The sequence below is a fragment of the Oryctolagus cuniculus genome, chromosome 5, assembly GCF_964237555.1.
Source record: "Oryctolagus cuniculus chromosome 5, mOryCun1.1, whole genome shotgun sequence".
NCBI classification, from domain to species: domain Eukaryota; kingdom Metazoa; phylum Chordata; class Mammalia; order Lagomorpha; family Leporidae; genus Oryctolagus; species Oryctolagus cuniculus.
The window spans coordinates 28,720,753-28,792,841 of NC_091436.1; the positions used below are offsets into that span (position 1 = coordinate 28,720,753).

A 72,089-nucleotide genomic window follows, 5' to 3' on the forward strand; every position below is an offset into this window, starting at 1 on the left:
CACTTTTGACCCAGCTCCTTGCTAATGTACCTGGGAAAGAAGCAGAGGATGGTCCAAGTCTTTGGGCCCCTGCACCCACATGGGAGACCCAGATGAAGCTCCTGGCTCCTGGTTCCTGGCTCCTGGCTCCTGGCTCCTGGCTTTGGCCTGGCCCAGCCCTGGCTGTTGCAGCCATTTGGGGAGTGAACCAGCAGATGGAAGATTTCTCTCTTTCTCTCCCTCTGCCCCCCACATTGTAACTCTGTCTTTCAAATACATGAAATGAACCATTTCAAAACTAAAAAAAAGTGATAAAATGCAATCTTTTAAAGATTTATTTATTTATTTGAAAGAGTTACGCAGAGAGAGAGAGAGAGAGAGAGAGAGAGAGGTTTTCCATCCGCTGGTTCATTCCTCAATTAGCTGCAACGGTCGGAGCTACACAGATCCGAAGCAAGGAGCCAGGAGCTTCTTCTAGGTCTCCCACGTGAGTGCAAGGGCCCAAGGATTTGGGCCATCTGCTATTGCTTTCTTAGGCCATAGCAGAAAGCTGGATCAGAAGCGGAGCAGCTGTGTCTCAAACCGGCGCCCATATGGGATGCCGGCACTTCATGCCAGAATGTTAACCCACTGCGCCACAGCACTGGCCCCCATGTTTCTATACTTTTAATACAATATCTCATTTCTTCCCAAATGCTCAAGAGAAACAACTACACTTACAATTACACTAAAAATTGTGTTCATTTTTTAAAGAATTTTTTTGTTTATTTTATGGGGAGGTATTAATTTGTGGGCTCTCAATTCTGTTTCCTTAATCTATATGCCAGTTTCTATATCAGTTACCATGCTGAGCTTTTTTAAGATTTATTTTATTTATTTATTTGAAAAGCAGAGAGAGAGAGAGAGAGAGAGAGAGAGAGAGAGAGAGAATCTTCCATCCACTGGTTTAGTCCCCAAATGGCTGCAACAGCCAGAGCTGAGCCAGACCAAAACCAGGAATCAGAAGTCTGGGTCTCCCATGTGGGTGCAGAGGCCCAAGCACTAGGGCCATCCTCCACTGCTTTCCCAGGTACATTAGCAAGGAGCTAGATCAGAAGTGAAGCAGCCAGGACTCAGATCAGCTCCCATATGAAATGCCACTGTCCCAGACCGTGGCCTAACCTGCTACAACACTGGCCCCTACCATGTTGTTTTAATTATTATAACTTTGTACTATGTTTTGAAGTCAGCGATTGTGATTTCAGCTTGATTTATTTTAAAGATTTATTTTATTTATTTGAAAGACAGAGTTACAGAGAAAGGGAGACAGATAGAGACAGAGAGAAAGAGAGGTCTTCCATCTGCTGGTTCACTCCCCAAATGGCTGCAATGGCCAGAGCTGAGCTGATCTAAAGCAGGAGCCAGAAGGTTCTTCTATGGCCATGCTCCACTGCTTTTCCAGGGGCATTAACAGGGAACCTGGTCAGAAGTGGAGCAGCCAAGACAATTCCGTGCCCATATGGGATGCTGGCACTGCAGGCTGGGGCTTTAACCTGCTGCACCGCAGCACAGGCCTCTCAGCTTGATTTTTTTCATTTTGTTTTGTTTTGTTTTGTTCTTGCTCAGGATTGCTTTGGCTATTCTTCATCTTTTTATCATTCCATATAAATTTCAAATTTTTTTTCTAATTCTATAAAGAATGCCATTGGTATTTTGATAGGAATTGTATCAAATCTTTAGATTGGCTTAGATAGATTTCTTAATTATTTTATTTCTTCTAGTCCATGAGCTTTCCATTTTTTTGTGTCCTTAATGATTTCTTTCATCAGTGTTTTATAATTTTCATTGTTGATATCTTTACTTCTTTTCTATGCATCAAAAGATGCATCATGAAACTACAATCTGTGGAGTAAGTACTCAATATATAAATTACCAAAAACGAATCTGAAAGTAACTCTGAAAACAGAGTAGACAATACATAGAGAAAGTCACCAAGGAGAAGTACAGCAGAACCAGCACATGCTGAACAGGTGACCCATCACCTCAATTGTGGGGAGCAACTGGGACTATACTGTTGCTGGAATTAAGACTTATTCTATACATCTGCTCTCCCACAATGTGGCGCTGGGAGAGGAGCGGACAGCTTCTACCCAGCTGCCTCTCACCAACTTGACAAGCTGCAGGAGCTGCTCCTGATTGGAGGAGAGCAGCGTGCTCGGCGTGTGGGTAGCAGAGTTGGGATTGGTGGAGAGGACTATATAGGAGGAGAGAGACGGCATGGTGGTGTGGGTTGGTTGGAGAGTGCATTGGAGAGTTCGCGGGGAAGTTCTTTGCTTCGTTCTTTCTCATTTCTCTCTACTCATTCTTGCTTTGGGAGTTCGCTGTTTACTTATTCTTACTTTACTATAGAAAGGACTTGTAAAAAAGGGGAACAACAAGCGTCCGGTCCGGTGCGGCTCCTCCACGTGCGGAGGAGCAGCAAATGGTGCCGTGACTCGGATATGAAGCCTAGGCAGGGTTTAGTGTCGTTCCTCCATGAAGAGGGGGAGCGACACTCAATAACCTGCAAATAGATATGGTTTCATATGAAATCCTATTTACAACATTGTAAGCCAAGAAATGATAAGTGTTCCCAGGAATTCAGAGTGTGTGAGAGCTTGCTATAGTAGCCATCTTGTGCTGCCATGACAAAATGCCATAGACTTAGTGGCTTCAACACCAGATGTTTATACCTGTTATGCTGGAACCTGGGAATTTTAAGAGCAAGGTGCCAGCTGCTTTGGTCCCTGGTGAGGGACCTTATCCTGGCTTACGGAAGTCCTCACATGGCAGAGAGAGCTCTAGCATTTTTTCTTGTTCTTATGTGAACACCAAGCCCATGGTGAGCTTCAACATGTGAATTTGGAGGGTGGATGGGGGCACAAATAAGTCCATAGCACACGTATATGTTTAACCACTTTGGGAACAATTTGACAAAATCTAGTACAGTAAGTAAAAAAAAAAAAAAAAAAAAAAAAAAAGGATTCATCACCCTAGCAGTCTAACCATAGAGACAAACTTCCTGTATATGTACAAGGAGACATAAAAGCATTATTTGAAACTGGGAAATGTAATGGAAATCATATAAATCTCCATTAACAATAAAAAGGAAAAGAAACCATGCTTAAACAATGCAATGCTCTCTATAAGTGAAACCTGAGAGTGAATACAGGTCTTTTGCTGTAAGGTACTTACTTTTAAATGTTTTGTTCCATTTCTAAATAATGCAATACGGAAGTAACTATATAATTTATTGCTTATTTTAGCTGATTTTAACTAGTCAATGTTTTCTGTAAAACATATTCAGCAGAGCTCTTTTTCATTCTTGTTAAAGTACTGAGCTGTTGCAAATCCGTTTCACAGTGATGCCCCTATTCAAGTGTGAATGGGCAACATTGTGTGAACAGGCTCTTTGAATAGATCCTGTAGGCGCCTACGGAACCTTGATGAGTCTATGAATAACACTGAAAGTGATTCTTAGTTAGCCTATCATATGATGATACAAAGAATTTGTGTGGCTTTCTCTGGCTGAAGAGAAGTCCAGTTAGGTTTGGTGACCTTGAGCAGGAAAGGATTAAATGCTTGTCTCCCAACTCCCATCTGGGCACAGAGACAGCTGCTCATGAGTGCACGGGTATGCGGACACACACACACACACACACACACACACATAAGCATTCTTCATGGCTATTGAAACCAAGAATAAATAGTAATAGTACATGCACTATTACGTATAAAATACTAAGAAAATAAAAAATGATCAGTTCAAATAAGTGAAGAGAAAAGGTTGTTTTGTCGCATCCAGCTTTGCTGCACTTCCACCTGGTGTGTCAACTTTAGCTCATCGAGTTGGCAGAATGCATTTTAAAGCAGATAGAAGTCTTATTTTACACGCAAGAGTAAAGTAATTTTATATCTGCTCTACCAGTGGATTAAGTATTGCAGGCCATTGTTAAACCACTAAAATAATCATGAAGAATGGATAGAACAGATCCTTGCAACAAACCCATGTTAATTACACTTGCAGCTGGGAGATCAATTTGCATAGGAAGTCTTTGAAGCCTGTCAGGTATGAATTGAACCACTGAACTGCTACATTTGAAAATCCAGCCTTAAGTTTAGTTATTTTCCCCTAAGATGTTGCTTCAGACTACCAGCTTTCTTCTATGAAAGTACTAATGTCTGATTAATTTGTTCCTGAATGTAACACACATTTGTGACTTTCAAATAAATTATTAACAAAATATTATCAAAAATAAATGAATATTGTTAATTATATATACATATTTTTGAACAAAGCAACATTTTGAGAACAGTGAATTGTAGGTTTAGTTCTCAAATGCTGAAAATCTAAAAGTGCTCTGCAGTGTTAATGGATTACAGTTAGCTAATGATATTGAGGCAGTGTTATAGAGGACTTTACCTGTAATTCATTTAATTTTCACAGTTGTCATGTGAAGTAGATATAACAACTTTTTTCATTTTACCTAATGAACACGAAGTTGAGATGAAGAGAATCCTAATAAGTTGACCAAAATCACTGATTAAGGATATGGCAATTTTTGGATTTCAATTCTGATAATCTGATTTACAGCATAATCTCTGATCCTCTCTGCTTTGCCTCTCATAGAAAGTCTATTTTACAATCTTTTCCCTAAGGTGTAAGATTATTTTCATTTATTCACAATAACTCAAAAAGGGAAAGAATCATATGAATTCATGCCTGTTCAGGTTGAATTCATTCTGAGAGGAGGAGCATAGTGGGGGTAAGAGACGCAGAGTCACCACACAGACCCCAGGAGTTGGGTGAAAGCAGGCCAGAGGCGAGCAGCCCACAGACTCATTTATTTCAGTTGTTACAGCAGATTAAATAGCCAAGGCAGCCAATCTGGTCAAGGGGCGGTCTATGCCCTAACCAATCACAGCCTTTTGCCAGGCAGGCTCCATTGCCAGGTCGGTTTCGAAGCCATTTCTGAGTAACTGAGGCTCACTTGCCAGTGGCCATCTTGGCATGGCCTTCTCATTCCACCACACATGCGCGGGGCAGACAGACTGCGGGCGGGGCCCCAGGCGCTTTAGCTGCTGTCACGGGGCCAGGGAGCCATGTGTGTCGACACCGACCCCTCCTGAGAGCCTTAAATGGATGTTTTACACCATCGAGTGGTCGTCAGCCCCCTTTCTACTCGCTCTCCTCTCGTTTCCGTTTGTAATGACACTGGTGGCACGTGAGGTTGTTGTGGCTGGGACTGTGCCTGCCGTCAGACACAGACTAACGAGATGTATTAAATAAACATGCTACACCTGCCTATTCACCCCAAAAAAAATTCATTGGAATAATTCATCTATTTCTGGAGTTTGAAAATTAAAGGGCTAAAGGAGCTATGATAGGGAATAAACAATATAGATAATATCTGATGAACGAAAAAAATTGAGTGGAATTCTATTAAGGGTGATAATGCTTTTTAGAGAGTATAGCAAAAATAAGATTGGGCTAGACTCACCAATGGAAAAATTATTTATAATTGAGAACCATAACAAATGGCAGATATATATATATATATATATATATGAACTTAAACCATGAAATCTACATTATCTTGCCAACATTTTGACAATAGGTAAATCTTCTTTGAGTATGGATCTGCTGGTTGATATTCAATTCACCATTCTTGTATTAAAAACCTGTCAGTTTTATCCAAACACAAAACCCTCTAGAATTTTTCAAAACTTTTCCCATTGTTTACAGTGGTGGCAATACCACTGAATTCAATTTGTCCTTATCAAATTAGTCAATTTTTTTCATTAAAACAAATAAGTTCACATTTATAAATTTGAAATTAGAAATACAAATTAAATTTCAATGAAACTTTCTGATAACTACAAAAATATTGGTACATTTGTAGGAAACAACAAAACATAATAACGCCCAGCATATGTATACATATGGAGAGAAAGCATTAAAGAGAAGTTTATCAGCCATGATCACCCAGCACACTATGGGCATCAGTCAGCTACATGTCATCAAGGAAATAGAGATCCCTGGAAAAATCTGGAAGCTTTGTGAAACACAGTCAGTTAAGAGAATTTCTTAAGAGAATATATGAAATCCTTCAGGAAATAATAGCGATTTAATTAGTTTGTGTTTTAAATTATGCATTGGTGTAATGCTCAAACACTCGTTATGTCCCTCGTTCAGTATTACGAGATCATCCAATTTGTTATCTGTCACGTATTTCTATGTTCAGGTCAAAAGTGTTAAGAAAGATTTAGTAATGCAATTGGTAGGGTTAGAGTTTGTCACATACTTAGCACAATCCTGGAGATGATAAGAAAAGATAACTTCAACCCAGAGGGGCAAGCCATGACTTATCATTTGGCTAAACTTTCATAACTAGGAAGAATTGTTAACTTAGAAAAATAAAACAATGACTAAGTAAACTCTCCTTTGTGACCTCACGGCATTAATTTCAATAATTTTAAAAATACTCCATTATTTCATAACTACAAATGCAATGATGTTGCATATTTGGTGGTAGGAAGTGTGTGGAGGATCCAACTTACTGTTGGTAACCACAGCAGTTACCTGGTTGAAGTATACACAAGGAGGATGTATGAATAGAAACCAGAGAGTAGCCTACCAGCCAGCAGTACCCTATACCTATTTGTAAGCATATTTAGAAAGATTTCTCTACATACAGAAGATTTGAGCGCCAGGAGTTTGGGCTCATATTCTTGCAGTTCCAACTACCTCAAATTCCAAGAATCCTGGAAAAAGATTTAATCAACCAGTCTTAGGTTGAATTTCTGTCATTAAATCAATAATTGAATATATCTATCTATACTAGAATATTTATGAATATTTACAACATATGTGCAAATGTATATAGGATACCCTGCTAAGTGGGTAAATGCTCCATGGGAAAAATTAAAACTGCACCCATCATTGGAATTCATATATAGAGACATATGTAACATGTGAGGAGAGTCCAGAAATTTAAACTAATGGGACCCCCAAGACATGTCACCCTAAGTAAGAAAAGCATTTCACTGCCGTAGATATATATCACTGGTAGAATTTACAGTTAAAGGAATCAGTACAAAACTCTACTTAAAGCAACATAATTCTAGCCTCAGTTTCCTACACAGTCTAGGTTAACAAGTTCTTCTGTAGTAAAATGGAATGAATTCTAAAACTGAAAAAAAAAATAGCAAAACTCAGGCATGCCAGATATACCCATTACCAGGTCCTTTCATTTCTTTGAAGATACAGATTCCTGATTTAGTGTTACAAATCCATCTTCTGACATAGAACTTAGGGGTTGATTCTGAAATTAGTCAAGTGAACAGAGTGAGAATGATCAACCTATTGTAGAGCACCTCAGATACAGTGACAGTTGGCATTCAAAAATGAGAACTTCCACTAAACACATACGTAAGCCTGGAGAAGATGTGGTACTCAACAGGCACAGAATAGACTAATGCACCCAGTGATTTTCCAACACAATTAATTAAGTTTAGACTGCTCAAAAATCAAAATATATATAGACTCCACGAAAGAAGATAGGAAAGAGATAAGAAAATGAACAAAGATTAAATATGAGATGTCTAAATGAGTAGTGGAAATTCATAATGGAAACAGACAGAATAAGAAAGGCTAAAAATAAAAATATAATGATCAGAATAGTTTATAAGTTAGATTAAATAGATTCCTTCTCATTAACCCTACTGTCAGAGATCACTTTCTCTTGAATTGGCCTTTGGAATTTATAAAAATCCATGTCATAATAAGATGGGAAAAAAACTATGTAACAAACACAAGGAAATGGGGATATACTATCCATAATAATTTTTGTCCAAACTGCAATAAAATAGCAAAATAACCACAAGAACAACAATAGCGATAACAAAAATTCAGTATGGTAGATTCTTTAATTTTTTAAATCCTTGGCCAGCGCCGCAGCTCACTAGGCTAATTCTCCGCCTGCGGTGCTGGCACCCCGGGTTCTAGTCCCGGTTGGGGCACCGGATTCTGTCCCGGTTGCTCTTCTTCCAGTCCAGCTCTTTGCTGTGGCCCGGGAGTGCAGTGGAGGATGGCCTAGATCCTTGGGCCCTGCGCCTGCATGGGAGACCAGGAGGAAGCACCTGGCTCCTGGCTTCGGATAGGCGCAGTGCGCCGGCCGCAACACACCGGCCATGGTGGCCACTTGGGGGGTGAACCAATGGAAAAAGGAAGACCTTTATCTCTGTCTCTCTCTCTCTCTCACTGTCTAACTCTGCCTGTCAAAAAAAAATTAAATCCTAGGGTGAAAAGAAAAATTGAACTAAATGTTTATAATTACAAAGAGAATTATATGTCACATTTCTCATAACTCAAAGTACTTTTGTTAATAAACAAGTAAAAGTAAAATAATTTAATTACCTAATATAAATTCAATTCAATAAATTCAAGAATACCAAATGTAGGAACATCAAGAATACAAAATTAAGAGCATATGAGGGGGCAGTGCTGTGGCACAGTGGGTTAAAGCCCTGGCTTTCAGTGCTGGACTCCCATATGGGCACTGGGTTAAGTGCTGGCTGCTCTACTCTGATCCTGCTCTCTGCTATGAACTGGGAGAGTAGCAGATGATGGCTTAAATGCTTGAGCCACTGTACGCACGTGGGAAACCTGGAGGAGTCTCCTGGTTTCTGGCTTCAGATTGGCCCACTACCACCATTGTGGCCATTAAGGGAGTGATCCAGTGATCCAGTGGATAGAAGACCTGTAAGTCTTTGTAACTCTGCCTCTCACAAAAATAAAATAAATCTTTAAAAAATAAATGAGAAATTTTGGTTTTAAAATAGCAAATAAAGCTATGAATGAATACTTTGAAACAGCAATAAGAGACAAACCTAGAGAGCTGAATTTATTCTGAAAAATAGACAGAAATCTACATACCAACCATTAGAAGTAAGAAAGTGGCTACAACCAAGACATATAATAGTGCAACTAATTCAAATATTTTCCCACATAAAAGTGTGATGGATTAAAAATTACTAATGCAATAGATAATCATAATACAAATATAAAATGAGCAATTTGAATCTCAAAAGACTCATATACTGATAGGCAGATGATCATACAAAAGAATTGAACAAAAGTGTAAATAATATTTTTTAAATACCATATGTTCGCCCTGATCGGTGACAACTGACTGAACACCAAAAAGGAAACCTGTTGAAGTGAAATCGACACTATGAGAAACGGTGACTTGATCAGCATAGCCCTGACTGTTAATGAACAGCTTAATACATTATCCCTCTTAGTAGTTTTTTTTTGTCTGTTCTACTTAATATGACTGGTTTAATTCTGTAATTTATACACAGTTATTCTTAAGTGTTGAAATTTAACTGAAATGTGATCCCTGTGTGGGGAGCAACTCGGACTAGACTAAGTTACTGGAATTAAGACTTATTCTATGCATCTGCTCTCCCACAATATGGCACTGGGAGAGGAGAAAACAACTTCTACACAGCTGCCTCCAGTTCAACCAATAAACTGTAGGACCTGCTCCTGATTGGAGGAGAGCAGCGTACTCAGCGTGTCGGTAGCAGAGTTGGGATTGGTGGAAGAGGACTATAAAGGAGGAGAGAGACAACATGCACCAGGAACATCTGAAGGAACACCTGTGCAGCCCCCGAGAGAGCCGGCCGGCGGTGTGCCGCTCCCCCATGGAAGTGGGGAAAATGGCAGGGGGAACCGTCCTTCCACGGAGGTGGAAGGGTCGGTAGCCAACCCGGGAAGAACCAGCAGCAAACCTGGGGAGGGCCGAGCAGACAAAAGAACAGCGCAGGGTCCTGTGTCGTTCCTCCGCGAAGAGGGGGAGCAACATAATGGTGCCGTGACTCGGATATGAAGCCTAGGCAGGGTTTAGTGTCGTTCCTCCACAAAGAGGGGGAGCGACACCTGTTAAACATGAGAGTGGGGATAAGAGAGTGAAGAGATGTACAATTTGGGACATGCTCAAGCTGACTTGCCCCAAATGGTAGAGTTAGAAACATACCAGGGGACTCCAATTTAATCCCATCAAGGTGGCACGTACCAATGCCATCTCACTAGTCCAAGTGATCAATTTCAGTTCACAATTGATCATAATGAAAGGACTAAGAGTCAAAGGGAGCACATAAACAAGTCTAGTACCTGCTAATACTAACCGATAGAATAAATAAAGGGGAGAGTGATCCAACATGGGAAGCGAGATACTCAGCAGACTCATAGAATGGCGGACGTCCTAAACAGCACTCTGGCCTCAGAATCAGCCCTAAAGGCATTCGGATCTGGCTGAAAAGCCCATGAGACTATTTCAGGCATGGAAAGCCAAGACACTCTGGCAAAAAAAAAAAAAAAAAAAAAAAAAACCCCTAAATGAAAGATCTCTGTGAGTGAGATCCCTGTGGAAAGAACAGCTCTTCAAAGAAGGAGGTACCTTTCTCTGAAGGGAGGAGAGAACCTCCACTTTGACTATGACCTTGTCTAAACAAGAGTCAGAGAACTCAAGGGGCTTCCATAGCCTTGGAAACTCATGACTGGTGCATAGGGAGATTACTGATGCCATAAACAGGAGTGTCAATTTGTAAAGTCAACAATAGGAGTCACTGTGCACTTACTCCTCATGTAGGATCTCTGTCCTTAATGTGCTGTACATTGAGGCTTAATGCTATAACAAGTACTCAAACAGTATATTTCACTTTGTGTTTCTACGGGGGTGCAAACTGTTGAAATCTTTACTTAATGTATACTAAACTGATCTTCTGTAAAAAAAAAAAAAAAAAAAAAAAAAAAAAAGAAGAAGAAATTATCAATTCCCAACTTGACTCTCACTGGGATTAAACATGACAATAGGTCTGATCTGATTTTATCATCATTTAAAAAATCATCTATTATTTTTCACTTTATGTTTGTGTGGGAGTAAACTGTTGAAATCTTTACTTAATGTGTGCTAAACTGATCTTCTGTATATAAAGAGAATAGAAAATGAATCTTGATGTGAATGGAAGGGGAGAGGGAGTGGGAAAGGGGAGGGATGCGGGTGGGAGAGATGATATGGGGGGGAAGCCATTGTAATACATAAGCCGTACTTTGGAAATTTATATTCATTAAATAAAAGTTAAAAAAAAATCTAAAAAAATGGAAGGATACAATTCGTGGTTCCACGTGTTGGGAGCTTTGAAGCTCACCACTCCTTCCCAACAAATAAGCTGAACAAACTGAAAAAGTCAGCAATTCTCTGGGGTCCCTAAGAGTGAGGACATAGAGCAAACCACTGCCCCCTGGAGTGGAGAGACAGGCAAACAGGAGGGGTCAAGGCTCACCACTCCCGCAGCTGTGAGCAGAAACAGAAGGAAGCTGGGCCTTGGTGGGCAAACGTGAACGGTAGCCAAGGAGTTGCTGGAGCTCAGTGTGGACAGCTCTGCTAGTTGAACACCTCCAGTGGCACAGTGGTAGGACCACAGCCGTGCTTTGTGAGTTTCACCCCCAGGAACAGGAGCAGACTCCCACAGCAAATAGCAGAGAAAAACCCGTTGTGCTTCTGGTGGTGGTGATGGTCGGGGGAGAGGGCAGAAAGGAACAGTTCTGAAATTTAGCAGAGTGCTTTGTTCTTCCCAACAAAGGTGCTAGGGTGCTGTCAGAGCCTGGCTGACCTGGGAGAGGGGACGGAGACTGCTCAGGTCAGCTCTAGCTTTCTATGTGCGATGAGGAAAATACCCAAGGCCAAGCCACACTGAGCCATTTCTCTCCCAACTAAGAAGAAAGCAGAAAAACAAACAAACAACAACAGCAACAACTGAAAAACACTTGTGAGATTCACAGTCTAGAAGTCAGGCTCCCTAGCAAGCTGAGACCTAATCATAGACTGTAGATGACTTCTCCCCTGCAGCACTCACAGCCGTCACTATGCCTATTTATAGCACATCCTTTCACCCAGTGCAACATGTCCAGCTGTCAAGAACAAAACTACAAAAAATTCCAAAAGGCAAAAAGCACAATTTGAAGAAATAGAGCAGGCATCTGAACCATACATGGCTGAAACACTGGGATTATAAAACAGAGAATTCAAAACAACTATGATTAGTATGCTAAGGGCTGTAAGCAGAAAGTGGGCAGCGTGCAAGCACAGATGGGCCATGTAAATGAAGAGATGGAAATTCTAAGAAGGAACTCTGGAGATCAAAAACACTGTCACAGAAATGCAGAATGTCCTGATGGGCTTATTACTAGACTGGACACAGCTGAAGACAGACTCTCTGAGCCGGAATATATCTCAATAGAAACCTGAGAGGCTGAAAAGCGAAGCAAGCAATGCAGAAAAACACAGAGAACAGAAATTGCAAGCTTGTGGGACAACTACAAAAGGCCTTAATGTGTATGATGGGAATATGGGAAAGAGAATGAACAGAGAAAGAAACACAAGCAATACTTGAAACTATTGGCTGAGAATTTCCCCCAATTAATATCAGACTTCAATTCACACTACATGAAGCTCAGGAAAAAACTAAGAAACATAAATTTAAAAAAAAAAAATCCGCACACACAACGGCACATATTTTTTTCAAACTAGATAAAATAAAACATAAAAATCCTGATGGAAGTCACAAAAAAAAAAAAAAACCCTTTTACGCAAGAACAAAGAATGATAAGACGACTTCTCAGAAACCACATTAGAAGAGAGTGGAATCAAAATTTAGTAGAAAGATAAAAAGTTCCTAGCATTCTGTACTTCGTGAAATTATCCTTAAAAAGTGAAGGAGGAGAAAATTCTTTCCCCCAAAAAATGAGGAAATTTGTTGCCAACAGGTCTGTCTTATAAAGCATTTTTTTTAAAAAAGTTATTTAGAGAAAAGGAAAAGAACAGCATAGGTCAGGAACTCAAAACTGCATAAAGAAAGGAAGAGCCCCAAAGCAGGCAAGAGTGAAATTAAAATAAAAACTGATTTGTCTTATTCTTAGTTGGCCTAGCAAATAAAGTTTTGTTCAAAATAATAGTAACAATATATTTAATTGTGAATATTAATTAATAAATATATGCTTAGGTACTCATATAAGTGAAATTACAGAAAGGATAGGAGGGATCAGAGAGAAGTATTAGTATCATCTTTATTGTAAGATATTCAAAGATTTGTGAAGTATTATTTGAAAGTAGACTTGGAGTCGTTGTATACTGTAAATTCTAGGCTAACCCCAAAACTTTTTTTAAAAGTATGCTGATATGCTAAGAAAGAAAAGAGAATGAAATCAAACCAAATACTCAGTTAAAATGACAAAGTCAGAAAAAAAGAGGAAGACAAAATTGGAGGAAGAAAGAATAAAGCAACAAATTGAAAGCAGTAACATATATGGTAGGTGTTAATCCAACTCTATCCCTAATCACTTTGAATACCAATGGTGTAATTTAACTAGTTAAAAGACAGAGATAGTTACAGAAGCTCAAAAAAGCAAAACTCAGATATTTGAGAGAAGTTCAAAAACTTAGTGGAAAAATGGCATTAAAGCACAAGATCAAGGGGCAAGCATTTGGCACAAGGAGCAAGCATTTGTCACACTGGTTAAGATACTACTTGGTACACCTAAACACCATAAGAGTCCTGGCTCTGCTTCTGATTCCAGCTCCCTGTGATTGTACACTCTGGGGGGGTGCAAGGGTCCATACCACTCACGTGGGAGAACCAGGTTGAGTTCCTGGATCCTGGCTTCAGCCTGGCCAAGTCTGGCTGTTGCCTTTTTTTTTTTTTTTTTTTTTTTTTTTACAGGCAGAGTGGACAATGAGAGAGAGAGAGAGACAAAGAGAAAGGTCTTCCTTTGCCGTTGGTTCACCCTCCAATGGCCGCCGCAGCCGCGCGCTGCGACCAGCGCACCACACTGATCCGAAGGCAGGAGCCAGGTGCTTCTCCTGGTCTTCCATGGGGTGCAGGGCCCAAGCACGTGGGCCATCCTCCACTGCACTCCCTGGCCACAGCAGAGAGCTGGCCTGGAAGAGGGGCAACCGGGACAGAATCTGGCACCCCGACCAGACTAGAACCCGGTGTGTCGGTGCCGCTAGGCGGAGGATTAGCCTAGTGAGCCGCGGCGCCGGCCGGCTGTTGCATTTGGATACTGAACCAGCAGTTGGAAAATTTCTCTCTGTCTCTGTCTCCCTGTCTCTCTCACTCTCTACCTTTTAAATAAATCAGTTTTTAAAATGTAAAGGATGGGTTTGCTTCCATACCAAGAATTTTGTAACCCATGCATATAAGGTAATCTCAAAGAGTTCATGGAAATATGTATTATGAAAAACTATGCATGGATTTCAAACCTTTTTGCACCAAAATAAAAATACCTTTTCTCTTTGATTGGAATTTTGAAAGAATGTATAAAACATTTTATTGAGTTCACTGCAATATTTAAAGATACATGGCAGAAACAGATCACACCAAACAACTAGCCTTTCTATTATCTTTTGTTTGGGTTGGGAGCCTACTACCTCCTGACTTCCAGTTCCTTGTAGAGGATCCTTGTGATTGCATCCATCCAAAAACATTTTCATGCCCATTATCCAAGCTCTTCCATTCCCTTCCCCAACCCTCCTCAGCCTCTACTAATCACTGTTTTAAATTCAGATTGACAGCCAGCGCCCTGGCTCAATAGACTAATGCTCAGCCTGAGGCGCTGGCACACCAGGTTCTAGTCCCGGTCCGGGCACTGGATTCTGTCCCGGTTACCCCTCTTCCAGGCCAGCTCTCTGCTGTGGCCAGGGAGTGTCGTGGAGGATGGCCCAAGTGCTTGGGCCCTGCACCCCATGGGAGACCAGGAGGAAGTACCTGGCTCCTGGCTTTGGATCAGCACAGTGCGCCGGCTGCAGCTGTCATTGCAGAGTGAACCAACGGAAAAGGAAGACCTTTCTCTCTGTCTCTCTCTCACTGTCCACTCTGCCTGTCAAAAAACAAAAAAAAAATTTTTAAAAATTCAGATTGTTTCTTTATTTAAAATTCTGCATTTGTCTTTCTGTGTCATATTTTGCTTAACATAATGCCCTCCGATTACATACATTTTACTGCAAATGTAAGAGTTTCATTCTTTTAAAGGATGAATAATATTCTATTTTGTATATACACATTTTCTTTATCCATTCATTCACCTAAGTAGATTTCATATCTTGGCTATTATGAATAGTGTTGCAATAAACTTGGGAGTGCAGGCACTTATTTCATATATAATTCCAGTTCTTTCAATATATACCCTGAAAAGGAATAGCTGAGTCATATGGTGGTATTCTTAGATTTTAGAGAAACTGCTAGACTGTTCTCTATAATCACTATGAATTTGCATTCCAACCAATAATATATAAAGGTTCACTTTTCTCCAGATCCTTTCCAACATGTATTATTTTTTTGTCTTTTTTATAATAGCCATCCTACATGGAGTGAAATGATACTCAAATGCAATTTTGATTATTTTTATCTTCCTGATGACTAATGACATTGAGCATTCTTTCACATATTTGTTGGTCATTTGTATTTCTTCTGAGAAATGTCTATTCAGATCTTTTGCCTGTTTCTTAACTGGGTCATTTGGGTCTGCTTTGTTTTGCTTTGCTTTGCTTTTGCTGAGGTCTTTTGTTATTATTTGCTTGTTTGTTTGTTTATATCTTTTGTATATTAATCCTTTGTCAGATGAATAAGATACAAATATTTTATCTGATTCCATCAGCTTTTTCTTCTCTGTTGAAACTTCCTTTTGTTCTGTAAAAACTTCTTAGTTTGATATAATCTTATTTATCTATCTTTGCATTTGTTGCCTGTGTTTTGGGCATCTCATGCAAAAAACTATTAGCTATACCAATGTCTTCATGTGTTTCCCTATGTTTTCTTCCAGGAGTTTCATAGTTTACATCGCAATCACATCTAGATCTTTTATCTATTTTTGAGCTGATTTTTGCATGAGGTGGTGGAAGGAAGCTTGTTGCCATCTTCTGCACACCAGAACAAGTTTTCCCTGCACCAGTGTTGAAGACACGGTCCTTTTTTCCAGGTAGTTTCTGTCACCTTTGTCAAGGGTCTGTTGGTTGTCAATTGTCAATGAGAGGACTCATTTGGGAGGTTTTTGTACTGGTCTACTAGTCCATGTGTCTGTGTCTGAAAAGGAGTAATAAATATTAGACCAAAAGTCAATGAAATTGAAAATAGGCAATCAATAGAGATAACCACAAAATACAAACTGGTTCATTGAAAAAAATCAATAAAATTGATAAACTTCTGGCCAGACTAAGAAAAAGAGGAACAAGACATAGATTCTTAACATCAGAAATAAAAGAAAATACATCACTATAGATTTCCTGGACAATAAAAAGATAATAAGGAAATACCATGACCAACTCTATGCCCAAAAATCAATAATCCGGATGAAATCGGCCAATTCCTTGAAAGACACAAACTGCCAACACTCCCACAAAAAGAAACGAAGTAGATATTTGAGTAGGTCTATATCTGGTTTTTAAAGTTAAATCAGTAATTAAAAACCCTCCAAGTCAGAAAGATTAGCCCAAATGGGTTCACTAGTACTATTGTACCAAGCATTTAATGAGAAAATTGTTTCAGTTATATACAATGTCTTTCAGAGAGAAAGCAGAGAGACTACTTCCTAACTTATTCTCAGATGCCCGCATTACCCTAATACCAAAACAAACCAAGCCATTACAATAAAGCCACAGACCAATATCTCTCATGAACATAAATGCAAAAAATCCTCGAAAAAACAAAAACATTAACAAATGAAATCAAAGAATGCATAAAAAATGTAGACACCACAACCAAATGAGATTTATCCCAGGTTTGCTAGACTCTTTCAACATTCAAAAATTAATTAATGTAATCTGCTTTATTAATAGACAAAAAAAATGTGTAATCATATAAATAGACACAGGAAAAGCATTTGGCAAAATCCAACACCTATTTTTGACCAAAAAAAAATTAAAAAAAAAAATTTCGGTAAACTAAAACTAGAAGTGACCTTCCTCAGGCTGATAAAGAGTATCTACCAAAAAAGTCTACAATTATCATATCATTATACGTAGTGGTGGGAAAAGCAAAGATTTCTCAGAGGTAAGGTACAACACAAGGAGGTATTTTCTCAAAGGTCCTTTTCAGCATTTTACTAAAGTTCTAGCTTTTGAAGTAAGACAGAAAAGGAAATTAAAGGTATACAGATTGGAAATGGATAAATGAAACTGTCTTTGTTCTTAAGAAAAAACTTGATACAGCCTATTGAAGTTACTTTTAACTGAATTGCATAAAAGAAACCTACTGAAAAGAGAGAAGAACCATAAGGAAATGTATTACAGAGTGTGTGACTAGCCTCTCCCAAACGTACGTTCCTTTAATTTATACAAACATAAATGCAGTCTGTCTGAATGAAAAAGTTGGTAGGTAGATTGCTGAAAAAGATTTTTTAAATTAATGAATAGGGTCTCTGCTCTCATTTTCTTCACATTTTTAAGAGAGTGGTTTGTTACATTTATTTTTATTTATTTGAAAGGCAGAGACACACAGAGAGAAAGGGAGTCAAAAACAGATGTCCCATCTACTGCTTTACTCCCCAGAGCTCACAGCAGCTGAGGGTAGGCCAGGCCAAATCCAGGAGCCCAGAACTCAGTCTGGGTCTCTCACAAAGGTGGCAGGGATCCAACAATTTGAGTTCACCTGCTGCCTCCCAGGGTGCACATTAGCAGGAAGCTGGAACCAGGAGCAGAACAGGACTCAAACTTAGGCATTCTGATATGGGAAACACACATCCCCATGTGTTGTCTTAACTGCTAGGCCAAACACCTGCCTGTGTTTCATATTTTAGAATGTTCCATGAAGCTTCACTAATTTTGAAATTACAAAGATCAGTGAATAAGTTAAGAATTCCACCAAAGGGAGACAAGTAAAATTCTAGAATGTACAGTGTGGAATTTAGAAATAAAAACTATATGATTGCTAGGAAATTCCATTTACTGTTCATAGAATTTGTTTAAATTTTAGTTTGTATTGCACATGTGTGTGCCACCACCAGAATATATAGATAGATTTATCATCTGTGTGAAAACTGACAGGATAAAGAATCTATAGGAAAATGTGTTTGATCTTGCAGTGAGGAAGTCTTCCTTAAGCATAACGCAGAGGAAGAATCATTTAAGAGAATCTTTTAGGCATTTATAGCCACAGAAATTTATGCTTCCATATGTTGAAACATTATATTTATAACATTATATAATATATATGTATATATTTCCTCCACTGTAACTAGAAAAGTATTTTTTTATTTCCTGTATGATTGGAAGAGAATGATCACATAATGATGAGTATTGATTGAGACATTCCCAGGATAAATGCATAAGTTACTATATTTTGTATTTCTCTATACCACAATTTGATAATTTAAAAAATTAAATAAGTGTACATGTGCAACTGAGGATCAACCGTCCCACCTCTTTTATGATCTAGATTCCTTCAGTATATGTGAATGGGAACTGTGTTACATAGTCATTTGTCTATGCCATAGTTGTCACTTATTGTTTTTTGCCTCCATGCTCCTCTGCAGACCCCTGCTCACTTCCTGACAATTTCAGTCTAGACTAGTATCATCTATGTTTCTCCCACTCTCTATTACTCTGCCTTTCAATTAAATAAATAAATTTTTCCAAAAAAATAATAATGATGAAAAAAACAAGTCACATAGATAATAAAGGAAACAAGTAGTAGCAAAGAGCTTGTGAAATTAAAAAAAAAAACTATAGCACATTATTCTAATATGTAAGAATTCTAAAAATACCCATTTTAATAGAGATAATCTAAGGTTTAGGAGTTGAGTGTATGATAAGTTGCCATTGTTTAAAGCAAAATAGTGACAAGAATATTAAGTAGGGAAAAACATGATATAAAGTTGCTGTGAGATTCTTTAAAATGAAAATGTCCCTTCAAAGACACCATTTTCAGCTGAGCCTTTGGGCAGGAAACAGTTTTCACTTTACAAATGATAGTCACAGACCATGAACACCTTTTTAAATGCTATTTTTCAAGGCTGAGAGCAAACGTTCCAATTACAAAAGAATTGATCTTGTTAAACTTATTCTTAAATTTTTTATTTCCTTCCTTGGTTAATTCAATTTCCCTTCAAATACATGAATCATCAAGACGTAATGTGAACATTCAGCCACAGTGGAAGAGGATGTTCCATTATTCGCATGTACCTGATAGAATTCAGACAGAACAGATTGAGAAGGGTCAAAAGAAACTTGCTCAGCTGCATATCTACAGGAGACATGATTGTTATTATTTTCTTGTCTTGATAGTTACTTACAAAAGATTTGTTACACTAAGAGAATGCGTATCTCTCTTTGGTTCTTTTATCCAAAATGGTAGCAAATTTAAAAAGAGATAGGAAGCAAATATTTTTCTGTGTTTACAATGAATCAAAACTTGTGTAAGGAAATTTCTCTCCAACTCAATCATTCCATGTTTACAGCTGAGGGAAAATGAATGCAGCCCGAGAACTACCCCAATTTTTCACAGCTCTCAGTAGCAGCAAATTAACAAATTCAACACAGAATTATATAGCCTCAATGTTCTCTGTTTATGAACCCTGAGGCTTTAAGTTTCATGATCATTTGGTACCAGAGTCAAGAAATTGAATACTTTTTAAGAAAAATGACATAATAATACCATAAAACCCAATTTGCAACAAGAATCAGAAAAGCTAGAATTTGTCAAAAGGTTGATACAGGGTTTTGGGGGTAGAGAGAGGAAAGGAAAATAATTTGCTCTTGTTTCTTAGAGAAAGAACTGAGGGTAAACCAAACCCCAGAGCCCCTCCCTTGTATCCCTTTTATAGAGATTTTGCTCATGAAATATTTTGGAATTGTCCTCTCCCTTTCCATACCCCCCACCACTTTAACCCAGAAATTTCTGACTGCACATTTGCCAAAGGAGTTTTACTATGGTAACCTTCAGGCCTACACACAAAGCACAGAGTCAAAACAAATAGCTCTCTTTAAATGTCATTATGGGGAGTAAAATTCTATGTGGTGTATTAATGGGCCTCCCACAGCTAAATCCTAGCATACCACTTTGAAAAATGTCCCCTGTGGGCATCGCTTAAACCAACAAAAGTGAGGGAATTTGAAAGTTAAGAGAAAACCCCATCTAGCTCTGGTGAAAATTAATAGAAGGCAGAAAAGAATGAATAAAGAAGTGAGAAATCAGGGAGACAAATTAAATTTGCTTTGTTTTCATCCTTTTTAATGTTATTTTAATGTGGAAGGTCTAAAAACTAGGCTAGGTTTTTTTTTTTTTTTTGCTGCAATTTCCTTATTTTTGAATTTAATAAATCTTTCATGGAAGTAGAAATGCTGCCTTTGGCTTAATGGAAATATAGAAAAGAAGAGAAATATATATTTCCTCCCCAATCGTAGGACAATATTCATAAGATAAGAACAATGCCTTAAGTAAGTAATATCCATATATTGCTTACACAGTGTGTACTGTTTACTTGATAAATAAATATGTTGGTTGATCATTTTCTAGAACTTATTAAGGAATAAGCTACTATCCAATGTTATTAAGGAATTTGTTGGCATATCTAATAGATTTCTAGAGAAAATTTGACCCATGACCTAAGTATATCTTGAGGAGAGGACATATGTGTGATTAGAAATCTTCCTAAAATATTTTAAAGCTTTTACTAGTTCTTTATTAAATCTATTTCTTGTTTGCTTATTGTGTCTTTTCCAAAGCAATGGAATTCATTCTTATTTTTCTTCCCTCTGCCTGGAGCCTGCGGTAGCTTGTTCCATCTGTATTCTGACTGCCTCGAGTAGCTGACGAACTTCATTATCCACATCCTACGGGGAAAGAACTGGCATTGAGCATAATCTACACCATCTACAAGCAAGATGCTTATGTCATGGTAGTCTCTAGGCTGCCTCCCCTTGTTCTCTCTTGCTTCCTTGCTCCACATAGCTCCACCATCAATTCTATTCCTAAATGGTTTATGCAAAATCAAACTAAAAGAGCAACCCAACTTGAACCAAATGGTACCTCACTTTGTCCATTTTATGTTGCTGTAACAGAATGCCACAGACTGAGTAATTTACAAATACTAGAAGTTTCTTTTGCTTACACTTCCAGAAGCTGGGAAGTCCAAGGGCATGGTGATGGCATCTTGTCAGGGCCCTCTTGCTATGTCACCCGTGGCAGAAAGTGGAAGGGCAAGAAAGAGCAAGAGAACAAAAGAAAACTGAACCTGCTTTTCAAACAAACCCACTTCAGCATAACCACTCTGTGTCCTCTTGACCTAAACACCTCCCAATAGACCCTACCTCCTAATACTATTGTGTTGGGAATTATGTTTCCAAGACGTGTACTTTAAGGGCTACATTCAAGCAATAGCAATATCTAATACAATAAAGAGATTGGAAAGTTATGATGTTATTGGACACTGATTGTATATTTCCAATTATTGTGCCTCATTCAAGAAATAAAAAGAAATACTTCCGAAAAGTTAGTCTGTGCTTTCTATTCTGGAACTGCATTAAAAAGTCACTCACTACTCATTTCTGAAAGAGAGCTGTCTGAGGAAAGAAAAAGTTGACTTCTATATTATTTTTTGAATATAGTAGGTAGGTAATAGTAGGTTTGATGTTGAACTCATGCTTAAATACCTTCTACTGGTAAAGACCACAACATGTCCCATCATGGTATACTAAGGGTTAAATGCCTGTGACTGTTGCTTTTTAACTATTTTCTCACTAATTCCAAAAGAATGGATCAAAAACAGATTCAGAATAGTCAATTTTTGTGTGCCCATGGTATTTCTCAATACAGTAAGAATATGGGTTAAGTTCATCTTCTACTGAAATAATCCTGAAAATGTTTAGTAGAAATAAACATTAGTAAACAATGTCTGGGCCTTACCTTTTCCATTTGCCTAAAGTACCTTTACTCATTTCATCTGTTACAAATTTTCTCTAAAGTGGAATGATATATGTCTTATAGAAATTGTTTTTAGAGAGGAATTGCATGTATCATAATTTCTACTTATTTAACAGTTTTTATGTCACTAACTTGGAACCAGGTAAAACCCAGAGAATAAAGTGATGAAAAATATCTCTGTTCTTAAAGGTCCTACATTCTACCCATGCTTAAGAAAACTAAAGTGAAGCAGAGTAAATGAAAAAATAAAGTGGTAAAAAAATCATATCCCAGAGGCAACCAATGAAAAATAAATATAGACAAGATTTTAAATATGTTTTCATATGTTGGGAGTTAGTTGAAGCCTATGGAAGCAGAAAAATCCCATGCTTTAACCCAACTTTGAAAAGATTCATTCTAACTCTGTGCAAAAACAAAAGAGACACGAATTGAATTAGAGGGTCTTGGAGGAATTTCAGTAGTGAAATGCTAGTACCTTAGACTACATATTAGTGCTAAGTCATGACAAATTGCTTAACTTGGGTTATTTTTTTGAAGGCTCAGTTCAAGATATGGAGTAGGTAGGAAAGAAAATCAACCCATCCTGACCTGATCAAGAAAGTAGATATTAACACCTGGATACAGGTAAACATTGATGCTCATGAGGCTTAATCCTTAGGGATCTTCAGTTGCAGGAGGGCTTTGCAAGCTTCTTGTCTGACCCTAGAATATATTCATTTGATCTTTTTTAAAATACTTTCCAAAACTAAGATATGTTAACTGCCATTGGTTAAGACCACTCTTTCCACTGTGTCATACCACTGCCAAAGACAGGTGGCAATAGTCTTAGACATGTCTAGAGTCAACTCCAAGGAAGCTGAGTAGAGGACTGTAGTAAATTGTTAATCATGGCCCATAATAAATCATTCCTTATTCAGACTCCTTTGCGAGGTGACTCTTTTGTTGCAGAAGTGAAACATTAAGCCTCTGCTTAAAGAAGACGTTCCTCTTCAACTTTTGGTCCTGGGAATCCAGCTGCTTTATAAACAGATCTAGGCTAGTCTTTGGAGACAGAGGACATGTGAAGAGGAAGAGCATAGTGAATGAATCTCTACATGGAGACAGAGGCTACATATGGAGACTCAGAGTGACGATGTTTGACAGTAATAGCAAAGGCTGCAGTCAAGGTATCCTGACTGATAGCCCATACAGTGGAGATAAGCCATCCCCTTGCAGCTCCAAAAACACAACCAAAAGGACTGCAGGTAATAAAAAAAAATTATTGCTTCATGGTACTTTGTTGTGATATTTTTTAAAACACACTAGTAGATAACTGGTATAATGATAATTTAATTTGATTTCAGTAAACATATTTGAGTAGTTTGCAATAGCTTTAATATGCAGTTAGGTTATTGCTTTTCTCCGTATGTAGGCTTGGGTTCCAGGAATACTCTAGCATCCCATTGTGCTGGCTCTCATAGCATCATGACACCAGTGTGCAGAGCCCAAGAAGGAACTGCAAAATGAATGTGGCCTATGATACCTGGCACGAGAAGTGTGTGAGCACTAGAAGAAAAACAATGGTGAGAATGTATATATGTGTGTGCATGTGTGTGTGTGTGTGTGTGACTGCAATTCCTAAATGTGATCACAATTTCCAAAATTATGATATCTCTGAAACAGAAATAAACACTTCTATACTGCTAAGAATTTAAATTTAGTCTTAATTTATACTTAAATGTTTTAATTTTCAAAGAAAAAACTACCCACACCAGAAGCAATAATGGATTATATGTCTGTGACTTCTATAAAAAATATTGTAGTATACTGTCATATGAAAAGCTAATCAAAACTATGTAGCCAAAAATACAAAAAATATATGTGTTTAGGGTAGTAGATTCTTTTTTATTTTTTTAATATAAAGATAATAGATCTCCAATAGTATTAACTAGAACAAAACATACTAAAAGGGATAAATTATTAAATTGTACATCAACAGTCAGGACAAGGGCTGATCAAGTCACTGTTCGGACTTGCCCCAAATGGTGGAGTTAGAAATGTGTCAGGGGATTCCAATACAATCCCATCAAGGTGGCATGTACCAATGCCATCTCACTAGTCCAAGTGATCAATTTCAGTTCACAATTGATCACACTGATAGGTCTAAGAGTCAAAGGGATCACACAAACAACACTAGTGTCTGCTAATACTAACTGATAGAATAAAAAAGGGAGAGAACGATCCAACATGGGAAGCGGGATACACAGAAGGCTCATAAAATGGCAGATGTCCTAAATAGCACTCTGGCCTCAGAATCAGCCCTTAAGGCATTTGGATCTGGCTGAAGAGCCAATGAGAGTATTGTAGGCATGGAAAGCCAAGACACTCTGGAAAAATTAAAAAAAAAAAGAGGACCTAAATGAAAGATCTCTGCAAGTGAGATCCCAGTGGAAAGAACGGGGCCATCAAAGAAGGAGGTACCTTTCTCTGAAGGTAGGAGAGAACTTCCACTTTGACTATGACCTTGTCTGAATAAGATCAAAGTCGGCAAACTCAAAAGGCTTCCATAGCCTTGGCAACTCATGACTAGAGCCTAGGGAGATTACTAATGCCATAAACAAGAGTGTCAAATTGTTAAGTCAACAACAGGAGTTGCTGTGTACTTACTCCTCATGTAGGATCTCTGTCTTTAATGTGTTGTTCAATATGAATTAACGCTATAACTAGTACTCAAACAGTATTTTATACTTTATGTTCTGTGTGAGTGCAAACTGATGAAATCTTTACTTAATATGTACTAAATTGATCTTCTGTATATAAAGAAAATTGAAAATGAATCTTGATGTGAATAGAATGGGAGAGGGAGCAGGAGATGGGAGGGGTGCAAGTGGGAGGGAAGATATGGGGGGGAAGCCATTGTAATCCATAAAATGTACTTTGGAAATTTATATGACAAAATAAAAGTTAAAAAAAGAAAAAAAAATTTTTTTAACTTTTATTTAATGAATATAAATTTCCAAAGTACGGCTTATGGATTACAATGGCTTCCCCCCCATATCATCTCTCCCACCCGCATCCCTCCCCTTTCCCACTCCCTCTCCCCTTCCATTCACATCAAGATTCATTTTTGATTCTCCTTATATACAGAAGATCAGTTTAGCACACATTAAGTAAAGATTTCAACAGTTTGCTCCCACACAGAAACATAAAGTGAAAAATAATAGATGATTTTTTAAATGATGATGAAATCAGATCAGACCTATTGTCATGTTTAATCCCAGCAAGAGTCAAGTTGGGAATTGCTAATTTCTTCTTCTTTTTTTTTTTTTTTTTTTACAGAAGATCAGTTTAGTATGCATTAAGTAAAGATTTCAACAGTTAGCACCCCCGTAGAAACACAAAGTGAAATATACTGTTTGAGTACTCATTATAGCATTAAGCCTCAATGTACAGCACATTAAGGACAGAGATCCTACATGAGGAGTAAGTGCACAGTGACTCCTGTTGTTGACTTTACAAATTGACACTCCTGTTTATGGCATCAGTAATCTCCCTATGCACCAGTCATGAGTTTCCAAGGCTATGGAAGCCCCTTGAGTTCTCTGACTCTTATCTTGTTTAGACAAGGTCATAGTCAAAGTGGAGGTTCTCTCCTCCTCTCCTCCCTTCAGAGAAAGGTACCTCCTTCTTTGATGACCTGTTATTTCCACTGGGATCTCACTCACAGAGATCTTTCATTTAGTTTTTTTTTTTCTTTTTTTTTCCAGAGTGTCTTGGCTTTCAAGCCTGAAATACTTTCATGGGCTTTTCAGCCAGATCCGAATGCCTTTAGGGCTGATTCTGAGGCCAGAGTGCTGTTTAGGACATCCACCATTCTATGAGTCTGCTGAGTATCTTGCTTTCCATGTTGGATCACTCTCCCCTTTATTTATTCTATCAGTTAGTATTAGCAGGTACTAGACATGTTTATGTGCTCCCTTTGACTCTTAGTCCTTTCATTATGATCAATTGTGAACTGAAATTGATCACTTGGACTAGTGAGATGGCATTGGTACATGCCACCTTGATGGGATTAAATTGGAGTCCCCTGGTATGTTTCTAACTCTACCATTTGGGGCAAGTCAGCTTGAGCATGTCCCAAATTGTACATCTCTTCCCTCTCTTATTCCTACTCTTATGTTTAACAGGGATCACATTTCAGTTAAATTTCAACACTTAAGAATAACTGTGTATAAATTACAGAATTAAACCAGTCATATTAAGTAGAACAGACAAAAAAACTACTAAGAGGGATAATGTATTAAGTTGTTCATTAACAGTCAGGGCTATGCTGATCAAGTCACCGTTTCTCATAGTGTCGATTTCACTTCAACAGGTTTCCTTTTTGGTGTTCAGTCAGTTGTCACCGATCAGGGAGAACATATGGTATTTGTCCCTTTGGGACTGGCTTATTTCACTCAGCATGATGTGTTCCAGATTCCTCCATTTTGTTGCAAATGACTGGATTTCGTTGTTTCTTACTGCGGTATAGTATTCTAAAGAGTACATATCCCATAATTTCTTTATCCAGTCTACCATTGATGGCCATTTAGGTTGGTTCCAAGTCTTAGCTATTGTGAATTGAGCTGCAATAAACATTAGGGTGCAGACCGCTTTTTTGTTTGCCAATTTAAATTCCTTTGGGTAAATTCCAAGGAGTGGGATGGCTGGGTCGAACAGTAGGGTTATATTCAGGTTTCTGAGGAATCTCCAGACTGACTTCCATAGTGGCTTGACCAGTTTGCATTCCCACCAACAGTGGGTTAGTGTCCCTTTTCCCCCACATCCTCACCAGCATCTGTTGTTGGTAGATTTCTGCATATGAGCCATTCTAACTGGGGTGAAGTGAAATCTCATTGTGGTTTTGATTTGCATTTCCCTGATTGCTAATGACCTTGAACATTTTTTCATGTGCCTGTTGGCCATTTGGATTTCCTCGTTTGAAAAATGTCTATTGAGGTCCTTGGCCCATCTCTTAATTGGGTTGCTGGTTTTGTTTTTGTGGAGTTTCTTGATCTCTTTGTAGATTCTGGTTATTAACCCTTTATCTGTTGCATAGTTTGCAAATATTTTTTCCCATTCTGTGGGTTGTCTCTTCACTCTCCTGACTGTTTCTTTTGCAGTACAGAAACTTCTCAATTTGATGCAATCCCAATAGTTGATTTTGGCTTTGACTGCCTGTGCCTCCCGGGTCTTTTCCAGAAATTCTTTGCCTGTGCCAATATCTTGAAGGGTTTCTCCAATGTTCTCTAGTAACTTGATGGTGTCAGGTCGTAGATTTAGGTCTTTAATCCATGTTGAGTGGATTTTTGTGTAAGGTGTAAGGTCGGGGTTTTGCTTCATGATTCTGCACGTGGAAATCCAATTTTCCCAGCACCATTTATTGAATAGGCTGTCCTTGCTCCAGGAATTAGTTTTAGATCCTTGATCAAATATAAGTTGGCTGTAGCTGTTTGGGTTGATTTCTGGTGTTTCAATTCTGTTCCATTGGTCTATCCATCTGTTTCTGTACCAGTACCATGCTGTTTTGATTACAACTGCCCTGTAGTATGTCCTGAAATCTGGTATTGTGATGCCTCCGGCTTTGTTTTTGTTGTACAATATTGCTTGAGCTATTCGAGGTCTCTTGTGCCTCCATATAAATTTCAGCACCATTTTTTCCAGATCTGAGAAGAAGGTCTTCGGTATCTTGATTGGTATTGCATTGAATGTATAAATTGCTTTTGGGAGAATGGACATTTTGATGATATTGATTCTTCCAATCCATGAGCATGGAAGATTTTTCCATTTCTTGGTATCCTCTTCTATTTCTTTCTTTAAGGTTTTGTAATTTTCATCGTAGAAATCTTTAACGTCCTTGGTTAAGTTTATTCCAAGGTATTTGATTGTTTTTGGAGCTACTGTGAATGGGATTGATCTTAGAAGTTCTTCCTCAGCCATGGCATTGTCTGTGTATACAAAGGCTGTTGATTTTTGTGCGTTGATTTTATACCCTGCTACTTTGCCAAACTCTTCTATGAGTTCCAATAGTCTCTTAGTAGAGTTCTTTGGGTCACCTAAATAAAGAATCATATCATCTGCAAAGAGGGATAGTTTGAGTTCTTCCTTCCCAATTTGTATCCCTTTAATTTCTTTTTCTTGCCTAATAGCTCTGGCTAGAACCTCCAGAACTATATTGAATAGCAGTGGTGAGAGTGGGCATCCCTGTCTGGTACCAGATCTCAGTGGAAATGCTTCCAACTTTTCCCCATTCAATAGGATGTTGGCTGTGGGTTTTTCATAGATTGCTTTGATTGTATTGAGGAATGTTCCTTCCAAACCCACTTTGCTTAGAGTTTTCATCATGAATGGGTGCTGTATTTTATCAAATGCTTTCTCGGCATCTATTGAGATAATCATATGGTTTTTCTTCTGCAGTCTGTTAATGTGGTGTATCACATTGATTGTCTTGCGCACATTAAACCATCCCTGCATACCAGGGATAAATCCCACTTGGTCTGGGTGGATGATCTTTCTGATGTGTTGTTGCATTCTATTGGCGAGAATTTTATTGAGGATTTTTGCATCTATGTTCATCAGGGATATTGGTCTGTAATTCTCTTTTAGTGCTGCATCTTTTTCCGGCTTAGGAATTAAGGTGATGCTGGCTTCATACAAAAGAATTTGGGAGGATTCCCTCTTCTTCGATTGTTCTGAATAGTTTGAGAAGAATTGGAGTCAGTTCTTCTTTAAATGTCTGGTAGAATTCAGCAGTGAATCCATCTGGTCCTGGGCTTTTCTTTGTTGGGAGGGCCTTTATTACTGTTTCAATTTCTGCCTCAGTTATGGGTCTGTTTAGGTTTTGATGTCTTCCTGGTTCAATTTAGGTAGGTTGCATGTGTCCAGGAATCTATCCATTTCTGATAGGTTTCCCTGTTTGCTGGCATACAAGTCCTTGTAGTAATTTCTGATGATTCCTTTTATTTCTGTGGTATCTGTTGTTACATTTCCTTTTTCATCTCTGATTTTATTGATTTGGGTCTTTTGTCTTCTTTTTTTAGTTAGTTGGGCCAATGGGGTGTCAATTTTGTTTATTTTTTCAAAAAACCAGCTCCTCATTTGGCTGATTTTTTGGAATGTTTTTCTTGATTCAATCCTGTTGATTTCTTCTCTGATTTTAATTATTTCTCTTCTCCTACTAGATTTGGGTCTGGTTTGCTGTTGGTTTTCTAGATCCTTGAGGTGAATTGAAAGCTCAATTCAATGTGACTAATGATAAGTGGTAACTTTGCCCTGCCACTTGCCAAAGATAAGTTCTAATATATGCTTTGAATTCCCTGGGATCTTTTGCTGTGAGGTTTCCTTCCTTTATCTTCTTTCATATTGATGACCGTATTTCTGTGTTTCTGTGTGTAACACATCTTTAAGCATCTGCTGCAGGGCTGGACGAGTGGCAACAAATTCTTTCAATTTCTGTTTGCTATGAAAAGTCTTTATTTCACCTTCATTCACAAATGATAGCTTTGCAGGATATAATATTCTGGGCTGGCAGTTGTTCTCTCTTAGTGCCTGGGCTATATCTCGCCATTCCCTCCTAGCTTGTAGAGTTTCTGATGAGAAGTCAGCTGTGAGTCTGATTGGAGATCCTCTGAGAGTAATCTGACGTTTCTCTCTTGCACATTTTAGGATCTTTTCTTTATGTTTCACTGTGGAGAGTTTAATTACAACGTGTCATGGTGAGGATCTCTTTTGGTCATGTTTATTAGGGGTTCTGTGAGCTTCCTGTACTAGGATTTCTCTGTCCTTCTCCAAACCTGGGAAATTTTCTGCTAATATCTCACTAAAAAGGCCTTCTAATCCTTTCTCCCTTTCCATGCCTTCAGGAACTCCTAGAACCCGAATGTTGGGTTTTTTAATAGTATCCTGAAGATTCCTGACAATATGTTTTAGATTTCTAATTTCCTCTTCTTTTCTTTGGTCTGACTGTATCCTTTCCTGTTCTCTGTCTTCTAAGTCCGATATTCTCTCTTCTGCTTCACCCATTCTGTTTGTAAGGCTCTCTATTGTGTTTTTCATTTGATCTATTGAATTCTTCACTTCAGTCACTATCACAGTTTCCTGTTGTACTAGTTGTTTCATTTCATTTTGATTCCTCCTTAATATTTCATTTTCACAAGAGAGATGTTCTACCTTGTCCATTAAGGATTTCTGTAGTTCAAGAATTTGTTTTTGAGAACTTCTTAATGTTCTTATCAATTTTTTGAAATCTGCTTCTTGCATTTCTTCTATGTCATCATCTTCATAATCTTGAATTGGGGTGTCTTTTTCATTTGAGTGCGTCATGGTGACTTCCTTGTTTATATTACCTCGGTTTTTGCGTTTGTTATTTGGCATATTGGAGATATTTGGTTTCTTCACTGTGGTGCTTTTTCTTGTTATACTATGACTCTAGATTAAGTGGACTATCTGTTTTTGATGGAGCCTTAGGGCTTGAGATGGGTGTGGCCTGAGAGCTCTGTTTGGTGTGCCAAAGGTGACACTCCCAGGTTAGGCGTGGTAAATCTCTCTCTCTCTCTCTCTTTCCTTTTTTGATTCAAAAGGGAAGTAATTCCACACAACTGAACGAAGTTGGAGGTAGTTAGCAGGCAAATGATATACCCACAGGAGCCAGAGATCGGAAGCTCTTTCCCAAGGACCACACAGGGAATCTGTTCGGCCCTCAGAGTGGGCTCAAAGTCTCCTTCAGTCTCCCACTGGGTTGCCAAAGTTACGGAATTGTAGCGTCTCTGGAGAGTGCTCACGTGAATTCCGTGAGTTCTCTCCCCCACCGTCTCTTTTTTCACAGTCTCAGTTCAGTAGCACCACAAATTTACTAGGTCCTAATCTCCTGTTAATTCGCCCCGCCCAGAGTCAGGTTTTTCTGCTAGGCTCAGGGCCGGTGCAGACCTGAGGTCGCTCTGCTTATGACGTATGTCCAAGATGGCGCCTGCTCTTTGTCTTGCTCGCCCTTGAGAGGTGAGCGGAGAGACAGAAACCCGTGTCCGTATCATTCACTTTTTTTCTCTCTCTCTCTCTTCTAGTTAGCCTGGTAAACTTTTCCCCCCGGGGTCATTCCCTCTAGTCTCCTCTCTCCGCTTGCCTGCCGGTGTCTCGGGCTATTGAGGTTCGGCTCACCTCGCGTTCCAGCGCTGGTGTATTGAGTCTGCAGCTGGTGTCACGAACTGTGGGCTCCCACACTCTCCACGCAGGTCCGCTGTGAATCACACGTTCCGGAAGAGTTTCTTCTGCTGTTTCCTCCCCTACTCTTCCTTGAACCTGCAGGATCTCCACTTTTATTAAACTATCTCTCCCCAGACTATCAGTGTGCCCCCTTCCTATTCTACCATCTTGCCTCCTCCACCAAAAAAAGAAAAAAAAATTAAAAACTACTTTCAATAAGTGAGAAAAAAGATAATAGATGTCATGTATTTCATAAATACAATTCTAAGAAGAAAACCTTCTTCATCTCTCCCTGCTCAGTCCCCACTATTTCCTTCCTTTCTTTTTTCTTTAATTTTTGCAATAAAAGAATTTCAATTTACTTTATAATCATGGGCTTAATGCATCAGTAACTAGAATGTTTGATAAGTAAAAAGTAGAAAGACAAGGGATAGCTGATTCTTACACATATAATGTTATTTTCTGGATCAGCTTTGCAAATTTGTACTTTGTTTTGCTTTCTCATTCTAAATAAATACTCTGTTATATAATTTTGAATTTATTATTTATTATTTTTCTTATTGTAATATGTCTAAAGTGCATACGGTTCAAGCCTCAAAAAGTCAGGTTCTAAACTTGATTATATCGTGTACTATCACTGGAACACTGAGTAAAATATTGAAATTAAGAAAGGGCTATGAAAGCTTAAATGTACACGGTACACATTCTGTCTTTACATTTCCATTCCAAAGAGTACTAAATGTGTCCCCAGAATATGACTACCTAAAGAAGTTGTCATGGCTTTGCAAGCTCTTGAAGGTCACAGGCTCATCTTAGCTGTCAAAATGCCTATTCTGTGTCAACCGAAATAAATCCTAAATATCGTAGGCCACAAGCTACTTGAAACATCAGATACAAAAATTTTATCATATGGATTTATTCTTTTAATTTTAAAACATTTTTATTGAGCATAAATTACTGTTCTTTTTAACTTTTATTTAATAAATATAAATTTCCAAAGTACAGCTTATGGATTACAATGACGTTTTCCCCCACATAACTTCCCTCCCACCCACACCCCTCCCATCTCCCGCTCCCTCTCCCATTCTATCCGCATCAAGATTCATTTTCAGTTATCTTTATATACAGAAGATCAATAAATTAAGTAAAGATTTCAACAGTTTGCACCCACAGAGAAACATAAAGTGTAAAATACTGTTTGAGTACTAGTTATAGCATTAATTCATATTGGACAACACATTAAGGACAGAGATCCTACATGAGGAGTAAGTGCACAGTGACTCCTGTTGTTCACTTAACAATTTGACACTCTTGTTTATGGCATCAGTAATCATCCTAGGCTCTTGTCATGAGTTGCCAAGGCTATGGAAGCATTTTGAGTTCATAAATTACTGTTATTAAACATTAATGAATATTAACAATATTAATGATAATAAACATTATTATTACTATTTAAGAGTAATTTATGAGAAAAATAATGTCTCCTTTCTCAATGGACATCAAGAAGATAGTCTGTGATATGCATTTTTTAAAGATTTTCATTTATTTATTTGAAAGGCAGAGTTACAAAGAGGCAGAGAGACAGAGACAGAGAGGTCTTCCATCTGTTAGCTCACTTCCAAAATGACTGCAATGGCAGGAGGTGGGCCCACCCTAAGCCAGGAGCCAGGAGCTTCTTCTGGGTCTCTCACGCTGCTATAGGGGCCCAAGGACTTGGGCCATCTACTGCTTTCCTAGGCCATAGCAGAGAGCTGGATAAGAAGTGGAGCAGCCAGGACTCGAACGGGTGCCATATGGGATACCAGCACCGCAGGTGGCGGCTTTACCTTCTATGCCACAGTGCCAGCTCCATTTTGTTTGTTTGTTTGGTTGGTTGGCCTTAGTCTGATATTTAATGTTTTATCTGTATCCAACACTATAAAATAAACTTGTGGAGAATGAGGTATCATTTGGGAAAATTTCACTTTATGCTTTTGTCAATTTCAATCATATTTTGCAGCAAGGTACCAGAAACATTCAAACACATTTCAATTTCTGAAACTATCAACACATTACTTATGGCTTTTTCAGGTCAGCATTCTATCTCTAAACTTTTTTTTTAAAATGTTATCTCCTACTTTTTCCCCTAGTTATGGAACAGAAATAAAATGAGTCTCCTGTCAAAACACCATGTCTCTTAAACTAAGGTACCATATCCCTTTGACAAATACTGAAGGTATCAGAACATTAATTTTTCAGATATTTATGAGAACAACTGTCAAGAATATATAATACATATATAAGACAGTGTGGATGTTCCATATTTTATTGAGAAGTGCTGCCTTCTATAAAGTATTTTTCTTTCAGTATTGTGAAATTATAACCACCATACATTGGCCTTGAGTTTGGCAGGATTCTTTATCTCAACAATGTATCCTTAAATAAGATTTTCTGATGAAAAGGTCATGTGCACCTGCCACGAGTTTATCTCTGCTTCTGCTCACTGTAAAAGTGTGTCTGAGATCTGCCTAAACCAATGTAGAAGGAGTAAACTTCGAAAAGCTCATGGAAAATGTAAAGAAAAGTTTGTGTTGGTGCAAAGAAAAAAAAAAAAGTTGAAATCCCTGCATAGTATTTTCATTTCAATATTTTTTAAATTGCATTTGATATGCAGAGAGAGAGAGAGAGAGAGAGCTACCCAATGGTCACAACAGATAAGACTGGAGAAGGGAACTACCCCGTGGGTGGCAGGAACCCAATTACTTGAGCCATCACTGTAGCCTTGCAGGATCTACATTAGCAGAAAGATGGGGTCAGAAGCCTCAGGGAGTTAATCAGACCCAAGCATTTCAAAACACCATGTGAGCATCTTCACCACCAGCCCAAACACCACTCCCTCTGTGAACTTTGTGACAACCCCTAGTATGCATGGATTCCAAAGTTGCTTGCAGCAGAATCATCTTATCTTTAAATGTTGTCTGTCCACAAACATTCTGAAATGCCCGTATAGCTCCTTTTGTACCAACAGGCAAGGTATCTAGGAGAAAATGTTAAGAGAGGAGAAAATAGAAGCACATGTAATCCTCTGATAGAATTCGCTTTCTTTTTCACATGGACTTACATATGCTGCCTTATATGACAGACTGAATTATAAATCTTGATTTCCATAGTTCTTTAAACACCTCATAAAGGGTTCTGTTCTCATTCTTGTTTTGTTAGAAAACATTCTTTTTCATGTCCTTTTGTAAAATTTCCAATTGCTTAAATGTAGGTGAATTCATACCATCTTCTAGATCTTTAGATTTTCTGACGCTGAAGATGAAACCAGAATGCAATCTTGGTGAAATGAGCAAGAGAGCTGAGGCGGGGATAAAAGGAACAGAAACCGTCTCCAAATCCCAGCTCCTCAGCGCCAGCTCAGCCCCAGGACACCTGCAGCAGGTTTTCTAAGGTGACAGACACACTCCTGAAAGTAAAGAAAACCTTGATGCTCAGGAGAAAGTGATCCACGTACCTGTGATCAGATTTCCACTCGGGGAAGCTTCTGTCTATTTAGAACACATCGTTTCCTTCCTTCAGCATTCAGAGCAATAGTGAAGAAAAAATACAGAAACTTGTTCTCCTTACCCAGCTACCATCAGATGAGACGATTGTTCTTCCTATGTGTCATGAATCAAGGTATTAAGATTAAAATAAAGTGATAATTTAACAAGGAAGCCTATACTTTGTTAAAAATCTGCTAGTTCCTTTTAAAAATGTAAATCACAGATCTACTGGGAAATATGCATCTTGCTTAATTAATCTTGGGAACCATCTGAGTATCAGCAACTTATTTATTGAGTGCAATTAGCTGAGGCCCAGAATAGAAGTTAAGGAGAAACCATGCTGCATGGTCCAGTACAAACATGTCATTCACTGAGCTTGAAATGAACTATCTATTGTGTCCTTCTCCTAATTTATAGTCCTGTATAGAGTTTCTAAACAACAGTGTAAATGAGATAGGACTTTCCACCAACCCACACTCACAAATAAATGAGGATATAACATTGCTTGGCAGAAATGGATTTCTTTTCCTGCAAATTAGTAGGGAAGTAAATTATCATTTTGTAGGACTGTGTGCTTTGTCTTAAATTTTAAACTAATATGTAAGGGAATAGATCAGTTTTAGCTACCCTCAGGCCCATTCATCAGAATTAAGGTCCTAGTATTATAGAGCTGGAAGTCTCTTCCAAGGTTATCAAGCCCAGCCTACTCCCCATTCATCAAAGGGAGGACCAACATATGCCCCAGCATGCACTACGATTTGTAATTTGAGGTTGATAGAGTATGGATTTCTGGAAAACTGTGAGTAAATTACCTTATCATTTTCTGCCTTAGTATCACCATCTGTAAAATGAAAACAAGAGTAGCTATTTCAAAGAGCCATTGCAAACTGATCTGAAATTCACAGAAGAAAAAGACATATTGATAAATTAATGTAACAGGTCAATTTGTGACCACAAACCTTAGGATAGGAATGTACTTTTAAAAAGCATCCAGATATATAGTGCTGGCTTCAAAAGCAAAGGCAATAGATTTAAAAATTTAAAAATAATATGCAGAACACAATAGATGGAAACAGTCTCCCTGGTATTTTCTATTTCTTGATCCATTTCTGAATTGCTTTTTCTGTCATCTTTATTTCTCTAATTTCAGTAAATTCAGCAAAATAATAGGTCTCCTGTTGTAGATGCAAGATTAAAAATAGCACTGAACATTGCAAAGATGTGGAGGGCGGTACTGAGCATATTGATTAGCCAATAATTGGCATGTTCATAGAAAGGAACATGGCTGTGAGTGAACAGAGCATCCCTTTAAAATGATGTCTTCATGCTTAATCAGGTTATGCAGCTTCCTTCCTTCCTAAAAAATTGCTTGAACAGGAGCTTGCTGGTCAGCATCAAAGCTGACAGTGAGATCCCAGAGCAAGGAGAACTGCTTTGAGTTCTCTGGGTCCCCTGCTGAATGAGGCGGGGAATAGCTCTGGGGCAGCCAAAAATGGGAAAAATCTCTTCAGATTCAGAACATTTCCTCCTCTGTGACAGAGCTGAAGCCGTTGGGGACTCCAGTTTAGCAGAGATAACTCCAGCCACTAAAGTGTATCACACTGAAAAAAACGGCAGACAAGAATGGCCTGTCTTTGCATTATTATATTTCCGAAAGCCAAGGTAAAGCACTCTACAGCCTCTGAAAATGCAGGTAATAGAAAGCAGTAGGCAGGCAAATAAATGACCGCCCTCTCCCCCTTGGGCTCCAGAAAAGATGATCACTATAATAACCACCATAGTTTGATATTCATTAAATATCAAAAAGACTCTGAGATCCAAATCCTAAAAAATGTGAACTTCAACTCTTTAAGTATCTGTGCTAAGCAGTGACCTTGTCTATTAGTTTTATAATATTATGGAAAAAACTCATCTGTTAGAAAGTCAAAGCTCTAGGGTATCTCTCCTTGCCTCACTAAAAAAAAAAAATTAAGTAAATTCTATTCAACATATTATATTTGCATGTGCTTCATAATTTTCATGTATTTCTAAGCTTCCTTTTTTGGTCAAATAAAAAATGAGGGAATTCAATGAAATAACTCTAATTCCTTGGTGACCAGAGGAGTGACCCATGAGCAAACTGACTCATGCAAAAAAGCCATTTGGAAAAAGAAAAAAAAAGCCATTTAATTCTGGATCATCACACATATATGCATGGCCTCTCACTACCCCTCACAGCACTGGTCAATCACAGAACAAGCTTCATTTCAGGATTCTCTCTTCCACCCATCCAAGGGCCTTGTTGATTTTTTTTTTTTAATTTTTCTCAACACATCATTCTGTGGCTTGCAAAGGAGAATCATTGGAGAGCCTCATAAAACTTCTTCATTGCCAGATCTCTTGGGTTATGTGAAAGCTAAGATACTCTTTACATATTCCAAGGTGTCATCAGTGTTCTGTGTTTTGTAGGGATCACTTTCTTCTAATGTCATTTGGATTAAATACCATCCCATTGTAGTATTTTTTTTCCCGCTCCTATGACAAAGCGCCACAGAATGGATGGTTTAGCCAACATAAATTTACTATCTCATGGCTCTAGAGACTGGACATTCAAGAAGAAGATACCAGCAGGGTTGTTTTCTCCCGAGGCCTCACACCTTGGCTTGCAAATGGCTATGATCTTTTAGTCTCTTCACAAGGTCTTGGCTCTGCATATCTGGATTCAAATTTCCTTTTCTTATAAGGCAACCAGCCATATTGGATTAGGGCCTACCCTAATGACCTAATTTTAATTAATTGCCTTTTTAAAGACTTCCTGTCCAAACACAATAACATTCAAAAGAACTGAAGATTATGACTTCAACATACGAATTTTGAGGGACCACAACCCAGCCCATAACACCCACAGCACTCAAGGGTGAGTTATTCTTCAAATAAACATCAAACTTCACAAGATCATCAAATATTTATTTGCTTTTATGTTGAAAACAATAATATATTGATGCTAGTATATTTCAATTGAATTCTTTCAGTTATTTTTGTCATCATGTGTGGCATATATGAAAAATTACATATAAAATATTTGCATTATCCTATTTCTTTTGTGACACTTAAAAATGAAGCAAGCTTTGCAATGCTCACTGCTAGCTGATATCAGATTCCTCTATAGGAATGACCTTTGACTTTGAATTTCTGCTTCTAATGTTTCTTTTCTCTTCCTGCTGTTCTCAACTTTCCAGGTATCCAGTTTCAGGATAATTTACACTATTACAGAGCAATGTTCTTTTGTCCTCTCTCTTTTTCCATTTTGATCTTGTGTCTTGATACTTATCACTGTTACCAATAATTTCCCTTCTTAAAACCATGTGTGTTCAGTTCGAAAGTTTTGCAGGGATAGAGTCCCTGAGAACACATCCTCAAAATCTGTGTGTAGGAAAGTGCTCCTTATTTAAAATAGGAAAAAAGTCCGATTCCCTTGACTTCAAAAGAATCCATGCTCACAATGAAAAACAATTTGCAATTTATGAAATTTATTTTATTATATCCATTCTTTAGCTTCTGAGCAGAGTTTCATGAAAATTAGAAATTGTTAATTTCCCCACAAGTCAGTGAATTTCCTTAATTAGAGGCAAAAGAAAAGACGCATTTGGAAACAACCACAGAAAAAACTTTCAAACTATTAAAAAAAAGGCTATCATAACTGGAACAATAGGATGGAAATAGGCGGGGCATTCATATTCAGAATGCCCAGTAATACCAGGAAGATTGAAAAATCTAAGATTCACAATGCTTTCTTCCCACTGTTATTCAACAACATTAAACTTTTCTTAAAATTTCTGACAATTTCAGATAATCCTGGCAATTTGAAGTGACAATTATTTGAATATGTAGTTAAGACCCCAAATAAATCTTAAAATTAAATATTCTGAAAACATAGCAAAAATCACATGACTGGCATTGCAAAGCACATTTTATTGTGCTGTTTCTTTTTAGAAACTATTCTCTGTGTACCAGATCAATTAAATAACAGGAGATATACAAATGCTATAGAGGTATCTCAGACTAAAGTGTAAATACAAGGTAATTCTAATATCCACCTATTAAAAATTAACTTAAAAAATCAATTCTCTTAGTTACTTACTCTTTGTTTTTTAGCAGAGAATCAACTGTTAAAAGTTCACTCATTCCCTTTATGAAGTAGTTTTTACCATTTCATGCCAATAATATCCAACACAGAGAAATGTACTAGGACCTCTGAGTATTTATCAGAAAACAAAATGCAATCTTTCCCCGAGTCACCTTGTACTTGTGCTGACAGATTGACTCACAGTCAGACTCGATGCTTTATGGTTCTGCTGGCCAGACTTCCATCTGCCCGACTGTTTGGGGTATGAGAATATTCCTGCCTTGGCCACTGTTGTTTTCAGCACAGCTTTACTCATTCAGTGCCCTCTACTTAACCTTGAAACAAAAAGAAAGTACATCTTAGGCATTTTTCATTTCACCAAAAAAAAAAAAAAAGTTTATTAAACATGGGAATTTGTGACTGTGTGTCTACAATTGGAACAACCTAGGAGCAATGCCAAAAGGAAAAGTCGCGACACAAGTTTGAACAGCAAGTGTCTTTGACTTATTGCTGTGATTATACTAATTGCTCATCTACTTGGTGGGAGGTTGCAGGAAGCTGTTTTGAAGTAATCAAGCTGAGATGGGCCCTTCTATTTATAATAGTTCTGAAAATCCTTACACCCCAAAAAAGACTTAGCTACATTTTTCTTCTTTTAAAAATAGATTCACTCTTCCATTTTGTCACAATTTCCAGAGAGTTTCTTACTTATTTTAATTATCCTTTGTCTCTTAATCTGAATACAAACCTCTCAATATTTGACTTACTTAGAAATAATAGGTTTTCAGATGGAAAGTACACATGTATATTCAAAATGGTTTGAATTTTTAAAATTTTACTTTTACAATGTATTTAGGGGAAATTGAATATAAAATAACCTATTTTGGGCATAATCCATACACTTAACAGTAATCATTTTTATATGTGTGGGGTTTTAGGCATGAGGAATGGTTTTATCTCCATAGTCATTTCTCAGCTCTACTGTACTTTTGCATACGTATACAACACATACACAGACTGTAGCCCAATGCTAAGGTTTGTCAATGACTGCTGCAGGTTGACATACTAGAAACACCTGCATATTAACTAGATTCAATGTCTGAACCCATAAAACTTTAGAAAGTACTTATCCTAATAGCATCGGGAAACAGCTATGAGCATAGACACGCATTTTAATGAGCCTTGAATTGAAACAACCGTTGTAGATGGGGAAAATCATCCCAAAATTAAGCTCAGTCTTTGAAAGACAGAGACAGTATTTCAGAAGAGGAAAATTGCAAATGTGAGGTTTAGTTTAATGGTTATAATACTGCTTAGGATGCCACATCCCACATCAAAGTACCTATGTTCAACTCTAGGACCTAGCTTCTGTGTCCAACTTCCCAGGAATGCAGAACCTGGGGGGCATTGGTGAAGGCTTGAGCCATTGGTTTCCTCTCACCCATGTGGGAAAGCTGGCTTGGGTTTCTACTCCTAGCTATTGCTCTGGCCAAGCCCTGGGGTCAACACCAGCATTTGAGAACTAAACAAGCAAATGGGAGTTCTCAAGCTCACTTGAGTGCTCACTCATGCTCTCTCTCCTCTCTTTCCCCCCCCCCTCTCTCAAATAAATAAGTAAATAATTTTTTACAAAATGAAATACTGGCATTGTTTGCCCATTGAACAAAAAGTTGTGAAATATCACTTAAGACAAAATAGCATAACATTAAATAAATATGGTTTCTAATAAGTAACCCTATCACCCACGTTTCATTGGGACATCTTTGGTTGAAACAATTATTGGATACTCTGATCTTAGTTCACTAACTTAGCACATTTTTAATATATATTATGTAAAGGAGGTATACTGGAAACAGAACACAGAGATACGGAAAACTTAGATATACCAACCATATAAGAATATAATTTAGGGGACCAGTACTGTGGTGTAGCAGGTAAAGCTGCTGCCTACAATGCCAGCATCCCGTAAGGGCACTAGTTCGAGACCAGGCTGCTCCACTTCTGATCCAGCTCTCTGCTATGGCCTGGGAAAGCAGTAGAAGGTGGCCCAAGTCCTTGGGCCCCTGCACGTGTGTGAGAGACGTGGAAGAAACTCCTGGCTCCTGGCTTCGAGTGGGCCCAGCTCCAGCCATTGTAGCCAATTGGGGAGTGAACCAGTGGATGGAAGACCTCATCTCTCTCTCTCTCTTTCTCTCTCTCTCTCTCTCTTTGCCTCTGCCTCTCTGTAACTCTTTCAAGTAAATAAATAAATATTTTTTTAAAAAAGAATATAATTTAGTAGTTTTTACAAATGTCTAAATTTTAATTGGCATATAATTAAACATATTTATAGGGTGCCATGTGATAATTCAATATGCACAAAGTGTAACGATCAGGTCAGGATAATTGGTATATACAGCATCCCAAATATTTATCATTTCTTTGTGTTGAGAACACTCAAAATTCTATCTGATTTATTGAAATGTATAATTAAAAGTCAACCTCAGTTACTCAACTGTGCTACAACACATTAGAAGTTATTACACCTCTTCAAATGCACACCTGTACCCATTAACACCCTCAGTCCTCCCTGCCTTCTCCACAGCCTCAGGTAAACGCTGTTCTACACTCTGCTTCTATGAGCTCAACTTATTTTGCTTTTTTTTTTTTTTCATTTTACTCTAAAGGCAAAGAGACAAGGAGATAGAGAGATCTCTCATCTGCTGGTTTACTCATGGACCAGGGCCAAGCCTCACCAAATCCAAGAGCCTAGATCTCAATCCAGGCTTTTTACATGGGTGACAGAGTCTCCAGTACTTGACCCATCACCTGCTATCTCCCAGGGTACACATTAACAGGAAGCTGGAATTGGAAGCAGAGCTAGGCCATGAACTCAAGCATTCTGATATGGGTTGCAGATACCACAAGCAGTGTCTCAACTGTTGCATTAAATGCCCACTCCATATGAGTTGAACTTTTTTTTCCTATGCCTCACATATTACACTTTACATGGTTTTCTTCAGTTCCATCCATGTTGCTATAAACTACAAGATCCCATTGTTTTACAGCTGACTGATACTCAACTGTGTATGTATACTATATTTCCTTTATCCATTCATCTATAGATGGACAACTAGGTTGATCCCATGTCTCAGCTATTAAGTATAGTGCTTTAATAAAAATAAGAGTCATGATCATTGAGTGTGGTAATTAATTGTTCTTCAGAGCAGTTACATTTCAAGTTACTTAAGTCGGATTATAACTGCTTGCGTTGTGATGCTGCAACATCACATCCCATATCAGAGCTGAGATTGGAGCCCTGGCTGCTATGCTTCCAATCCAGCTCCTCACTATTGTGCATGGAAAACAATGGGTAATCTCTCAAATACCTGAGTTCCTGCCACCCAAGTGACAAACCTGGATGTATTTCCTGACTCCTGGCTTCCTTTGGCCTGGCCCAACCTCAGCTATTCTGGTTATTTTGACCTTTTAGGAAATAAGCCAGTAGGTGGAAGATCTCTCTCTCTCTCTCTCTTGCATGCTCATTCTGCTTTTCAAATAAATAAGCACATTTTTTTAAAAGTGAGTAATGAAATGTAAATATTGAGATAATGTACACTAAATTTTGTAAATAATAATGACTTTCCATATAGCTCATTGGTTTTCTCCTTGCATGGCACTCCTCTGAGCTCCAGGGAATGTCTGTAGTTAGAGGAGAAAATTGAGGAACAAAAAATAATAAAATTCAAATACTTTTAAATTTCTGTTTATTCTAAGTACATTATTTTACCTTTTGGATAATGGTAAATGTATGTATACACACACACACACACACACACACACACATATATATATATAAACTTCCATGACATCTTTGAGAGAAATCCACACAGAGTAAATACATCAGTGACTTGAAAGACTGACTGATCTACTTCTTCCTCTTCCCTTCCAAAGGTAGTCCACAGTAAGTCAGATAGTAACTACAACATTTGCTGGATTTTTCAACTGAAATATAATATACTTTTTCCCTGGAACACTATTTTCTGCTAACAGAGCACACTTGTCAAAACCCTTAAATGTGTCAGCAATAAGCATCAGCTAAACATACAAACAGCGAGATAAATAAGTGACAAAACACTGTACATTATTTGGAGATAAATGTGAGCATACCACCAATTGCAATACTTAGCAACTTTTAGAAAATGCTCCTAAACTAAAATTATGTTTTTTATGAGATTATTTAACAGGATTTTGGAATATATAAAAGTTCTTGTTGGGCAATGAGTGGATTCTAGAAGCTGAGAAACAATAATATATGGCATGATTGAAATCTGTAAGAAGACTGAATGATAATACATAACAGCTGCTCCAGCTAGTGTCTGCCTGCCCAGCAACCAGCAGAGAGGGAATGCCTGAGTCTGGCTGGGAGAATAGACCGGAGGCTGGGTGATTGTCATGGTGTGAGGTTTGTGTGCTGGGACTGTGAAAACACTGTAGCTGTGTGGGAGGGCACAGGGTGTGGCTAGGTCTCTGGGCAGTCACTGTGGACAGCTCTACACACTCAGGGCTTCCTGATTGTGCAGCAATGGTCATTGCTGCAGGATCTGTGCTCAGACCAAGGACTGCATGGATCCTTTGTGTGTTTCTTGTGGCAGTGCGGACGAACATTATACCCACTGGGGCTAGCATCCAGCATTGGTCTCCTTTGAGCAGAGGAGGTGAGCATGAGACTATGTCAAAAGAACAGAACTAACCTCCTCTCTGATAAACAGAGAGAGAGAGAGAGAGAGAGATTAACCATGCTCAAATTGCGTGTCACTTGGGACATTCCCCACACCTGGAGCACTGAACAGAGCTCCTTGACCACACCCAGTGCACGCCTCTGGGTATTAACTGAGAGAGCTGATACTCCCCTAAGCCGCAGGGCATAGTCCAAAGATAAAAGGCATCATAGGAAAAAAAAAAGACAAATAGCTCCATAAATGCCAAATAATATAAACACAGCAATTCAAGAAACAAAAATAATGAAGACAACAGTATACCCCCAAAGAACACAATGCTTTAGTACTAGAATGTGAGGATGAAGAGATTGAGGAAATCCCAGGACAGAATTCAAAAAATTGATCATAGTATTACTTAAAAATAATCAGAAGCAAATCCACAAATTAGACATCCATATAAGATATGAATAAAAAACTTTCCCCTGAAATTGAGATTTTGAAAAAGAAATCAAAATGAAATACTGGAAATGAATAATACAATAGAACAAATTTAAAAATGTGATGGAGAGCAGGAAAAACAGACGTGGTGAGGCAGAAAAAAGAGTAACTGAGTTAGAAGACACCTCTGGAATTTTACAGTCAAACCAAAAAAATAAAAAATAAAAAAAATAAGAAGAAAGTAGAAAACTAAAAAGAAGTGTTGGAGACTTATGGGATACTATTAAAGCACTCAACATACTGGACTTAGGAATTCCTGGAAGCATGGAAAGAGATAATAGATTAGAAGGCCTTTTTAAGTGGCATGTACCAATGCCATCTCACTAGTCCCAGTGATCAATTTCTGTTCGCAATTGATCATAATGACAGGACTAAGAACCAAAGGGATCATATAAACAAGAATAGTGTCTGCAAATACTAGCTGATAGAATAAAAAAGGGAGAGAACGATCCAACATGGGAAGTGAGATACACAGCAGACCCACAGAATGGCAGATGCCCTAAACAGCACTCTGGCCTCAGAATCAGCCCTTAAGGCATGCGGATCCGGCTGAAAAGCCCATGAGAGTATTTCAGGCATGGAAAGCCAAGACACTCTGGGGAAAAAAAAAAAAAACAAAACAACTAAATGAAAGATCTCCACGAGTGAGATCCCAGTGGAAAGAACGGGTCATCGAAGAAGGAGGTACCATTCTCTGAAGGGAGGAGAGAACTTCCACTTTGACCATGGCCTTGTCTAAATATGATCAGAGTCGGTGAACTCAGGGGGCTTCCATAGCCTTGGCAGCTCATGACAAGAGCCTAGGGAGATTACTGACGCCATAAACAAGAGTGTCAATTTGTTAAGTCAACAACAGGAGTCACTGTGCACTTACTCCTCATGTAGGATCTCTGTCCTTAGTGTGCTGTACATTGTGATTTAATGCTATAACTAGTACTCAAACAGTATTTTTCACTTTATGTTTCTGTGTGGGAGCAAACTGTTGAAATCTTTACTTAATGTATGCTAACCTGATCTGTATATAAAGAGAATAGAAAATGAATCTTGTTGTGAATGGAAGGGGAGAGGGAGTGGGAAAGGGGAGGGTTGCGGATGGGAGGGACATTATGGGGGGGAAGCCATTGTAATCCATAAGCTGTACTTTGGCAATTTATATTCATTAAATAAAAGTTTAAAAAAAGGCCTTTTTAGCAAAATAATTACAGAAAACTTCCCCAATTTGAAGAAAAGGACGTCCCAGTACAGGAAGCACACAGAATAATAGACATGACCAGAAATGATCTTCACCATGACATATTGTAGTCAAACTCTCCACAGTAAAATATAAAGAAAATATTCTAAAATGTGCACAAGAGAAAAGAATATCAGAGGATCTCCAATTATACTCACAGCTGACTTCTCATTAGATCCTACAGACTGGGAAAGAAGGGCAAGATATATTCCAAGTCTTAAGAGAAAAAACTGTCAACCCAGATTTCTACACCCTGTAAAATTCTCGTTTATGAATCAAGGTGAAATAAAGAACTTCTGTATCAAACAGAAATTTTAAGAATATGTCAGCACTTGCCCTGCCTTATAAACGGTGCCTAAGGATGTGTTACACACAGAAACACGGAAACATGGACATCACTATTAAAGAAGGTAAAGGCAGAAAAAATATCCCCCCAGTAAAAGTACAAAGGAAATTCAAAATAAACAATAGAATGTTTATAGAAAAATAGCAAGGCCAAGTCATTACTTATCAATAGTTACTTTGAATGTAAATGGCCTCACCTCTCCAGTTAAGATACAGACTGGCTGAATGGATTAAAAACCAAGCTCATCTATTTGCTGCCTACAAGACACATCTCATCAACAAATATACATGTAGACTGAAAATGAAAGCATGGAAAAAGATATTCCATGCTAACTAAAACCAAAAAAGAGCTGGTACAGCCATCCTAATATCAGAAAAATACATAGACCTTAACACAAAAACTGTTGAAAGGGACAAAAAGGGCACCATGTAATGATAAAGGGATCAATTCAACAGGAATATGTGACTATTATAAATGTGTACACATCTAATTACAGGGCTCATGGCTATTTAAAAGAAATGTTAATGGATCTAAAGGGAGACAAAGACTTAAATACAATGGTAATGGGGGACTTCAATACTCCACTTTCAGCAATGGACAGATCACCCAGACAGAAAATCGGAAAGGAAACAACACAGTTAATTGTCACCGAAATGGACCTAACAGATATATACAGAATATTACATCCTAAAGTTGCAGGATACACATTCTTCTCACCAGTGCACAGAACTTTCTCTAGAAAAGACCAAATGCTAGGCCATAAAGGAAGTTCAGCAAATTAAAAAAAAAAAAAAATCAAATTCATGTAATGCATCTTCTCTGACCACAATGAAATGAAGCTAGAAATCAACAACTCAAGAATCTATAGAGCACATGCAAGCACATGGAGAATGAACAACATGCTCCTCACTGAACAATGAGTCATTGCAGAAATCAAAAGAGAAAACAAAGAATTTCTGAAAATGAATGAAGACAACAATACATTATATCAAAACTTATGGGATACAGGAAAAACAGTGTTAAGAGGAAAGTTTATAGCAATTGGTGCCTACATCAAGACATTGGAAAGGCACCAAATAAATGAGGTATCAATGCATCTCAAGGACTTAGAAAAACAACAGCAAACCAAATCCCAAACTAGCAGGACAAAAAATAATTAAAATTAGGGAAAAAATAAACAAAATTTAAATCTAAAAAACAATACAAAAGGTCAGCAAAATGAAGAGTTGGTTTTTGGAAAAAATGAATAAAATTGACACACATTGGCCCAACTAACCAAAAATAAAAAGAGGGAGAAGAACCAAATCAATAAAACTAGGGATGAAAAAGGAAATGTTACAAGAGATACCACATAAATAAAAAGAAACATCAGAAATTACTACAAAGAGATGTCTGCCAACAAATCGGGAAACCTAGAAGAAACAGAGAGATTCCTGGTTACACACACACACACCTAAATTGAGCCAGGAAAACACAGAAAAGCTAAACAGATCAATAACCGAGATGGACACTGAGTCAGTAAGAAACACCATCCAAACAGGGGCCAGCAATGTGGCGTAGTGTGTAAAGCTGCCACCTGCATGGCCAGCATCCCATAGAGGCACTGGCTCAACTCCCTGCTAATGTGTCTGGAAAAGCAGCTGCAGATGGCCCAAGCATTTGGTCCCCTAAACCCACATGAAAGATCCGAAAGAAGCTCCAGGCTCCTAACTCTGGATGGCCCAGCTCCCGCCAGCCTTCGGGGGAGTGAACCAGCAGATGGAAGACCTCTCTCTCTCTCTGCCTCTGCCTCTCTGTTACTCTGCCTTTCAAATAAAGAAATCGATGTTAAAAAAAGACCCTCCCAACAAAGAAAAGCCCAAGACCTGAGAGCTTCACTGAGGATTTCCACCAGACATTTAAAGAAGAACTAACTTTAACTCTTCTGAAGCTATTCAAAACAATTGAAATGGAAGGAATACTCCCAAAGTCCTTTTATGAAACCTGTATCACCTTAATTCCTAAGGCAGAAAAAGACAAAATAGGAAAAGAGAACTACAGACCAATTTCCCTAATGAACATAGACACAAAAATCCTCAATAAAATACTAGCTATAATTGAATACAATGAAACATCAGAAAGATCATTCACCTGGACCAAGTGGGATTTATTCCTGATAAATAGGGATGGTTTAACATTTGCAAATCAATCAATGTGATTGCATCAGTTTTAACAAATTGAAATACAAAAATCATATTATCTTAATAAATGCAGAGAAAGCATTTAATATAATACAACACCCTTTCATGATGAAAACTTTAAGCAAATTGGGTATAGAAGGAACATTCCTCAACACAACCAAGGCAATTTATGACAAACCAATGGCCAGCATCCTATTGAATGGGGAAAAGTTGGGAGCATTCCCACTAAGATCTGGAACCAGACAAGGATGCCCACTCTCACCATTGCTATTCAAGACAGTCCTGGAAGTTTTAGCCAGAGCCATTAGGCAAGAAAAAGAAATCAAAGGGATACAAATTGGAAAGTTGGAAATCAAGCTATCGCTATTTGCAGATGGCATGATTTTATATGTAGGGCATTCAAAAGACTCCACTGAGAGACTATTGGAACTCATAGAAGAGTTTATTAAAGTGGCAGGATATAAAATCAACACATAAAAATCAATAGCCTTTATATACACAGACAATTCCATAGCTGAGAATGAACTTCAATCCTATTCACAATAGCTACAAAAAATCAAATATATTGAAATAAATTTTGCCAAGGATGTCAAAGATCTCTGTGATAAGAATTACAAAACATTAAAGAAAGAAATAGAAGAAGACACCAAAAAAATGGAAAAGTATTCCCTGTTCATGGATTGGAAGAATCAATATCATCAAGCTATCCATACTCTGGGATGGCACAGTGGCATAGCTGGTGAAGCTGCTGCCTGCAGTGCCAGCATCCCATATGGCTGCTAGCTCAAGGCCAGGCTGCTTCACTTCTGAACCAGGTCTCTACTGCGGCCTGGGAAAGCAGTGAATGATGGCCCATGTCCCTGGGCCCCTGAACTCGCATGGGAGACCCAGAAGAAGCTCCTGGCTCCTGGATTCGGATCAATGCAGCTCTAATTGTTGCAGCCATCTGGGGAGTGAACCAGCAGTTGGAAGACTTCTCTCTCTCTGCTTCTCCTTCTCTCTTTCTGTAACTCTGACTTTCAAATAAGTAAATAAACATCTTTTTTAAAAATGTCCATACTATTGAAAGTAATACACAGATTCAATTTTTGTGGTACCAATCTAAACACCAAGGACATTCTTCTCGGTTATACAAAAAATGATGATGAAATTCATTGGAAACACAGGAGACCCTGAATAACTAAAGCAATCTTATACAACAAAAACAAAGCTGGAGGCAACACAGTACCTGATTTCAAGACATACTACAGGGCAATTATAATTTAAAAAAAAAACCTTGTTCTGGCACAAAAATAGACATGTAAACAATGTAATGGACTAGAAATGCCAAAAACCAACCCATGTGTCTACAAGAAACTCTTCTTTGTCAAAGGAGCTAAAATCAAGCCCTGGAGCAAGGACACTCTTTTCACCAAATGGCTGGAAAAACTGGATCTCCATATGCAGAAGTAGGAAGCAAGGCCTCTACTTTACACCTTACACAAAATTCCACTCAAAATGGATCAAAGATCTAAATCTATGACCTGATACCACCAAAATATTAGAGAACATTGAGGAAACTCTGCAAGGCATTGCATAGGCAAAGAATTCAGAGGCACATTCAATCAAAGCCAAAATTGACAAATAGGATTACATCAAATTCAGAAGCTTCTGCACCACAAAAGAAACACTCAGCAAAGTGAAGAGGCAATCAACAGAAAGAGAGAAATTACTTGCAAGCTATACAACTGATAAAGCAATAATAATCAGAATACATAAAGAAATAAAGAAAGTAAAAAACAATAAAACAAACAACCCAGTTAAGAAATGAGCGAAGGATTGAAATAGGTGCTGTGAGGACATCCAAATGGCCAAGAGACACATGAAAAAATGCTCAGGATCACTAGCCATCAGGGATATGCAAATCAAAACCACAATGACATTTCACCTCACCTTAGAATGGCTTTCATACAGAAATCAATAAACAATAAAAGTTGTTGCTGGCTTGGGGAAAAAGGTACCCTAATCCACTGTTGTTGGGAATGAAAACTGGTACAGCCATTGTTCAAGACAGTATGGAGATATCTCAGAAATCTGAATATAGACCTATCATATGACCCAGCCATCCCTTCCTGGGAATCTACCCAAGGGAAATGAAATCAGCATGTTAAAGAGTTATCTGTACCCCTGTGTTTATTGCAGCTCAATGCACAATAGCTAATATATGGAATCAACCCAAATGTCCATCACCTGAAGACTGGATAAAGAATTTATGGGATATGTACATGATGGAATACTACACAGCAGTAAAAAATATATAAATAAATTCCTGTTGCTCACAACAAAATGGATGGAACTAGAAAACATCATACTTAGTGATATATGCCAGTCAAAATGACAAATACCATATGTTCTCCCTGATCTGTGATAACTAATAGAGCACTTAAAATGCAAGCTATAGAAGTGAAATTGATGCTTTGAAATGCAATGACTGAATAGCCATTGTCTCAACTGCTGAGGAACAGTTCTTTTTTTTTCATACAATTTGTTGAACACTTTCCTTAATCATATACGTATAAAGTTAATTGAAAATACATCTCAGTAAAAAATAAGAATGGGAATAGGAGAAGGAGGAGGAAAAGGGATGGGAGTGTGGGTGAGAGAGTGGGTGCAGTGGGCAGAATCACTGTGTTCCTGAAGTTGTACTTACGAAATGCATGAAGTCTATATTCCTTAAATAAAGGGTATCTGCGTGGGGGGAGATCAAATGATTATCAAAATCAAAGGCTCTTCTGTTTATGTTATGAAGGACTTGTGTTGTATTGACAATTGCTTTTTTGCAATCCTTCCCTGATGAGCTGGACTTGAAAGAACAGAAACATTGAAAGCAGCAACCAAGACCTGTGGAGCACCATTTTTGGAGTGCTTAAAGTGATTGAGGTTGAGTATGAAAATCATAATTTCCAGTTTTCTCAAAAGAAAAAAAAACCCAAGATATAGATGCCTTAAACACAACAGCTATGCTTCAAGAAAGGATAATAACAAACTTGGTTCTTAAATTATGAAAAGTCGATGCATGCAAGTACTGTGTTTTATATCAGAGGGGCCATCCCAAATGTTGGTAGACTAGACCTGTCAGGCCCATTGGCAGCACATGTTGCTATGCTTATCCTCAGTACGACACGCAGGATGACAATGTATAGAAGCCAGGGAAATTTCTACTACACGTCATGATCATGAGGAAGCAGAGCCTGGCTGCTGCTGACAGTCAGTGATGCTATTAGCTGGCCTTCTGGAATGGTAGCAGCAGAAAACACAGTCAACATATTTTAACCTTCAAAGCTATTCAAGCACATTCTGATCTCACCAAATGGGCTGATAAGAGCGAAGTACAAACTTGGCGTCAAACAGCTGTTTCCAAACAACCAATGCAGGGCAGGGCGAGGGAACACTTTTTTCTGTTTTTAGATACAGTCAGTGCCTTTCAAGACTAAAGCGTCAACGAAGAATTTCCATTGCATAAAACACAAAGAGCTCTCCTTTAGAATTATCCGAACACAGCAGGACAATGAAAAAAAAATAAGGAAAAAGAAGAAGAAGAAAATAAAGTATAACTTAGATGTGAGGCCAAACCAACCAGACTCTCAGGCCAAAGCACTATGCAAACGAATGTTACAGGTTATGCAGTTGCTTCAGATCTAATTCAAGTCAAGCTGGTTCAATGTTTCACTTACAATCTTTTGTCCTTTTTTCTCTTGTTGCTTATCAAGAAATCTGATCTATTTGTAGGTTTATTGCAGTGGATAGGGAAAAGACTGACCTAACCTTAGTATTATAGGGGATTGCCCTAAATGTAAGAGTGAGAGCAGTAATTCCACAGCTTCCTACTTGGAAATGGGCCCAGCTTGAAGAAGTAAAAATAGAAGTGTCTGAATGCAACTAAAAAGCTCAGCCACATGGAGTTAAAATGCCAGTTCCCTTCAGCCTATTTTTTCCAGTCATCAGAATTCCAAAATCCACAAATTAAAAACCTCCTACAGTCCAGTATCTTTGTTTGTAACCCATCAATTGAAGTCACATTGATCCAAAATGACCATATATTCAGCAGTTCCAACAGGCTGTTTTATTTCTTTAAAAACTATCAAGTTTCAAATGTCAATAATAAGTGCATATGCCCAAGGGCACTGAAACAATATTTGATTCATTGTTGGTCATCCTTATAATTCCAGAATGTGCTTAAATTAACTTTCTTTACCTCCTGGATACATGCAACATCTTAAATTAAAATTAAAAAAATGTTCCTAATGCATTACCATCCTCTGTTTCTAATTTGCCCAAGAGCCATGTTTAACATATTTTCAGTATCATATATTCAGAGTGGAAGGACTAGAAACAAAAAACAGATTGAGGAAACCAAGATTTACCACTTACTTGAAACAATAATTTGATGTTTCTCATGAGGAATATATACATTAATTGTTTTTATGATCGCTTCCATATTTTATCTTCTGTCTACTGAATAGTAGATATATCAGGAAGTTCTCAGAAGAATACAGATTGCTCTCTCTCTTGCCATTTCATAGGTCTTTTGCCTCAGTGGGCATTCTTTGAAATCAAGGAGATCTCTTTGCTTAAAAGGGGATCCTAGGGTGCAAAGAGGAATAAGAATCCGACCCAGGCCATTTTGAACTCATGTTTATCCAGCATTCATCAATTTCTCCTCTAACATATGAATATAGTTTCCAAAACCACAAACCTCACAAGTGTTTAGATCCCAGACTTGTAAACAGGTTTCATTTCCTTTTATTGAGCGTCTTCCTTCCTCATCCCTTATTGCATTCAGCTGGCTCCAATTCCGCTCCATGTACTTAAAGAGTTGAAATATTTTGTCTGAATTAAGAATAATCCTGTGTTTGAGAAGATCAATCTTGAAACAACAGAAAAGTGAATTGTTTTCAATGGATCTGTTTACAGTGATTGAGCAACTAGGGTTTAGATGAATAAATAAAAAGACCAGTAATTTTATTGAATTATATTGTTCAATTTCAATTGTGTCTCTTAATGTAAACAGCTCAGTGATTGATGTGTTATTGAATATTCGTGGAGTGTGTCTGTAATGAATATGTTTATGAATGACCCTCTGAGAGTAAATCAATGTTAGAAAGAGACCTCTGTTGATTTGAAGTCTAGATGATTGCAAATCAAACTTTAAAATGGCTGGATTTTAACACCAAGTACTTTAAATTTTAAAGGTGAAAAATAAAAGTATCAAAAAATCATAAGAGCCAATTTTTTATGGTGAAGGAAAAAGGAAGTTCTTTACCAACCTGTCTTAGTATCTGAGACCATTATTCAGAAGCATCCTTAAGATTATCACTAAACCTCATTGTGACATAATCAAATACTTGTATCTTAAATCAAGCACACTTCTTTTTTAAAATCATGTGATTATTAACTGTTGAGCAAATTCACTTATATGCTGCCCAATGAATCAATTATCTCTGTGAAGATGCTGCGCTCCATCAGCTAGTGAGCAGAATTTTCTCTTAAACGTCATGTATGCCCACCTGTCTGAATTGATAGGCAAATAAAGGCATGAAATATCTTTTTTGTGGATATCCAGTTGCAGAATCCTTCACGTCTTCCTCTTTGTTATTACATAAAATTCTCCTTCAGTTGCTGTATTTTCCATATACCTACGATTTGCTCCAAGACATTAATAAATATTAGATATATGTCTTCCACTACCCATTGAATGGCTGATCATAAACCTTACACGCACAAATGGGATGCCTTCCTAATTTCCAAGTAAGGCAGCATGGAGGAAACTCAAAAGACTGTTAGCCTGTCATGAGGACATACAATCTGTTGATGTAGCCTGGGGTTGGACAAGTAATGTTGCTATGACAAGGTGCTAACATGTGATCTGACTTTAGATGTTGCCTTTTCCTTCTCACATCTCCCAAATGTTATCTCTTCTCAGATTCTGTACTTAATCTCTTCTCTGTGGACACCCACACATTCAAAAATATCATTCAATCATATGTGTACAACTCCTAAATTTAGTATTTCAGGATAAAATTATTTTTCAAGTGTATTTCTGTTTTATATTTTCAACTGCTGGCTACTTTCTCCTAAAATCAACATTTTTCATAAGCCAGCTCTTTCTGACTTCTGTATTGCTATAAATATGCCCAAATTCTCCTAGTCAGAGCAAACCTCTGAGTTGCCTTTTCTAGTTCCTGTCTCTATCAACCTACTACTGTATTAGTCAGATTTGTGTCACTATAATGAAATAGTTGAAGCAGCTAACTTTATAAAGAGAAAAGGTTTATTTAGCTGAAAGCTGTGACAGTTCAAGGGCACAGTGCCTGCACCGACTCCGTTCTGGCAAAAGCTCCCTCAATGGCAATCAGATCAGTGCAGGGGCATTGGATCACCCTGGAAATGATGGCGTGGGAACTGGGTGATGGTAGAATGATTCAGGAGCCAGCCACATGGATGTCACTAGGAGCTGGTCAGGAATTCTGAAGGTCATCCCCCATCCCAGACCAACTGAATCAGAATCTTCACTTTAATAAAATCCCTGGAAAGTGATCCATAAGGGCGTTTTAAGCATTGTTGGCAGAGTTGCTTAAGATATCAGAGCCAGGAAGGGGCAGGATCAAAACTGAAAGCAAAATACTCTACTGCAGGTTCCCAAGTCCAAATGCAAAGCTATGAAAAATATGGTATTCAGACCAGCAGCATCAGAACCACACTACCTAGGAGCTTGCTCAAAATGCAAATTCATGGGCCTTGCCTCAGATCATTAAGCTGGAATCTCTAGAGGTGCAGTCAAGGAATCAGTACTTTCCAGGCTTTCCAGGTAATTCTTAGACATGTCTAAGTTTGAGAAGCACAACTCTAATGTAATATTTATCTCCCAAGTCCAAGTAGGTGGCAATTTGTCTGTCATCATTTTTTCCTTTCTATGCCCTTTATCATCTCCTACATATAACTCAGTATTCCCTGTCTGGAAATAAGCTAATAGCCATCTCATCTTTTTCAGCTAATCACCCTCCTTATAGCTCTGGCTGAACTTCTTATTAGTACTCATTCATTAATTTAACAAATATTTCAGTGTCTCAGATAATTTTTCCATTGCAAAAATTTTTGCTGTCCTCCTCTGCGTCCTAAACAAGGCAATTATCTTCATATGCATTTAATTAACCTGAACTGCACCCTTAAACTCAGATTTCTTATAGCTCTTCTTATTTTTCTGCTTGATGCTATACTCCATATAAAAGATGAGAAGGGGACCGGCCTTGTGGCGTAGTTGGTGAAGCCACTGCCTGCAATACCAGCATCTCATATGCATGCCAGTTCATGTCCCCATTTTTAATTGCTCCACTTTAAATCCAGCTCCTTGCTAATGGCCCAGGAAATGCAGTGGAAAATGGCCCAAGTGTTTAGTCTCCTACCATCCACATGGGAGATGCGGATGAAGTTCCTGGCTTCAGCCTGGCCCAGACGTAGCCAATGTGGCCATCTGGAGAATGAACCAGCAAATGGAAGATATTCTCTCTCTCTCTCTCTCTCTCTCTCTCTCTCTCAGTGTGTGTGTGTCTGTCTGTCTGTCTCTCTCTCTCTGTATCTCTCTTTAACTCAAATAAATAAATTTTATTTTTTTTAAATAAGGGGACTGGCACCGTGGCTCACTTGGTTAATCCTCCACCTGCAGCGCCAGCATCCCATATGGGTGCCGGGTTCTAGTCCCAGCTGCTCCTCTTCCAGTCCAGCTCTCTGCTGTGGCCCGGGAAGGCAGTGGAGGATGGCCCAAGTGTTTGGGCCCCTGCAACCACGTGGGAGACCAGGAAGAAGCACCTGGCTCCTGGCCTCAGATCGGCGTAGCTCTGGCCGTAGCGGCCATTTTGGGGGTGAACCAACGGAAGGAAGACCTTTCTCTCTGTTTCTCTCTCTCACTGTCTAATTCTATCTGTCAAATAAAAAAATTAAAAAAAGGATGATGAAAGAAAAATAAAAGAAAATCCATTAAAATGTAAAAGAACTTATCTCTAGATGAGAGTGTATCTTTATCAGCAATATCTGAGCTGCCTCAGCTGATGTTGAATCAATGGCCTTGTAGCATATACATCTTTTAGTGTTTGGTTGCTCAGGGCCAAACTCCTTAGAAATTGATTGGATTTGATCCTACTGGCAAAAGAAAGTGGCATGTATATGCACTGAAACACATACCAAGGCAGCTTTACACAGTCTTGAAGGAGTTCCTTGAATGGTTGACAGTCACGTAGTACAAGCCCCATTATGAAGCCACATAAATGAAGAACCATAAATACGGTTAAGAACTACTACAGATAGAGTCCCATATTCTTTGAATTGCTAAATGTTAACAATGTAAGAAGCTTGACTTCCAAATGACCTCTGCCTTATAAATCATATAACTGGGTTCTACCAAATTAAATATCTTACATTAAATCCAATGCTTTGCCAATAACAGGATGAGATGTTCTGATGCCCATTAAGGATTTTACACTAGAGCAGTGATTCTCACTCCTGGCTGCCCCCTAACATCATCAGTGGGGCTTTAAGAAAAATCAATATTTAATGTCTGTATCCCAAGACTATAATAACTGATCTATAGTGAGGACTAGTCATTTCATTTTATTTTATCACTTTACTTTTATTTCCCCAAGTAATTATGTCATGTAATGAAGGCTGAGGACATTGCACTGTGCAACAATCCTAATACAATATCACCTGATAAAATGGCAGACTTCATGTCACATCACGGTGTTAGTCCTTTCTGTATTACCATAATAGATTATTGGTATTTTATAAAGAAAAGAAGTTTATTTAGCCCTCAGTTTTGGAGGACAAGCTCAAGGTCAAGTAGCCCCATCTCTTTGGTCTGTAGTGAGGGGGCTCTATGGCTGGAACACAAAATAGTAGAAAAGCAGAAAGTGTAACAGTTACATAGCAAAGGGGCCAAGAATATGGAGTGGTCTTGCTTTATAACAGCCTGCTTTTGTGAGAACTAGCCCATTACATGAGACCAGCATGAGTTCCTTCCAAGGGTAATTTCTCCATTACCTAATTACCTTTCCCAACTCTTAATGTGCCACACTGGGCACTGCTACACAGAGCACTATGCATCTAGCCCGTAAATCTTTGGGAGATACAACCACAGTCTCCACACCAAGGCAAGATCTTGCACAGTAACAGACACATGCGGTAGATCAGGGATGGAGCCCCTATTCTGTATTCATAACAATTCTTCAGGTGATAATGACGGTAAGGATTCAGAAACCACATCTTTCTTGTTTGCCTCCTATGGCCTCCCTCAAAATGAATCACTTCTATCTGAGCAATAAAACATGGAATCCTCCAATCCTTTCACCTTACATATTTTATCCACTAATTCAACAAATATCTGGGTTCCTACTATGTGCCAGACACACTGAAAACACTGTAAGTTATCTCAATCAACTTCTTTGAAATAACAATCTGAATAAAATCAAGCTATTCAAAAGCAAGAAGCTGGCACAGGCATATAACCTTGAAAATGTGCACATCCCAGATTGTCTTGGAAATACACAATAAGGCAAAGAGAAGACGTGGTGGAGAATGGAGATTATATAACAGAAAGATAGGAAGGCTAAGCAGCATATGCATTAGTCTCTGTTGCTTCAACTTTAGGTTGACAGCAGCAGCAACATCATAGGATTTTTGTGAATCAATAAAAGGACACATTTAACAGTGCTTTGTAAACAGAAATATATTACATCAGTCTCATAAGCTGGCTCTTTACATTGAAATCCTGAGAAAATTTTCCAAAAGATTAACTTCTCATTTATGTGTAATTCCTCACAAATAAGTTCTGCAAATATTTTTTTTACCACTTAACAGCTTTGTGAATTTAGCATAATTTTTTAAATAGTGGAGGAAAAATCAATAATGACAAAGCTACTATGTCTTTCTCTACAATAAAGCATTCATAACTAAATACTCAGATTAGATATGCAGATCTTTAAGCATATGAGTTTTAAATGAGTTCTTTTTACTTTTTAGAGAAGCTATAATGACTTCAAAGCAGTAAGGAGAGGTAATAAAATATGCAAAGCCCTACCATTTAGACAGTTACCAAATACATACTTATGAAAAGATCATCTCTCTCAACTAAGGCACATGTATCCTATTAAGAAAAACCCTTCACAAGTGGTTTATTTACATCTCATTCTTATGAAGAAAAGAGGATTGCCATCACACCCATCAGAAAACAGGATGTGTCTTGTTCGATGGATCACACAGATTTGGCATGATTATAACCTACTCCTGAGTTGAGAAATTCTCCAACATGCAAAATTTATCTAAAACCGTAGCAAGTTTAGGTCATTTCCCCTTTCTGTAGCCTTAGCACCAAAAAGCAAAACTTGAAGGAAATCTTTTAAAACAGCCATGTTTAAGTAAAAGCTAACTTTGTTTGTTCACACAGGATTTCACATTTGTGCTTATTTTTCACCCGTATGCATACTTTGAGTGTCTTTGTCCACTTTTCTTCAAAAATAAACTTGGGGTTTAGCTCGTCTAAAAAATGCCAACAGCACACATTTTAATGTCTATCAGGGTTTTGGTGAAAGCCAACTGCTATTTTGCAATTTCCATTGAGGGCATGTGGGTCCTTTTATTTTTTTTTAAGATTTTCATGTTTAGCCTTTATGCTTTGATGAAATCAATACTGTTCTGCTGTGTGATTAAAAAAATACTGCTGACAAGTAAATGTTTCATTCTCTCTTCTTTGAAATAGTCTCAAAATAAGCAAGCAAACAGTATCTGAAAAATTGAAAAACTAGGAAGAAGCAGCCTGCAAAAGACAGGTGGCAATCAAAATCATCCATATCACTGTACTATGATTAGCTTGAGAGCCATAATGTTTATGAACAAGAAACATATTTTTGCGACTAATCAAATTTAAATATTCTAGAGACTTGGAATTACAAACATTTGCTTCTCTGCCTGCCAGGGGGCAAATACAGGCAGCAGCTAGAGAATAATTAGCAGAAATATGACGACAGGGAGTCACATCAAACATTATTAGTTAAAATGACAGAAATGCAAAATGTGAAAACTCAATATATGGCCAGCAAAGCATAAATGAAAAAGATTTCCTAAAAGGTTAAACTGTAACTTGAGGAAATTTAATCTAGAAATAATTTCTTTTCAACAAATCATTTCAACATATATCATACCCAGTGCATCTTCCTAGGTCAGAATAAATTGCCCCTTTCCTGTGATGGTGAATCATGATAGTTCTACAACATGGCTTAAAATCCACTTAGGTAACAAATGATTTGAAGTAATGAATTCTAGATTTCTTCCTTTTTGCCATCCGTCACTTTGAAGAGGGAAAGTCATAAGCACTGGTAGTTGCATATTGCATATTGCATATTGCCTTGTCTGATACTCAGACACAACAGGTGCTAAGGAAAGCAAATTGACAACGACATCTTTGTGCTTCCTAGAACTGTGCCTTTAAAAACTGATGAAAAAGAGAGAGTCCTTCAGACAATGATTGGTCATCCATTGACATGATATTTTGATAGGAAAGAATTAAGAAGTTTGTCTTCATACACATACACACAAAATGTCTTTCCTAATTAATCTCTACTAGTCATGGGTACAAGCAGTCCTTTGGGTTATATAGAATTAACAGCGAGTCTACGGCCATAAGTAACATCTTCTACTGAAGTAGATCACTGGCCTAGTAGTTAAGATGTTGCAAACATCTGGGGAATGAACCCCTGGATGGAAATCAATCTCTCTCTCTCTCTCTCTCTCTCTCTCTCTCTTTCTCTTTCTCTTTCTCTTTCTCTTTCTCTCTCTCCATCCCTCTCATAAATAATTTTTAAAAATCCTTTATTCACTTAATGAAAACAAAACTTCTGGGATTTCATCCAGCTCTATCTTATTAGTTTAAAGGTATAGATTAGTATAATAACTTTACTAAGTTTCACTTTAGTTAAACTGTCCCTAAAATTGCAAATTAGAAAACAAGATGTTGATAGAATGCAGAAGCAATGAAGACACAGGCAGAGAATAACAATTCAGCTGGGAGAGCCAGAGACAAAGGAGATGGTATCAAGTGTGCCTGGGAGTACATGGAATGGTATAGGGTATAAATGTGGGGTTGGGAACAAGGAGAAATTCCTATTCATTTAATAATATTTCACAGAACAAGCCCTTTAGGGTACCATTCTGTAAAGGGGGGAGAATATCCCAGCTTATCTATCCACTGAGGGAAAGAAAATTAAAGAAAAAGAGATTCTCCTGCCATTTACAATAAGCATATCTTGAGGCATCCATGACTTCTCAAATTTGTAAGTACTTTTATAACTAATCTCCTCCTAAGATACCTAATTCACACCTGAAAAAATTATGCTAACTCATCAAATACTTAATGAGTCTGAGAATATAGAACTTATTAAATACACAACATTTTCTTCAGTTGAAAATAATCACATTTTTTTCATTCTCTCATTCATTTCTAGCTGTAAACCCCAACAAAGAGCCCCACGCCCAATTCTCTGCGTCAGTTATTACAACACACTGATCAGTTGTGGGAGGAGAGAAGATGCTCACTGAGAGCCCACACTGATTGGTCAGATAGGCTGTGCAGGGGATGCTTTGATTGCATCACCAATGTGATCACATTCAGGCCCCAACAAATTCAAGTCATATCAAGTACTCTTACAGATGCCTTGTGCTTGTTGAATCTGTAAATGCTGGTCCATAGTCTATTTTATGCAGATCATGAAACACTTTAGGTGACTTTATTCTTACCTACCATCTCTATGCTCAGTTGAGAGTTAGGGAAATTGACTGCTGATGGAGAGATCTCTCTGGGATCTTTATTTTTAACTAGTGTTCCATGCAATCCTCACCTTCCACTTTTCCGTGAGATAGGGTTTGCTATTGTCACAGTGTTAAATCTTTGAGGAAAATGTTCAGTTCTAATTCTTTCAGTCTCCAACTGGTCTAACTGATACCTTAACTAGAGAGTCATCACATTTTGCATTTCTAAGCCAGTTTTCCTTCCCTGGAAAAGGAAGCTGCCAATTCTTCCCTGGCAGGACTTCTCTACCTGCAGGATATTTCAGCTTTCTCCTTAGGATATCAACCTTTTCGCCCCACATCTCTGTGTCTCTGTCCTCAACACTACAATTTGTGTATTATTCTCCAAACTATAGCATAAACTGGCCACAGGGGAAAAGAGAACAAGCAAAGTTCAAATCAGAGAAAAGACCACCCTCATTGAGCAGAAATTACTCATTCTCTGATTGTTACCAAAAGTACCGACTCTGGTTGTAGTTGCCTAGTTGTTTACTCTTTAATTACATTATGCTCATTATCTTGCAGTCCAGAAGAGCACTAATGAGACCAGAAAACACAGGCAAATTTACAAGTAATGCCTGCATTTTAGTCTAATTAATGACTAATTTCCTACATCTAAAGGTGAAAGTAAGAGCAGAGTCTTTTCCTCTAATGGCTCCTTACTTAGAAAACATAGATTAATAAAGAAAAAGCAAGTATTTACACTTCTTTCATTCCTAGTTTGAGATGGGAGGTAGCGAGGAGTCCCCATTGCAACAGCACCCTGAAACCAGCTTGGGTAGTGCATGTTCTCCCTTGGGAGACTTTCCTAACAAAAAGTTACATAAGAAATAGAGACAATTCTAAAATGCCTATAAGGCAAACGGCATTTATATTCAACTCTCCCTCAAAGGTTTTCTAGAATAGAGGATTTAAATTTCTTCTATCAGGGCAGCCCCCTACCATAGTGTTAAGTCTCTGCTGTGACCACAGCATCCAATATTGGAATGCCTGGGTTTGAGTTTCAACCTTGGTCTCATTCAGCTTTCTGTTAAGGAATACTCTTGGAGGTAGCAGAAGATGGCTGAAGCACTTGGGTTTCTGTCACCCATGCATGAGACCTGGATTGAGTTCTGAGTTCCAAGCTTCAACCTGGTCCAGCCCTAATTATTGCATGGATTCCAGGAGTGGATCAGTGCATAGGAGATCAAGCTCTCTCTTTTTTGTTGATTCTCTCAAATAAAAGGAAAATAAATAATTTTTTTTTAATTTTGATTTCTTTTCCCAGCTACATCTGTCCTTTCATTGAAGATTTGTTTCTTTTGGGATAAGTACTGAATCAGAAATAGGTTCATTAAAGAATATCTAACTAATATAAAATAATTAATATTTTAATAGCTTACATATCATTTATCACTTTTAAATTATTTTCAAGCAAAATTCTATACTCCATGCACCCTCACAATTGGGAAAAGCAACTCTTATCCATGTTCTATTGATAAAGATTTTATTTACATCTACTGGATTAATAGTTATACTGATAACTATTTACACAATTTTAATTTCAATATGAAATTTCATATCACTCTTTTTTTAAAGATTTTACTTATTTATTTGTCAGGTAGAGTTACAAACAGTGAGAGAGAGACAGAGAGAAAGGTCTTCCTTCCATTGGTTCACCCCCAAAATGGCCGCAACGGCCAGAGCTGCGCCAATCTGAGGCCAGGAGCCAGGTGCTTCCTCCCAGTCTCTCATGCAGGTGCAGGGGCCCAAGTACTTGGGCCATCCTCCACTGCCCTCCTGGGCCACAGCAGAGAGCTGGACTGGAAGAGGAGCAACCAGGACTAGAACCAGCACCCATATGGGATGCCGGCGCCACAGGCGGAGGATTAACCTAGTGTGCCACAGTGCCGGCCCCTCCATATCACTCTTGACCTCTGAGAAGAATTATAGGATCAGCCAAAAAACCCAATGGAATTTTTCACAAGTCAAAGTAGATTTTCTGATTTTAAAATTCAAATCACAAGTTTGGCCTCATAACTTCATGCTATCACAAGTGAGTTAAATTCTCAGCTCTATGTTCTGTTTTGTCAAACTCTAAACATGTAAATATTTATATTAAGCGAAGTTGAAGGCTCACTCAAAGTGTTTCCATGAGAGTCTGATTCAAGAAGAAGCACTGAGCCTCTTTTATTTTGCTTAGTATTCTGTATGGTAAGCTTTAATTTCCATGTCAGCCACCTACTACAGGACTTTGACTTCACTAAGGACGAAAATAGTGTCTTACTCTTTTCTCTCTGTGTGAATCCATGTGGCCCAATAACGCTTGTTAAGTGAATGAGCCTATCAACCAGTCAGTCAAGGGGGAACAAAGACCTATCTTCCCTACAGAAATCGTCTCATGTTCAGAGTACACAACTACAAAACCAGATCTGTAGCTAACAACTTGAACTTCTGTATCACACCAAAGAGTCTCTTTGAATGGAGGGGCTGTCTGTGTGGAACAGCAATCTATTAGCTAAATCCATTTCATCATTAAGTATTTAATTATCCATTACTATCTACTCATTTAGAAATGTACTAATCTTACTGATTGTACTACAATTAGGAAAGATTTCAGATTCATAAAGGAAAATGGGGAGAAACTCGAATTTTAAAAAGTAACTAGCATTTTATACAAACCACACAAACCTCTGAGTCCTATTAAATTCACCGATAAGCAATCTTGGAAAAACATTCTCCTGTAATGGCTAACTGGGCTCTTTCAGCAAAGCAAATTGTTTTTTCTTGGCAAATGTCCCACAAGCAATAGGCAGCAAGAAATAGTTTGTTCTACACATACAAGTTCTCACGTGTATCTGCAGTTCTAAAGCCAAATTTGGTTCTATCTCAAAAGCCATTTTAACTGCAAAGAAAACTGCCATGGGCTTTACCAGGAGAGCTAGCTGATCTTCAGCAAGAGCTCCAGAATCCGCGGGATGAAGTCCCACGTGTTCCTGCAACCAGAATAAGAAAGCATTCTGTCCATTTGGCTAAAGATTCCTATCCATTGTCTCACCCTTTCCCCCTGCCAGGAATTTTAGTCTGGTCAAGGACATCTTGTCGGCTTGGAGCACACAGAAGATATTGTGCCTTTCCTTCAGTAACATAAACTTTAAATAGCCTAAATTGAAAAACAGAAAATAATATCAAATAAAAAGAAAAACAGATGAAGCGTGCACTGATGTATTGTATTGCATCATTGGAAGGCTTGCAGTGGCCAAGACAGTTGGGATCAGCTAGAAAAGATCAGTGAAGACCAAGAATTTGAAGTAGTGTTTTCAATGAGAGAGAAACATCTGAAGGCACTTCAAAAGTTCATGGAAAATTGAATTAAAAGATAATTTGATTTTGATGCAAGCAATTTAAAATTCATGATACAAGGACTCCATGGAATGTTCATAAAATATGTCTCATGAAAAATTATGTTTAGATGACACTCAGCTGGATTACTGGAATGTAAGAAGCCATTTGAAGGGAAAATGGGGGTTCAACGTGACAATTTTTCAGAGAGGAATGTGAACACAGATGAGGAAGCTTCTGAAAGTATTCCTGAATAGCTGTGGGTAAATACTAGGGTTATATGTACATGCACGTGCACGCATGTGTTTTGGCTGGAAGTGTGCAGTGTGTTTCAAGAGCCTATTTACCATTTGGTATGACTTTGTTGTTTGAGAGGCAAGAAATAGTCTTCAGCAAGGCGGGTATTCGGCACAGCAGTTAAGATGCTCACATTCCATATTAGAGTGCCTGATTTGAGTCGTGGCTGCTCCACTTCCAATCCAGCAACCTACTAATGTGCGCCTTAGATGGCAACACGTGATGGTACAAGTACCTGGTTCCCTGCCACCCATGTGGAAGACCTAGACTGAGTCTGAGCTCCTGGATTCAGCCTGGCCCAGCCCTGGCTGTTGTGGGCATTTGGGGAGTGAATGATTAGATGGAAGAGCTCTCTCTGTCTCTTTGTCTCTTTTTCGGTATTTCTGGGGATGTGTGTGTGTGTGTGTGTGCACGTGTCTTTCAAAATAAAATGAAAATAAATAAAATTTTAAAAAAGAAATGGTCTTCAGCTAATCAAGACTTAAATAATTATGAGTATCCTATTACTTTTTTATTTATTAATATATAGAGCTCAGATTTCATGAATTTCACTGATACAATTCCAAGAAGATAGCGCCTTTATCTAAAGCTGACTCCTTTGTCTGCCTTATACGTAGAAAATAATATGTCAACAAACAGGGAATGAATGTTGAGGAAGGGGCTAAAAGGAAGGGAAGCTGGCCACTAGGATCTGTGTCCCTGCTCAGTAATGGTTTCATGAGAGCTCACCAGCCAGGAAGTGTACACAGAAGTTTGACGTTTCATGTCAAGCTGTCATTTTCTGCTGACATCCATCAAACTGCAGTATTCCATCACTTATACATTCCTCCGCTTTTTCTATGTCAGAAATGATACCCATACTTTCTAAAAAAGATTGATTTACTAATTTAGTCTATTAAATGTCGGTTTATGCGGTGATAAGGCAAGAAAAATGAGAACCAGATTGTCACACTGTTTTCAATAATTCCTGCCAAGGAACAGGGTGAATTACAAAAATGTTTTTTCAGGTTCAAAAGATGCTAACATTTCCTTTTTATGAGCCTTCACTGTATTGTAATGTGTTTGCTATATTTGCTTGCAATATTTTGTTTTAAGACATGTGGATGGAAAAACAAAGACAGAAAATATGTTCAAATAATAAAAGTGAGAATATTACTGCTTTGAAGTTAATGAATCTAAGTGACAACAAAGCATACAGGTAAAATGTGGTTATAATGTTTGCTGATGCTTTTTCTATTTGTTGTATTTTGCTATTTCTAGGTGTCTTGGAGTTGCCAAATTCCCTACTCAAATGTTCAGCATCATGGAGATACAAATTTTCTCTCAATGAAAGGAATTATTAGAAAAAAATTGAATTTATGTGTAATTGATTTTGAGACTCAAACCTAGTATTTGTACTTATGAATACATTTTACTGTCAATTCATATTACCCTTATACTATAAGCTTGGGGTGGAAATTGCTCAAAATTAATACCCTGACTTTACAGAATTTTTAAGAGTTCATTGCTATACAATGTAATATCTATGAGACAGATCACAGTTTTAACCCAGCTACACAAGCAGTTTGTAAATGCAATAGAATCAAATTTGGTATTGGAAGAAACTGCAACATTTTGGAATGTGTCCATAGTTAAAGGAGGGGAAGAAAAAATTCAACATTCCGTGAGCTATATGTAGCAATAAGGAATGTTTAAATGTGGAAAAATTCCAAGGAATGAAATCAGAATTGAGAAAAAAAGTAAGAAAAATAGTGCTAAAATATCTTCAAAAGCAAGTTAAACCTCTATGGGAGTCTATAATGTCTAGCTTGCATCGTTGGCAAAACCCAGCATCCCACATGCCATCAATCCCTTTCCTCGGAAGCACAGCTGATTACTACATTTACTTAGTTTTTTCTTCATATGAACAATACTTCCATCTTTTAATGGAAGATATGCAAATACAGAATAAAGTGCTTGGAGAGGCCCTTACTATTCTAAAGATATTAAAGATTCCCATGTAGGAAGTGCTGCAAAAGTATTCCTTAGGCCTGTGTCTTTCAGGGAACCAGACTACTACAGTCCTACTCACCTGCTTTATCGCTGTAGACCAATTAAACACTCCAGAACACGGGGCTAGGAAAAGAATGTGTATGAAGAATATACTACTGTTTGAGTTGCCACGGCAAGACCTTTGCCCAAGCCCAAGAAGGAGAAGCGAGGAGGACTGGGGTCTGAGTCCTGTGGCTGGCCTTTGGGGTCAGAACTCCTGAAGCTCCAGGCACTACACACTTTCTCAAAGTTACAATTCTACTCCTGACTCCAGCGACAACTAGGTGCATTCTCCTGCCACCAGGCATTCCCTGCTTAACCAGAGCTTCCAAATAGGTAGGGGGGAGTCCAAACTACTACTCGTTTCAGTCCATGAAAAGAGCAGAAATACTGAGAGGTTATCACAGTAGCTGTTTTTAAAGCAACAACACCAACCTCTGATGCTTTTCGACATAGTCTTGTCTCATACCACAGCTTGGTCCTGCATACTTACCAGCATCAGCTTAGACTGCTGAGAGAATGCAGTATTGGTTCAGAATGCTGCTGGTCTGGGTTCTGATCACCTGGTTGAAGTCTAATCAAGTAGCTGAAACCATCTTAGGAGCAAATTACTGAAATTCTCTGTACTTCAGTTTCTTCATCTGTATAATGGGGTAAAATGATATCTACCTAGCAGCATTGTTGTGAAGGTCATTTATATTCTAGGAGTGCTTAGAGCGGCACATGCTAAGTAAATGTCGGTAACTAAATCCACACGGTGAGCTACTGGGTGTGGAAGCATCACGTCTCTGTGTTTTCCTTCTTTCTTTGTTTGCTTGTGACCTTAAATGGCCAGGACTGCTAGATTCAGGCCTCAGGCCTCGAGCAATACTCTCGGGACACAAGCAGTCAAACACGCCACAGAGGGCACAGTTCTATTTCATGAGGCTTCTACTACAGCCTCGCTGTGTAATTTCATCCAGCTCCTTTTCTTTTGTTAGTTGCTCCAACTGTGAAGTAATTTGAGATTTTCTAAAAGGCCCTTAGAACAAAAACAGATACATTGGTTTCTAGACATCCAAAGCATTCTTTTATTAAGAAGATTTCTTTATTTTCTTTGTTTATTCACTCATTCATATTATTCAAAAGACAGAGTGAAAGAGAGAGAGAGAGAGAATCTTCCATACACTGGTTCATTCCCCAGATGGCTGCAATGGCTGAGTCTGGGCCAGGCCAAAGCCAGGAGCTTCAGATTTCCCACAGGAGTTCAGGGGCACAAGGACTTCAGCCATCTTCCACTGCTTCCCCAGGTACATTAGCAGGGATCTGGATTGGAAGTGGAGCAGCTGAGACTTGAACCTGTGCTCATATGGGATCCTGTCATTGCAGATGGCAGTTTAACCCAATACACTGTCACACTAGTCCCTTAACTGCTGAAAACTCTTAATGATAGTTTTGAAAATAATTTACAAACAGTAGATTTTGAAACAAAAGACACTGTTTCAAATATTATTGCATATCATTATATAAATCTACAGTTTCTTAACAGCCTGGCCTTCAGTTGCCAACTTATATGTATAAACCTTTGACTATCTTTCCCAAGCTAAAGTAAAAGTCTATTAATGAAGACATTGAATCAGTCTAATGTTTAAAACACCTAAACTAATTTTGTTGCTGAAAAAAGGTTACATATTAAGAATTAAGAGAATGTCTCCTGACAGCCAGGTTCTGGAATTATGTTTTGGTTGTGTAGTTTGCTCAGAATTAAGAACAACAGAAAAAAAAAAAATAAGAAAGGTCAAGTTAATATCCTAACAGGTAGAATTTTAACCTTGAACTTAGAAAGAAAGCCTTTGCACATTACCAAGGAATGTGATGTAGATAGTTAATGGTTGATGCCATGTGTCTGCAAAACAAGCCCCCAGTCTCCTAAACACATTTCAGGGAAAAAGAAACTTGAATTCCAACAGTGGTTGACCGGAGCATCAGCAACATGCCTTCCCTTATAAATGCCCAAGAGTTGCAGATCAACCTTTAACAAGAGAAAAAGTGTGAAACTTGAATCACTTGGATTCTTTTTTAATGCAGGATATAAATCACAGATTGCAAGAAAAATATCATCAATATTACACACCAGAGAACCAGTAGCTCAGCAGAACTAAGTACACATGTAAACAAAGACTTTGTCATCTGGTGTAAGGACACGTTTTAGTGCAACTGATAAAAGAAAAATGGTCCTTCTGTTTTAAAAGCTTTATCAAAAACAATCATCCTCTGAAATCCCCAATAAAGGCCTCCAGCAAAAACCTTGTTTTTTTTTTTTACTCAATACACTAAAATAGAAAAGACTGAGAAAATGGAAAATGATAGTGAAAGGATGAACAAAAAGAATTTAACTATTTTCCATGACCTTACTAATCATCTATGTACTGACAGAATAACAAATATTAACATTTAAATTTCGATAGATTCACTAACAAATTGAAGGCTTCCACTCAAAACTCACAGGAAAAGCCAGCAACAGCAATGTGTTTCTTGTCCTTAATACAAAGATCAAATTCCTGAAATCTCTTTTGCATCTGTTCTTCAACACAGTATGCTTGCAAAGTTTTTTTCCTGCTTTATCTCAGGAAGAATGGAAAAAGAGAACTCCTTACTACTTTACATGAAAATGATTAAAAATGCAAAGGATCCCATATTTTCACACAGGATAGTATTATACATATTATATATTATATATATTATTAGGAGCAAGATAAATTACAACATGCAGTGAAAAGTCTACTTTTTATGCCTTTTCTGTTTTGAATACAAAAGTCTTGCTTTCTTTCTCCTGACTTGCCTATCCAACACATTTTGCTTCTGTCCTCCTGTGACAAAACATCTAGAGCACATATCTTCCTTTTCCCAGAAAATCCAGTATCTGTAGGCCCCTGCCACCCACTTGAGGGAGACCCAGATTGAGTTCCAAACACCTGACCCACATCTGGCTGTTATCAGGCATTTGTGAAGTCAACCAGCAGATGGAACATATCTCTCCATCTCCTCTCTCTTTCAAATATAATAAAAATAAATAAGAAAAAAAATTAAAATACTATATCCCATTTCTCTTTTCTACATAAAAAATATATTTCCTCGTGGGAAACAGATTCTACCACCAACCCTATGTCCTAGCTCATTCCCAGAATTTAAAAGATTACCTGTGGATAAGTAGAAAGCAGCAAGAGAGACTTGATAGTTATTGTTCCCAAATTGCTGCCCAATTGCCAAGTCTACATACATTAAAATTGGAAAGTGCAGGTGTTGGGCATTTTTTATCAATGGGAAGAGATCAATTAGCTACTCAGAAAATATTAAACTTAGCTAAAGGCAAATACATTGAAATCTTGTGAGAATGACTGAGACTCATTCATTTACAACAGAATGAAGCATCTCTGTAGTAAAGAAGAGACAGTGGAATGTACAGTTGCACCTTTCTGAGTTGGAAGATGTAAATGACTAGAAATCTCAACAGAGTTCATTCCTTGAACCCACTATATTGGTAGGTAATAATGTGTATCCATTGTGCTCCCAACTCCTTGGAAGCAGTCACTAGCACTTCCTCCATAGTGTCCTTGCTTCCTTTTCTTTCACCCTTTCCTCTCTCTCTCCCTCCCTCTCTTTCCCTTTCTTCCTTATGATCTTTAGTCATGTTTGGAAATAGTTTTCATAATGTTTAGACTATTTTCCTCACATTGTCACCAGCTCATTACCACAGAATTACACTTCACAAACAAGAGCTGGCTGGAGAGCCAACTTGGCTTCACTGTGCTGTCTAAGGGAATTATTAAAAGGGTAAATTTCTTTCTTTTTGTAAAGCCAAGCACAATCTGATCAGCAGGCAGGCAGGGCCACTGTCCACCTCTCCCTTCCATGCTGTCTCATGGCCTTTCATTCCCTAGGGTGATTCACCGAGGGAGTATGGAGCAACAGTGTTGTTTTCCTACTTCGAACCAAGACCCCATGCGCTTTGTTGCAAGAACACATCCTTCACAGCTTTTCGGCAATCAGCTTTGCAGTTTCTGCTGTTGTTATATGTATGAACAACTGGAAGTCTGCATTTCACAGTGATGATAAGCCTTGAACTTGCACGCCACACATACACACACATCCGTTTGCTTTTCCTTCCCGGCCTGCACCAGGGCTCTGCTCTGCAAATCCTCTTAAACTCAGCTCCTTCCGCCCACTTCTGTAGCAAGGGGCCGCAGCTTACACACGTTCTAGAAACTCAGCTGCAGGCCTCCAATCCGCAGAAGCTCCTCTCGCTGAACATTCTTCCAAAGAGAGCCCCCAGGCTGAGGCCCACGTCTGCCTAGGTGTATCCCAGAGTCATGTGCTTTTGCTTCGCGAGTTTAGCAAACTGTTCGAGTTCTTTCCGTGGAGCTGTGATGTCCTGAGACTCCTTGGGGTTCGGCTGCAGCTTCCTCTTCTCCAGCTTCACAGCACCAGGCCAGGTAGAGCAGAGCTTAGGGAAGGCACCGGCTGGCCCCCCGGGGCTGAGAGGTCTCCAGGCTGCTTTAAGACAGGAGGCCCACGCCAGCTGCGAAGCGCAGTGCACACCACGTGGGACATGCGGGAATCCGCTACACTTCCAAGTCCAGCCCAACCCCACGGCCAATTGCCAGCCCACCAGGAGGGTCTTGGAGGCTCAGCCAGGTTCCAGTGCCCTCCTGGCCCATTACCGCCCCCGCCCCGTGGGGACGAGAAGGCAGGTCTGAAGCCCTGTGTCCCGCCAAGGGAAAGGAGGGCGCCCCAAGCCTCTTCTTATCCAGCTCTATGCTATGGCCTGGGAAAGCAGTGGAGGATGGCCCAGGTGCTTGGCTCCCTGCACCAGCGTGGGAGACCCAGAAGAAGCTCCTGGCCCCTGGCCATTTGAGGAGTGAACCAGCAGATGGAATACATTCTCCATCTCTCTCGCTCTCGTTCTCGTTCTTTCTCTCTCTCCACCACTCTCTCTCTCCATCTCTCTCTCCATCTCTCTCCGTATGTGTATGTATGTACCTTTCAAATGAATAAATAAAATCTTTTTTAAAAAGTTAACATTTTAAAATAATTGGTGGAGGTAGGAGAATAATATAAAATGAGATATTAAGTGAGTGCTCTCATTCGATGAGAAACTTCTTTCTGCTCATAAACTTAGCAGAGCATAATCAGGACTCAAAGGTAGAAGACTGAGTACTGTGAAGTTTATAAGGGCCTTGTATGTTTCTGAAGTGTTGTCAGTGATCTTTTATTTCTTTAACATTTTGTTGGTTTGTACAGATTTATTCTATTTATTTGAAAGGCAAAATTACAGAAAGTGTGTGTGTGTGTGAGAGAGAGAGAGAGAGAGGTCTTCCTTCTGCTGGATCACTCTCCTAAATGGCCCCAATGGTTATGGCTGGGCCAGGCCAAAGCCAGGAGCTTCATCTGGATCTCCCGAGTGATTGCAGGGTCCCAAGCACTCTGGCCATCTTCTGCTGCTTTCCCAGGCATACTGTTGGGGAAGTAGAAGGGAAGTGCAGCAGGTCTCTCTGTAACTCTGCCTTTCAAATAAATAAACAATAATAAAAAGAAGTGAAGCAGCCAGAACTTGAACCGAAAGTGGTAGGCACCTGTTATGCCACAACACTGGCCAGTGATTTTTGACAAGAAACCAATGTCATCAGTGGTTATTTGAAAAAAAAAAAAAAAAAGCTACAGACTATTAAATCTGTTTAACCCAACTCAAAGAATTTAACCAGTAAATTAGGAGGTGTGGTTGTTTTCTTTGTGTGTTTTGTTTTGTTTTC

General features: G+C 38.3%; 1 long non-coding RNA gene across 2 annotated transcripts; it reads right to left on the bottom strand.

Moving 5' to 3' along the window:
* Positions 1-14,364: 14,364 nt before the first annotated feature.
* LOC103349895 (uncharacterized) lies at positions 14,365-51,609 on the bottom strand. Of its 2 annotated transcripts, XR_011388951.1 has the most exons (5): positions 51,495-51,609; positions 38,842-39,161; positions 35,534-35,562; positions 34,691-34,835; positions 14,365-16,146 (listed from the first exon to the last, which is right to left on the bottom strand). It is a non-coding gene; the product is annotated as an uncharacterized lncRNA (long non-coding RNA). The 2 variants fall into 2 exon arrangements; XR_007922797.2 differs by lacking the exon at positions 14,365-16,146 and having other exon boundaries at positions 34,417-34,835; positions 39,000-39,161; positions 51,495-51,608.
* Positions 51,610-72,089: the final 20,480 nt, after the last annotated feature.